The 60,948-nt window shown below is 50.4% G+C and overlaps 1 protein-coding gene across 1 annotated transcript; it reads right to left on the bottom strand.

The window, feature by feature from the left end:
- Positions 1-13,900: 13,900 nt before the first annotated feature.
- On the bottom strand, positions 13,901-38,495 carry BPIFB1 (BPI fold containing family B member 1). The gene is made up of 15 exons (XM_008967481.4): positions 37,442-38,495; positions 34,768-34,909; positions 33,669-33,776; positions 32,556-32,705; positions 31,671-31,752; positions 26,077-26,140; positions 23,669-23,754; positions 22,239-22,418; positions 21,241-21,294; positions 20,581-20,739; positions 19,630-19,697; positions 18,764-18,809; positions 17,585-17,648; positions 16,669-16,745; positions 13,901-14,063 (listed from the first exon to the last, which is right to left on the bottom strand). Exons 1-15 carry the CDS (start codon positions 37,668-37,670, stop codon positions 14,004-14,006), a joined length of 1,569 nt encoding a protein of 522 aa, XP_008965729.3. The 5' UTR covers positions 37,671-38,495; the 3' UTR covers positions 13,901-14,003.
- Positions 38,496-60,948: the final 22,453 nt, after the last annotated feature.

The following is a 60,948-nucleotide window of genomic DNA, read 5'->3' as shown; positions in this document are numbered from 1 at the left end:
GCAGGAAGAAGAAATTCAGTGGGAAGGGCCTCCCTGGGCAACTGGTTACAGCAAACATATTTGCAGGCTCGCTATGTGCTAGACACAGCCCTGCACATCAACATGCACAATCTCATTTGAACCTCACGACAGTGCCACAAGATGGGAACTGTCATTGTCATCATTTGACAGATGAGGAGGCTAAAGCCCAGAGAGGGGAAGTGACTTACTCAAGATCCTGCACACGGGAAGAGGTAGAGTTGGGCTTCGGACCCCGGAGCCTGGTTTCCCTGCTTCTCCCTCGTTTGGCCCATTTCCTTCTCTGCACCTTTGTTTACAGTGCCTCCTTCCGGTCCACTCGAAGCCTCCCGTCCTCCCGATCCACCTCTTGTCATTCCATCGGGATGGGGAAGGAGCAGTGGATAGGAGCTGGGCTTTGTTTGCCAGGAGGGTATCCATCTTAGAGGAAGTGGAGGAGGCGGCTGGTGGGGTCTGACACACCATGGCTGGCAGACTGCAGTCAGGAGGGCGAGTCAGGGCAGGGTTGAGGAAGCCCCTCTAGGCCTGTGTGGCATGGGGGTTCCAGTGGCTGCTCCTTCCCTGCCTTCCTCCTCCTGCCCCTTCTTTCTTCTCTTCCCCTCTTTCTGTTTCTGCTTCCCTTCTTGCTTTCTCCCTCCCTGATTTTCTCCTGCTTCTCTTTATTTCTTCCTGGTTCTCTCTCTGCCTCTGTCTCTTTGACAGAGTCTTGCTCTGTCGCCCAGGCTGGAGTGCAGTGGTGTGATCTCAGCTTACTGCAACCTCTGCATCTGAGTTGAAATGATTCTCCTGCTCAGCCTCCCAAGTAGCTGGGATTACAGGCGCCTGCCACCACGCCTGGCTAATTTTTGTATTTTTAGTAGAGACAGGGTTTCACCATGTTGGCCAGGCTGGTCTTGAACTCCTGACCTCAGGTGATCCACCTGCCTCAGTCTCCCAAAGTGCTGGGATTACAGGTATAAGCCATAGCACCCACCTGCCTCTGTCTCTTTATTTCTCTTTCTGATAAAGGTCTCTGGAATTTCTGAGCAGGGAGAGGTCACACCTGACAGTGGTCATAGAAGGATTCTTGGAGGTTTTGTGTTGGGTAAACATAAGAACGATAGATCGTGACCATTTTATGTGGTAGGCTCTGTGCTAAGTGAGTCACGTGGGTTAGCTCATTTTCTTCCCCCACAACCAGCCATGCTGGTTGGGTGCTGTGAGCCATTCCATTTTACTGGTGAGGAAACTGAGGCTCCTAGAGGTCAAATAACTTGGCCAGGCCCCATTGTTAGGAAGTGTCCAAGCTGAGGCTTGAACCTCAGCTCTTAGCAATGACATTTGACATGGAGGAAGGAGATGCTGATGGGTGCCATCTGTGGCCTTGGAGATGACCCTGTTCCCGGTGCTCCGGCCACTCCAGACAACTAGCTGGGGAGAGGCAGTCCCAGCCCGGAGTTTCGGTAAAGGATCAGTGCAGAAAGGGCTGGCATCTGGCTGGGCAAGGCGGCTCACGCCTGTAATACTGGCACTTTGGGAGGCCGAGGTGGGCAGATCACTCGAGGTCAGGGGTTCGAGAGCAGCTTGGCCAACATGGGGAAACCCTGTCTCTACTAAAAACACAAAAATTAGCCAGGTGTGGTGGTGGGTGCCTGTAATCCCAGCTACTTGGGAGGCTGAGCAGGAGAATTGCTTGAACCTGGGAGGCGGAGGTTCCAGTGCGCCGAGATTGTGCCACTGCACTCCAGCCTGGGCAACAGAGCAAGACTCAGTCTCAAAAAAAAAAAAAGAAAGAAAGAAAGAAAGAAAGGGCTGGCACCCAGCCTTGCCCAGTGGAAGCTTTGGAGCAGGCACATACTCACTGCTGCAGAGCCTCAGTGCTCAGATGTCCAGGTGGGCTGTGGCACTCCTCACTCCTCGAAAGCCACCTTGGTGTTATTCCCTGTCTGTTCCAGCCGTACTCCAATGTGAATGCTCTTGATGACTTTGAGCCACAGGATCCTGTAGGGACAGTGTATTTGGGCAGATGAAAGTGCGGAGCCCAAAGTTGAGGCCAGAGGTCACAAGCCGATAGCCTGCCGTTGCCTGAAGGGCTCAAATTAAAAACTAGGAGGATTCATTAAAAATATGGAAAACCCGGACGATCTGACAACACTGGATCCCCTGGTCTCACAGAGTGGCAAACATCTGGGGCTGAGGGTGACCTTGAGATGGGCCATGTGCTCTCTAGTTTGCTGTGGTCCCCACCAGGCCAGTGGTCAGGTTCCATTTTTACTGCACTATCCCTACAAGGGGAATGATATGTTTACCATATTGCAGAGAAATATTTCTCTGTGTCCACGTGTCTATCAAAGAAATATTTATTTGTACTCACATCTCTATTAAAAGGGGGAAGTTTGGCCAGGCGCGGTGGCTCACCCCTGTAATCCCGGCACTTTGGAAGGCTGAGGCGGGTGGATTACTTGAGGCCAGGAGTTTGAAACCAGCCTGGCCAACAAGGTGAAACCCTGTCTTTACTAAAAATAAAAAAAATTACCTGGGTGTGGTGGCGCATGCCTGTGATCCTAGCTACTCGGGAGTCTGAGGCATGAGAATTGCTTGAATCTGGGAGGCAGAGGTTGTGGCGAGCCCAGATCGTGCCACTGCACTCCAGCCTGGGCAACAGAGCAAGATTCTGTCTGAAAAAAATAAAAAATAAGAAAAAAAGGTGGAAGCTAGATGAAGAGAGCCAAATTTTACAAGAAAAACCAGAGTGGACACATTCCTAAAGGGCATTTAGGAATATTTCTGTTTTACTTGCAAACACTGGTTTGTATCACTGCCTCTGTTGGCTGTTGTGTTTGCAACCTCTGGTCTGTCCAATCAGCTGCAGTTCAGAATTTTGCAGGTGAACTCGCACAACAGCCTAGTGCAGCAGGAAACCAGAATTATATCTTTTTTTTTTTTTTTTTTTTTGAGACGGAGTCTTGCTCTATCGCCCAGGCTGGAGTGCAATGGCACAATCTCAGCTCACTGCAACCTCCATCTCCCAGGTTCAAGCGATTCTCCTGCCTCAGCCTCTCAAGTAGCTGGGATTACAGGCGCCCACCACCATGCCCAGCTAATTTTTGTGTTTTTAGTAGAGACAAGGCTTCACCATGTTGGCCAGGCTAGTCTCAAGCTCTTCACCTCAAGTGATCTGCCCACCTCAGCTTCCCAAAGTGCTGGGATTACAGGCCTGAGCCATCGTGCCTGGCCAATTATACCCATTTTATAGATGAGGAAGCTGAAGCCCAGAGAATGGACACCTCTTGCCCAAGTTGCCCAGCCCAGGAGTGCCAGCCTCCAAGGCGTGCTTGAACCATACCTTCCTCGGGTAATCCTGTTAATACACTGTCCTGCCCATTTGCTCAGATGGGCTCACATCCCCTGACATGAAAGTCAGAGGGTTTTATCCAACCTGCACCACCGACTTACTGTGTGTTCCTGGGCAGGTTCCTCTCCCACTCCGTGCTTCAGTTTCCTTATCAGTAAAAATGGCTTTGAAACATGCCCAAGTGGAAAGGATCATGTGGTGACATGAGGCATGTGACTTTTGCTAGCCCTGCAGGGCTGCCTCTTGATTCATGGCAGTGAGGGGTTGGTCTGCCTGGCACCCAAATGGGTGATGCGGAAGTGCCCGTGTGTACTTACTCCTGGAGTGAGAGGTACAGTTTGCAGCGCAACGTGACCTGCAGCAGGCTATCACTTAGGATTTGCAGGGTGATCTCAGGTCTTTTGGCGTCTTCTATGACCAACCTGTGAGAGGCATGGAGGATGTTGGTGTGGCCTGGCCAGGCCTCTGTGACTCTGTGGGGTGTGAGTATCTGGATCTGCTGGAATAGAGGCAGAGCCCAGGAGGGGTGGGAGCAGCTTTGGGACAACCCCTTCCCTTGCCCCCAGCCCAGCTGTAGAACGCTGAGCTCTAGTTCCATTCTCCAAGGCTGGACGACCCAGGCAAGTCCCTTCCCTTCTCTGGGCCTCCGTGTCAGCCTCTGTAAAATGGGGGAGGGAACAGTAGAGGAGCGTAAGCATCTGCAAAAGAGAAGCAGGCCAGCGAGAGTCAGGGAAGGCAAGGTGGCAGGTAAGCCCTCTGCCATCTGCTCAGGACCCATCTGCTCTGCTCCCTTCTGCACCATCAGCTACCAGCACCTCCCTGAGCTGAGAGGAGCCGAGTTTTAGGTATTTTTTGAACGTTAGGTACAAGCTGGTGACTCATCTGGTGCCCACTGGAAGAGGCAGCAACAAATTCAAATGCCGGAGGAAAACTTGTCTGGGTCAGGCTCCCTGCTGTATATCTGCTTTTAGCATGGATTTTTTTTTTTTTGAGATGGTGTCTCGCTATGTTGTCCAGGCTGGAATGCAGTGGCTATTCACAGGTGCAATCACATTACAAATTCCTGGGCTCAAGCGATCCTCCTCTCCAGCCTCCTGAGAAGCTGGGACTACAAGTGTGTGTCACTGTGCCGGCTCTGGTGGGTTTTGTTTGTTTGTTTGTTTTTGAGATGGAGTCTCACTCTGTTGCCCAGGTTGGAGTGCAGTGGTGTGATCTTGGCTTACTGCAATCTCTGCCTCCCAGGTTCAGGTGATTCTCCTGCCTCAGCCTCCCAGTCAGCTGGAATTACAGGTGCGTGCCACCACACCTGGCTGATTTTTGTATTTTTATTAGAGACTGGTCTTTACCATGTTGACCAGGCTGTTCTCGAACTCCTGATCTCAAGTGATCCACCCGCCTTGGCCTCCCGAAGTGCTGGGATTACAGGTGCGAGCCCCCTTGCCTTACCTGGAGGTTTTGTTTTGAGACAGAGACTTACTCTGTTGCCCAGGCTGGAGTCGCAGTGTCACAATCATGGATTGCTGCAACCTTGAACTCCCGGGCTCAGGTGATCCTCACACCTCAGATTCCAGGGTAGCTGGGACTACAGGCACGTGTCACCATGCCTGGCTAATTTTTGTATTTTTTGTGGAGATGGGGTTTCATCATGTTGCCCAGGCTGGTTTTGAACTCCTAGGTTCAAATGATCTGCCCATCTTGGCCTCCCAAAGTGCTGGGATTACTGATGTCAGCCGCTGTGCCTGGTGACAATATGTTTCTGTTGTCCAGGGTGCTCAGTTTGTATTAATAGTACTTTGTTATGGCAGTCCTCACAATCTAATACAATTGGGAAACCCAGATTTTGATTAAAATCTTCTTGATTTTTATATGTTGGCAATTCATTAAAAATATTTTTCAAAAACCTATGTAGGTTTGCAGAAAACCCAGTTGTAGGCTGAATGTAGAGAGCAGGAGGGCTGCCGGGCTGAGGTCCCAGATTGAGACCCTACTTTCTTCCTAGGAAGATTTCAAGCAGCTTGGAGAGACATAGGGTCAAGAAAAGTAGACTTGCTTAGCACTTTCCAGGCTATAGAGAACCTCCAAAGACACCGTGCTGAGAACACAGCTGCTCGGGGTACCAGGAAAGGCCAGAGGCAGTCCTAGCCCTCCACTTATCCACCTGCCCCGAGTAGCTCCCACAGCTGGGGGAGGCTCTTCCCTGAAAGCAGTTCCCCGACCGACCTGCGACAGGTCCAGCCCACTGCTCTTCTTGGAGAGGCGTTTGCCTAGAAAGGGCAGGTGGTCCAGGACAGCAACACCTTTGCTCCTGGCCCCTGTCACAGGCAGGCTGAGCATGCAGTCCAGGGTGCAGTGCTCTGAGAACAGGTCTGAACTGTCCGAGGATGCAAGCCCCGCTTCAGTGTGGGGCTGTACCGTTCTTTCAACCTTTCACCAAATTCACTCAGTCATTTGGCAGCCAGCACTTACTGAGCGCTTACTCTCTCCTGGGCTCAGGGGACAGAAGCAGTGTGGCTCCTGCCCTCATGGAGTTTACTTCCTGGTAGGGAGAGAGACAAAAGCCGAGCACTCAGATCAGCAAGCAAGGCAATATTCCAGAGTAATCTGTGCAAAAGAAAAAATACAGTGGAGTCGGAGCATGACTGGGTGAAGATCTGTTTCTGATGGGGTGAAAAGGAAGCGCCTCTCTGAGGAGGAGGCCTCTGAGCTGAGGCCTGAGTGAGGTGGAGGAATCCATCATGCAGGCTGATCTCGGGGACAGCCATGGTGGCAGAGGGAACAGAACATGCAAAGGCCCTGAGGTGCTGGTGAGCCTGGCGTGGTAGGAAACAGAAAGATAAGTGAGGCTGCAGCGTGGCGAGCGGGGACGGGGCTGGATGGATGACAAACAGCTCAGTCAGGAGTTAGGGACAGAGGCAGCCAGCCCTACAGACAGATGGGACAGCAGGCGCAGCACACTTGGATAAGGCCGCAGAGGAGACGTCACCAAAGGGCTGTGGGAACTCAGAGGAAGGAGAGATCCCTTCTGCCTGGGGAAATTGAGAGGAATTCCCAGAGGAGGTGGTTAGAACTTTGCGTTCAAGCATGGGCCCAGATGCACCAGGTTGAGCAGGAGGGAAAGACATTTCAGGCCAGAGGAACAGCCTAGCACAGGAGGGAGCTGTGAAGTCTGTGGGGGTGGTCAGGGAAGGAGGCAGTGGAAGAGGCTGGAGATGCAGGGCCTTGAATGCCAGGATAAGGGGCTCAGAGGTTCTCCTGAGGGCACTGAGGAGCCATGGCAAGTGTTAGAGCAGGGGAGAGACAGGATCAGCTCTGGGTGAGGGAAGGTGAATTCTGTGGCAAAGGGGAGGCCTGTACAGGAGAAGCATTGAGCAGGGAGGTGGTGCCGTCTCCCACCCCTGGCCTTTCCTGAGTTCGTGCCTCTGACACTCACCCCTTAACATTTACCTGTTTCCCTCTGATTCTTGTCCTCTGAAGGCAGAGTAGGTGCTGGGCCTTCCCCTGGGCCTGGGGCAGCAGCGTCCAGCAAGCAGTGACATCCAGAGCAGCAGCATCCTCTTGGCCAGGACCTGCAGACACAGAGGTGGGAGCCTTGACGTCCTCACCAGGGCCCTGTCACTGTGTATCTCCCAGCTCTGCCTCTCCTAGGACCATCTCTCCAGCTTTCCTTCCCTTGCCTCTGCCCCCAGCTCCAGATCCGCTAGTCCTCGAACACAGCCTGCACTTCCTGCCACTGTACATTTGTGCTTGTGGATCCCTTGGCCTGGAGTGCCCTTCTCCAGAGTGTGGGCTGGCTTCAAAGCTGGGCCCTGCCACTTCCTGAGGGTGGGACCTGAGCAAGTCACAGGACCTCTTCATGCCTCGGTTTTCTCATCTGTAAAATGGGGACAATTCTAGGTCGTTGTGAGGAATATGTTCCATAATATGTGCAAAGCACTTAGCAAGCAGTGAGTGCCCAACAGCTGTTAATATGGCTGGATGACATTGTGAGAGGTTAAAGGATGTATTACTTCCCCCTTTTTTTTGAGACAGGATCTTGCCTTGTCACCCAGGCTGGAATGTAGTGGCACAATCTTGGCTCACTGCAGCCTCGACTTCCCAGACTCAAGGAATCCTCCTGCCTCAGCCTCCAAGTAGCTGAGACTACACGAGCATGCCACTATGCACAGCTAATTTTTGTATTTTTAGCAGAGGCTAGATTTCGCCATGTTGCCCAGTTTGGTCTCGAACTCTTGGACTCAAGCGATCCTCCTGCGTTGGTCTCCTAAAGTGCCGCGATTACAAGTGTGAGTCATTCCTCATAGCCTGGCACTCCCTTTTAACACTGGAGGCTTCTGGATCTTGAGTTTGCTATGGGATAGAGGTTCTGGGGGAGGTGTCAGAGAGGTGGTAGGGGCAGGCACCTGGGTTGCTTAAAGCTACAGATCTTTACCAGCTAGCAGAGAAATATTCCAAACACTGCATTTGTACCACCAGTTCCTACCAGCAGAACCTCAGCCCTGCCACGTGTCTGAAAGGGCATAGCTGGGACTCCAGAATCTGCAGGCAGGGGCTGCCTGGGTGGGCAGGGGCTGCCTGGGTGGGCAGGAGCATTCCACTAGGAAACGAAGCTTCTGGAACTGCAAGGCAGGGACCAGCCAAAATGCAGACATCTCTAGGGCAGATGTCACTATAAACAGGGCCCACAGAGGAGCTACCATTGCCCTCCATGCCACGCCCATGAAGAAGCCACCCAGAGGGTAGACGCTGCCCTTGAGCAAGGTGAGGAGACCCCTGAAGTGGCTAAGCCTATGCTGGAGTGCCTTAGAATGTCCTGGCATTGCCTTGAGTATCCAGTTTTTTGCTACTTGGTGGCACAGGATTTCAAAACAGTGACCAAATCGGATAACGGAAAGAGAATGGTTTTGTGTTTGTTTGCATACACAAACTGCTTTGTATTGATTGGGCTGTGAAATTTGTGCTTGTGGCTTTGCTCTTCCAAGCTGATGTCAAATGCATCCACTATTCATCCAACCAGCACTTAGTCAGTCTCTGTGTCAGACACTTTTCTCTATCAGTTCACTCAAGTCAGATCTCTTTCCCCCATTGCCCTCAGCACAGCACACTCATCTTTCCACCCTCTCCACTTCCTGGGTTGAGCCAGCCATACCAACCCTGACTTCTGGAGTCCATACTATGTGCCAGGCACCATGCTGAGGGCTGCACAAGCTTCATCGCATCATTGAGTCCTCACCCCAATGGTCTCAGATCATTGATATCAGGCCCAAGATACAGATGATGAAACTGAGGCTCAGAATGGAGAGATAACTTACCCAAGGTGACACAGGTAGTGAGTGGTAGAGCCGGCATTCCGGCCCAGGTTCGCCTGGTGCTAAAAATCTGTGTGCCACTTCACAACGTTTTTATAGGTGCTCAAGAAATATTTGAGAAATGCCCCATTGACCTCCTTGGCCTTACATCTCCAAGAATGGGGTTATCTGGAATCTCTCCTTGGCCTCTGTCTCCAGCTTCCCAGAAAGAAAACTTTTTAAACCTGAGCTCAGAAGCCCAGGCAGGTGGGTACCCGGGCAGGAAGTCCAGCCCCTTGGCCGGGCTTGCGGCTCAGAGGAACTCTTCAGTGGAGGGAGAGGTCCTCTTGGCACTGGGTGGCAAGGGGCTTCTGGCCAAAACTGAGGCTTGAGGGGCAGGCCCTGAGTCCTGGACCAACAGGCTTTAGGGAGGAGGTGGGTGGGGCCCTGTGATTTTGAGAGTGGGTCATTTCCGTTTGGAACGTCCTTGGAGCTGTGGAGCCCTGGTAGGGACCCCAGCTCTCGGGAGGGGCCCTGCGGGGGCTCCTAGTACAGGATGTGGCAGTCATAGAACCCACGGGAGTGATTGTGTGGGGGTGAGGCAGAGGGAGGAGAGCAGGTGGGTGGCAAGGGCCAGGCAGGGAGGCTCTGGGGTCCACCTTCTGGTAGCCATTCTCTATAGTCTTTAAAAAAATTTTTTAATTTTAAAATTACTTTCAAGCTCTGCCAAGTCTCAGGACCTATGCCCTTTCTGTCTAGGTTATCCAAGCCATCAGTTTTTGCTATGACGTGGTCACCAATGGCATGGTCTCTGCAGCCAGACAGGCCTGGGCTCAAACTGCCACCTTCAATCAGGAGCTGTGTGACTGTGGGCAAGTGGCTTTCTCTTCTGAGCCTCACTTTTCATGTCTGTAACATGGGAATGATAGATCCATTTATGTCTTTTGGGTATGGTGAAGGTTCGTTGAGGCAATTCAGTACAGGGCCTAGCATATAGGAAGTGTTCAAAAAGTTATTTCTTTTAACTTCCATTTTATGGATGAGAAAACTGAGACTCAGAGACGTTAAGTACCTTGCTCTGGGTCACACAGCATGTCCATGATAAAGCTGGGATTTGAAATCAGGGCCCAGAGAGGGGTCTGACCACTCAGTGAAAGAGAAATTTGGTGTCACTATGCCACGCAGCTCCAAGACTCGGAGACCTAGCTCCCAACCAAACTGCTGTGCCAGGGTCCTTTGATGTGGGAATCCTGGCATCCCCACTGCGAGTGTGCACAGCTGGCTGTGTCAGCATTGACGGCTTCATTAATTGCTGTCTAGTATGGGCACCCCAATGGCAGGTGTGACTCTTCTCTAGGTGGATTTTGGATTTTTCACAGGGTTTCCTCCTGGGGTTAATGTCTTTCCCTTTCACAACTCAGAGGCATGGACAGAGCAGGTGTTAAACTGTGTTCTTTGGCTGGAGACCTGGGGCAGAGAGGCTGACAATGGAAGGGCAAGTTCTTTTTTTTTTTTTCTTTTTTTGAGATGGAGTCTCTCTCTGTTGCCCAGGCTAGAGTGCAGTGGCGTGATCTCGGCTCACTGCAACCTCCGCCTCCCAGGTTCAAGCGATTCTCCTGCCTCAGCCTCCCGAGTAGCTGGGACTACAGGTGCGTGCCACCATGTCTGGCTAATTTTTGTATTTTTATTAGAGACGGGGTTTCTCCATGTTGGCCAGGCTGGTCTCGATCTCTTGACCTCGTGATCTGCCTGCCTCAGCCTCCCAAAGTGCTGGGATTACAGGCATGAGCCACCGTGCCCAGCCTGAAGGGTGGGGTCTAGAAGACAGCAGCTGTGCAGGAAGCACAAGGTCAATGGCAGCTCTGAAGTTCTCGTTTTGGCTAACCTCAAAAGCAAAGGGCTAGTGTCAGTATTAAGTTGCTGCATCAACCTAATATGACTTGGCAGCATAGATTAGATGGGATATTCTTATTTTAGAATCTCAGATTTTTTGGGTTAGAATATGATTTAAGAGTTGATAGGTCCCCTTCATTTCGCAAACTGGTTCTCAATATTATTGTGAAGGGCTGTCTTCCTTCTGCCAAGGGCAGAGAAAAGCTTTTGGGTTAACTGCTCACCTGAGTCACCAGGAAGGCGCAGGGTGTTAGTGGAACCACTGAGGTCTTCTTTCCTTCCCAAATCTGGTCTCTAAATGAAAAAGACCGGAGCCCCACGGCCTCCATATGCTAATTGACTAATCTCTGCTGAGAGATGGGAGGTTTCATGGGGGTGTCTTCCACAAAAGGGAAGCCCTAGGCAGGACACGGAGATGGGCAAGACACTGTCACTGCCTCTCTCTGAGCCTCAGTTTATTGATCTGTAAAAGGGGAATGCTCAACTCACAGGAAGTAGATAACACTCTGCTGGGAGCAGAGGCTGCTGGTTGTTACCGTTATTTTGAAGAAAAAGAAAACTGGGGCCCGGCGCGGTGGCTCATGCCTGTAATCCCAGCACTCTGAGAGGCCGAGGCGGGTGGATCACTTGAGGTCAGGAGTTCGAGACCAGCCTGGCCAGCATGGCGAAACCCCGTCTCTACTAATAACACAAAAATCAGCCGGGCATGATGGCGCATGCCTGTAATCCCAGCTACTCGGCAGGCTGAAGCAGGAGAATTGCTTGAGCCTGGGAAGGCGGAGGTTGCAGTGAGCAGAGATTGCACCACTGTACTCTAGCCTGGGCGACAGAGTGAGACCCTGTCTCAAAAAAAAAAAGACATAAAGAAAGAAAGAAAATTGGATCTATAACCTGCTGTGGATTCAGCTGGGAGGCTCAGGGCAAAGTGGGTGAGGCCTGGGTTCCCGCCCCAGCCCCATCACATCACCAGCTGTTTGTTACTTCATCTCCCATCTGTAAGACAAACACAGTACTAATTCCTGCAAGGCACGATGATTTAATGAGAGCTCTTGGTGTTTTCTCTTTGCTGCTGCTGCTAAGACAGCAGGAAATTGAGGAGTTTTCCTCCCGCAGCCCAGCAAGGCAGTGGAGTCGTGGAATTCCCAGTCTGGAGGAGCCTCAGCAGTTCATGGAGGGTGGTTGTGTTTCAAGGCCCAAATCAGGAGGCTGGCACAGGAGAACGACCCCTCTCTTTTTTTGGGGGAGGTGGAAACCCAAGTGGGTAGGTGATAAAGGAGCAGAGAGAAGAAGGAGGTGGTGTGGGGTAATAGTTGGGGGCTGCTTGGGAGTGGTGCAGAGTTGTCAGAGCCTTGGTTTCTTCATTTGTCAGGTGCAGGTGTGGGGGGAGCCTGTGCCACAGGCGCTGGGGAAGGTGGCGTGACTGAAGGTCTGGAAGATCCTTAGAATAGTGCCTGCCTGGAGCAAATGGCTATCTTGATTGAGGTTCACCGGAAGCAGACCCTGAGAACAGGATTGGAGTGCAGGTAGTTGATTTGGGAGATGACCCCAGGGAACACTGGTAGGGGAGTGGGGAAGTGAGGTGGGGAGGTGAGGCAACCTATAAAGAGCATATTGGGCCGGGCATGGTGATGCACATCTATAATTCAAGCTACTTGGAATGTTGAGGCAGGAGGATAACTTGAATCTAGGAGTTTGAGGCTGCAGTAAACTGAGATTGTGTCATTGCACTCCAGCCTGGGCAACAGAGCAAGACCTTGTCTCAAAAAACAAAACAAAACAAAACAAAACAAAACCCCAAACCCCCCCCCCCCAAAAAAAAAACACTGTGTCAGCACGCTGGTTATCAGCATGGACAACTGGGGCCCAGTCCCGCTGGGGAGCTGGGAGCCTGTCTACAGCAGGTGTCCTAGAGTTGTTCCCTCCCCCAAAGGGTGAGGAAGCCAGGGTTATGTATCTGCTGACCCCCAGGAAGCCCCAGAGGGTGTGGGTGATGGGACCCGGAGGATACACGACTCGGGCTGTTTTGGAGAAGGATCCCTGTGCCCCGCTTGGCTGGGGTGGAGGAGCTACTTGCCTCTGACAGGGTCACGTGGACTGGGACAGGGATCCCTTCATTGGGACTAGGTGGGACCCAGACTAGAGGGGCTACCCCATCCTCCAGGCTCCCTGGAAGCCCCCAAAAGATCCTTGTATGACCCTAGGCAGCCAGAAGAGTCCAACCCTAGGCAAGATGGAGATGGACTTTGTCACCTCCTTTGTGAATGGGAGTTCAAATGCAGATTGAATATGATTTAGAAAAATAATGGAATGTGATGTGTGGGGAACAAAATCCTACCCAAAGTGTGGCTGGGATCTGGGATGCGTGGGGAGCTCCCACATAGCCCTGGCACTGGGCAGCTGTTTGGCTGGGAGCTGGGATGCGTGGGGAACTTCCACACAGCCCTGGCACTCAGTAGCTGTTGGGTAAGTGGTCATTGACAATGGCGTAGGCACCTTGTGCAAGGCTGTGGCCTGGCCCCTCTGTGTCCCTCTTGGCCTGGCCAATGTCCCTGGCTGCCCTTCTGGGCTGTGAGCTGTATATCTTATGCCTGTTTGCGCTCTCATGATGAGCAATGCATTTTCCTGGGATGCCTACCCTATCCCTTCCTGCAAGGCCCTCGTGTAACTGAAGGTACTGGGCAGGCCTGAGGTCTGGAGAACAGGGACCCTATTGTCTGTCCCAAGCGCCCTGACATCAGGGAGGCCAGAAAGACAAGGCAGTCATGCACTGTCTGAGCAGGATGGCACTTTGGTGATAAGGCTGAACACTCCAGAGGCCAGGCAACAGCAGTAATGACTTCACCCACAGACGACATTGTCTGAGTACCTACCATGTATCTGGAACTGTTCTCTCATTTACTCCTCACCAAAGCCCTCCAAGGCAGAGACAATGACTATCCCCATTTTATGGAGAAGGAAACTGAGGCCCACAGAGGGGAAACTACATCCCAGAGTCAAAGAAGCATTAAGAGGCCAGGCCAGAGCTCCAAGCCTAGGTCATCTGCCCCCAGATCCACGTTGTTCAGGGAGTCCTCTGTCTACCACACTGCCAAGATAAACAAAACATATGTCCCCCACCCTAAAGCCATCCCACTGAAGATGGTCTTGAGGCTGACATGAAGGCAGGTGGGAAGAGCTGGCTTTCTGATTCCTGAAGCACGGGGAGGTGGTCAAGACTGTGGACATCATCCACATGTGGCCCAGACATCACCCAGATTGGCTCAGATGTGCCTGAACATGACCCAGGTGTGGCTCAGCCATCCAGTCCCCAAGCCTGCCAGGGGCAAAATGATTCCTGTGCCGGGACAAAGAGACTGCAGACGGCAGGCAACACCGGCAAGTGTTTATTGATTGCAGAGAGGGATGGTCTATGGAGCTCACACCCATACTCCCAGCTGGGACCCAGCCTTCCCTGATGGCTGCCATCCAAGTCTTCACTGGGAGACAGGAGAGGTGGGTTTCCACAAGGAGGCTGGAGTAAGCACAAGGGCATCCTGGAATTGGAGGGGAAAAGTCAGAAAACAGGTTTCTTTAACCTTTTGCCTTGTGGTTTATGCTGGTTTTGTCCTCCATAAGGTGACTGCTGGCACTGGGGGACCATGACCCTGAACCCACAAATACAGAATTCTTAGAAGGGTCGGGGTGGAGGGTCTGTGTGTGAACATTAATGCCACACCAGGTCCTGATGTCATCTCCATTTTGCAGATGGGGACACTGAGACTTGAAGATGGCAAAAGCCCCTTTCCAAAGTCACGCACTCAGTAGGTGGCAGAAGTGGGATTTGCACTTAGCACCCGCCTTGATCACCCCCTGCTTTGGGCCCCTCCTCTGCATGAGCTAATGACAGTAAGGTGTCCATCTCAGTTAGCAGGCATTTACTAAACACCTACTGTGTGCAGCCACTGATCACAACAGAGAACAAAGCAGACAGAAACCCCTGCCTTCTTGGAGTTTTGGCTCCACTCTAGAGGGGGAGAGATGCCCCAGAGCCTGGCACACAGTGACTGCGAGCTGTTCTTCTTAAGGGTAGTATTTGGGAGCGAGGGTGACACTGCCATAGATCCTCTCCCCAGCAGATGCCACGGAGAGTCATTTGCTCACCAAGCATTTATTGAACACCTACTGTGTGCCAGGCCATGCTGAGCACCGGGGACAGAGGCATGGACAAGATGGACATGATCCTGGCCTTGAGCTGAGACCATCTGGCCACATGGTGTGTGTGTGTGTGTATGTGTATGTGCATGTGTAGTGTGTGTATGTGTGTATATGTGTATGTGTGCGTCTCTGTGTATGTGTGTGTATGTGTGTGGTGTGTGTGTAGTGTGTATGTGTGTGGTGTGTGTATTATGTGTGTGTGTAGTGTGTATGTGTGTGGTGTGTGTATTATGTGTGTGTGTAGTGTGTATGTGTGTGGTGTGTATGTGTGCAATATATATGTGTGTGTGTATGTATGTGTATAGGTGTATAAAGGTGTGTGTGTATGTATGTGTATAAAGGTGTATGTGTGTGTGTATGTGCGTGTGTATGTGTATAGGTGTATAAAGGTGTGTGTGTATGTATGTGTATAAAGGTGTATGTGTGTGTGTATGTGCGTGTGTATGTATGTGTATAGGTGTATAAAGGTGCACGTGTGTGTGTGTATATGTGTGTGTGCAGGCATGCTTCTCAGGCCTATGAGGTTACCTGCCTTGGATGTTGCCTCAGATCCTGGGCCTCCTTCCTCATCTTTCCTGGAACACCAACAATCCCTGCCTCAGGGCCTTTGCACTTGACATCTGATATGGTTTAGATCTGTGTCCCTGCCCAAATCTCATGTAGAACCCGATGTTGGAGGTGGGGTCTAAGCTGATTGGATCATGGGGCTGGTTTCTTGTGAATGGTTTAGCGCCATCCCCTTGGTGCTGTTCTCGTGATGGTGAGTGTGTTCTTGTGAGATCTGGTTGTTTAAAAGTGTGTAGCACCTCCCACCCCTTGCTCCTGCTTGGGCCATGTGATGTGCAGTCTTCCCCTTTGCCTTCCGCCATGATTGGAAGTTTCCTGAAGCCTCCCCAGAAGCTGAGCAGATGCCAGCATCATGTTTCCTGTACAGCCTGCAGAACCACAAGCCAATTAAACCTCTTTTCTTCATGAATTACCCAGTCTCAGGTATTTATTTTCTTTCCTTTTTTTTTTTTTTTGTGGGGGGATGGATTTCGCTCTTGTTGCCCAGGCTGGAGTGCAATGGCGTGATCTCAGGTCACTGCAACCTCCGCCTCCTGGGTTCAAGCAATTCTTCTGCCTCAGCCTTCCGAGTAGCTGGGATTACAGGTACCCGCCATCACGCCCAGCTAATTTTTGTATTTTTAGTAGAGACTGGGTTTTGCATGTTGGCCAGGCTGGTCTCGAACTCTTGACCTCAGGTGATCTGCCCACCTTGGCCTCCCAAAGTGCTGGGATTATAGGCACAAGCCACTGAGCCCAGCCTCAGGTATTTCTTTATAGCAGTGTGAGAACGGCCTAATACCCTGTCCCTCTGACAGGACACTTCTCCCAGCTACCCACAGGGCTCACCCCTCACCTCCTCAGGCATTGGCTCAAATGTTACCTCCTCAGAGAGGCCCTCCCTGACCACCCCATCTGAAAGAGCACCCCCTTCCCTGACATCACTCTCTCCTCCTGAGCCTGCTTTATTTTTCTCCTCAGCCTTCCTCCACTCAGCCTGATGTTACATCTTTAGGGCTTGTGTATCTGCCTCTTCTGCTAAAAGGTAGGCTTGAAAAAGATGGGAGTGTTTTCCATTTGTTCATTTTGGTGGCCTCGAGCACTCAGAAGCATGGCTTGCGTGTAGAAGACCCTTGAAAAATATTTAGTGAATTACTGAATGAATGAATGAATGACAAGGGGGTGGAAAAAGTGTACTGACCCCAGGCTAGGAGGGCTCCATCCTCAGCACAGCCAGCCTTCTCACTTGCAGATGAGGAGGTGAGGCCCTGAGAGGGGAAGGGACTTGCCCAGGGTCACCTGCAGGCTGGGGTTGGAGTGCAGGCCCCACCTCCCAGCCAGGGCTCTCAGTGGCTGTGCCCTCCCTGGGGCAGGATGTTTAGGGCCACACCCACTCACCTTGGTCAGTGAGGACTCAGCTGCCTCGAATCCCAAGGCCTTCACCAATGACACTGGGACCCCAGATCTTAATTTGCCTGAAATAACAAATGTGGTCAGAAACTGATGGGCCTGGGGTGAGACTGGGCAGCCAGGGGCAGGCTCAGGGTTCCTGAAGGGGAGCCCTGGCCTGGCAGGCCTGATCAGACAGCCCCCTCTGCCTCTGCTCGCCTGTTCTCTGGCCCCAGCATTGACCCAGCCTCGTCTACCCTCCCTTTGCCTCTGGCACTGGCTTCTGGCCAAAATGCAGTCCTCACATTCTCTTACGCTCTTGCTCAAGAACCATCAGGGGCTCCCATTATCCCCAGCAGAGGTTTCTATACTTTGAGATTTTTCCAGTCTAATAAAATAAAGAAATTAAAAAGGTGGAACTGTATAGGTTACAAACCCTTCCCACCCCTCATTCAACCTGGGGCTGAATTAGAGTATTGGGCACTGACTGTGCCAGGCACCTCCTGATTTGTGCCTCTGAAGAAGGTACTTCTACGTCCCCATTTTACAGATGGAGAAACTGAGGCTCAGAAGGATTGTGCAGCTTGACCAAGGCCAGGCACTAGCAAGAGGGGGAACAGGGTCTGCTGAGGCACCTCCAGTTGTCTCTTACACCTCTCTCATTGCTCTCATTGTCTGCTTATGCCTCTGTCTCCTTCCAGCCCTGCAAGTCTGGCCCACTGCTTGGTTCATCTTTACGAGCCCAGCCTCTGGCACTAGCAAAGGAATTGGGCTGAGAAGGTTCTTGGGAGGAGGCAGATTTTGAAGTAGGCTCTGAGGGATGGCTGGGAGATGAATGAAAGGGGCCCCATTCATGGAGATGAGGGCAGGGGAAGTAAAGCCAAGCCCTGGGGAGAGAGGGGGCACAGATGGCAGAGGTACGCACCATTCTGGTTCGGCAGCAGGATGGAGTGGATGATCTCAGTGATGATGTTTTTCAGAACATCAGGCTGTGAGAGAGAGAAGGGGCACTGTCACCCTGGTTGAGCATCTGAAGTTCCCCTCCATCATTCTTCGTGGGTGTGGCTCCTCCCCATGGGTGAGGTGGCTGGTGGAGATGTAGGAATTCCAGGTCCCCTGCTGATCAGAGCTGTGGGGGCTCCCAGGGACCAGACGGGCTGGGTTGGGGCATGAACTCAGCCGCCCCTGGGGCCTGGTAGATGGGGGGATTGGGGTGCATTGGAGGATGCCCCATCCTCAGGGGCCCCACCACTCTGTTGCAGCTGAATTTGCCCTGAGGGAATTTTGCCCTGCATTGCCTGAACTTCTGACTTCTGGAGGGAAGCCAGAAGTCCTGATTTGCATGTGGAACTCTCCCTGTTTTAAAATATTAGTCACCGGGCATGGTGGCTCATGCCTGTAATCCCAGCACTTTGGGAGGCCAAGGCGGGCAGATCATGAGGTCAGGAGATCGAGACCATCTTGGCTAACATGGTGAAACCCTGTCTCTACTAAAAGTACAAAAAATTAGCCGGGCGTGGTGGTGGGCGCCTGTAGTCCCAGCTACTCAGGAGGCTGAGGCAGGAGAATTGCTTGAACCCGGGAGATGGAGGTTGCAGTGAGCCAAGATCACACCACTGCACTCCAGCCTGGGCGACAGAGCGAGACTCCATCTCAAAAAAAAAAAAAAAAAAAAAAAAGTCAAAAATAGTGAAAAACAAACCATAAAAACCAGAGAAAACACGCCAGACTGAGGTATTGGGGTTCGGTCTGAATCCCAGCAGGAAGGGGCTGTCTAGGGGCACTGAGGCACGTCTACGTGTGCAGAATGAGATTGTGAGTCAAGGGCACTTGTGTTCTAATTCAGGATCAAAACTTCACTGAAAGAAAGTGTGTACCTGTGAGTGTATTTGTGTGTGCGTGTGTGTGTTCTCAGCTGTGTCTGACACACAGTGGCTTCTCTGTAAACATTCGAGGGAAGTTGGACTTTGGTGGAGACCGGCCAGCCCCCCATGGTGCTTCTGTGGGGACCTTGTTTGAAGCAAATCCTGGGCAATATCTGTTTTGAGAGTGGACCATTCCAGGCCACCCCCTGTGCCCTCAGGCACCACCTGTTAACACTTACTTGGAACCAGCCAATCCCAGAGTTCATCAGCTGGATCCGATCAGAGCTGCAATGGAAGATGCCTGTGAGAGCGGCCCCTGAAGTCCCACTCATTCACCATCCACTCATTCAACAGCGATTTATTGAGCACCTATTATGTGCCAGGCACAGTGCGGGCTCCAGTGAACCACATGAAGTCCTTGCGTCGTGGAGCTTGCATTCTAATGGCAGGGGTGGGGTGGGGGGCATAGAGGGGGCACAGAAAACAAATAGCAGTCCAATGAGCAGAAAAATCAACCTCAGGAGTCAGGGCTGTGGTGGACAAGGAGGCCCAAGCTCCTTCAAAGGGCGCCCCAATTCCTGGCTCGACAGTTTGTTGCTATGTAGGATTGTGGGCACAGGGCAGCCAGATAGTCTGATTTGATATGTGCACAACTCATTTATATTAAACAGCCCAGCCCTATGTGGGCTGATCAAAAGAGCCCTGGGCCTGACTTGTCCCCAGAGGCTCCAGCTGGCAGCCCCTGCACTCACTCTGGGGCCACAGGAAAGTGGTGGGGAGGGAGAACAGGCAGGGTGCAGGAGGCAGCTGGAGCCCTGCACTTCTGTGCCGGGTGACTGTCACTGCCACGGCCTGGGAGGTGTCCAGAGTGGGCTGCCCGCGGCTAGGGTTTGCCTGTGCTATGGCTGCTGCAAAGCCTACTTCATTTTCCTCCCCATTCCCTCACATGCAGTCCTTGTCAGCAGGAGCATCCGGAAGGACCTCCCTGCCCACCCTGGAGCCGCCTTCACCTGACAGCCACAAAGTCGGTGTTTAAAGAAACCCATGGTTACCAGGCGGGACTCATTTCCGTCAGCAGAATCTTCATGATGATTTGTGTGTTTACCTGATGTTATTCAAGTTGAGTATAAGTTGGTCACCTTTGGTGTAAAACTGAGCTTCCGAGCTGGCTTCCTGCAACAAGAGAAGCCCAGGCCCCATTGTTCTCAAGAGGATCCGAGTGTGGAGTTAGGGGTTATGCAGGGAGGCTCTGGGGTCTGAATCTCAGTTCCTGGCTCTGTGACCTTGGCAAAGGGTTTGACCTCTCTGGGCCTCACCTGCCTCATCTGTTAAATGAGATAGTACTTGCCTCCACTCCCCATTTAACAGATGACAATCTAGGCTTGCTGTGGGGAACGATAATGATGATGATGACAACGACGAAAGCAGCCACTATTCATAGAGCCCTCACTCCCTTACCCTAGTGTGTAGGTGGCCCAGCTCAGGAAGTTTTCATATTCCATTTTTCTGGACACACTGATTGGCTCAAGAATGGGCAACTGACTCAGGCTCATTCAGTGAGAGTCAGCCCTGAGATGTTTGCTGGAACTATTGGAAAGATAGGTTCTTCCTGCAGTGATTGCCAAGCTGATAGGATATGAGCCTAATGCAGCCTGGGGCACTTCCATGAGGGAATAGCTTGCCTGAGGATGAAGGCAGCACAGAGGAAAACAAGGCTGCTAGGTGGGAGAGAGGAGAATGAAGAGGATATTGTTTGAGCACCTGGGTCCAGCTATTCCCGAAGTCAAAAGCATCTAGACTTTTTAGTTATAGGAACTAATACAATTCCTTTTGTGCATATGAGTTGAGTTTCTGTCCAGAGATTCCTGACTAAGAAAGTCACAGGGTTAGAATTGGACCCACAAAGCTTCTGGCTCTTGGTTCAGAGCTCCCTGTCCCCTGTCCCTGCTAAGTGATGAGAGTGGTGGAAATGTTTAACAAAGCAAGAGGGTGAACAGGAAAAGTAGACAGAAGGGTCCCCCTGGTTGCTGCCAATATTGCAGACAACTGAACTCACGATGCCCAGGGTGAACAAAGGGCGGAGGGCTTCACTGGAGGGAAACACTTCCAGCACGATCAGTTGGGCCACCTTGGCACGGCCTTGGTCTATAAAAAACTCGGGAGTGTCCTGAGTTAGGATCTTCACGATCTGGGTAGACCCCAGCTTATCTGCAGCCTGGAAGGAGATCAGACCCACATGTGGCCTCCCAAGTGCCCACCACGGCCCACAGGCTCTGTGTGGCCTGGCCCCTGCCTGCCTTCCTGGGCTCCCTGCTCCCTCTCGTGTTCCAGCCACCCTGTCCTTCTTGCAGATCCTTGAATGTCGTGTTGTTCTCCCTACCTGGCAGCCTTTGGTCTCCTGTTCCCTCTGTCTGGAATGCCCTTCCCTTCAGGGAGGCCTCCCTGACGTCCCAGACTATATCAGGGGCCCAGAGTGTTCTCACGGCCCCTAGAACCTGTCCTGTGTTACTGCACCTGTAATGGAAATACTATCCATGTGATGATTTGCTTCAGGTCAAACTGGCCTGCTAGACTGAAATCTCTGTGCGGACAGGGATGCGGTTTGAGTGTCCCAGTGATGGAATGAAACACTAGTCCCACTAGATTCTCCTCCCCAGAGGCCTGTGTCCAGACCACAGCAAACACCCCTCAAGCTGCAGATGGCAAACAGACCAACCTTTTCATTGATCAGCCCGATGCTTGACTTCAGCCGATGGGCAATCTCAGGAAGCTGAGGGTGAGAGGAGCCAGAGAAGGTCAGTTGGAGGGCACAGGGAGGCACATCTCCTGCACCCCACTGCTGGGAGGAAGGTTTCCCAGGACCCCAGAAAAGCTGGGTGGGCCCAGTGACCCAAGCCATGTGTCTGTCATTGGTGGAAAAACAGCCCCTAGGTCAGCTTCTATGGGGCATGGGGTCCTGCTGGCCTGGACTTTTACTGTGGGCTGGTGATGGTTGTGGGTCTGGGGCAGCTTCCTGATCTCAGAGGACATAGAGAGGTGATTTCATTCTTACTGCAATCATGAATGGGCTAGTTGGTGACCACTCCCTATTTTCTCACCATCCCAGTCCCCTGAGAGCTTGGTTATTGGTTGTCTGTCAGCTGCCCTGAAGTTCTGCCATCCTCCCATAACGTTGGACCAAACATTCCCCCTCTGGACCTCAATTTCCCCGTCAGTCACCCGGGAGGAGGTGGCACAACATAGTTGACTGGTGGTGGTTATCGGCTGTGCCCTGTTAATAAGGATTCCAAGGTTGTGTCAGCATCCAGACTCAGTAGAAAGGAGAGCCTTGATTGATTAGTGATGTCTGCCATGAGTGTCATAGTGGTGAGCAGTGGCACAGTCGCCATCCCTGGACTACTCACTATCTGAGATGTATTTATCACCCCTGGACTACTGCATATCTAAGATGCCTTTTGATTTCACAAGACTGTTATTTGGTAGAGGAAACATTTGCATCAGATTCCAGAGGGTAGAACCATGACTGGGGCTGGATGTTACAGGGAGGATTTTAGGTTTAGAGCTATGTCAGAGGCAGGGTCTATTAGGGGAGGGAGTGAGATCTCCATTAAACTGAGCCTGATGGAGGATTCCTGCTTAGGGGCACCCTGTGTTCAGGAAATTCCTATGATGCGGCCTGGGCGGCCCTATTCTCTGCCTTGTGCTGAGGTTTACCACAGAGTCCAACAGGACCATGAATTCTTCTGGAGGGAGCGCAGCAGCCACTGCAGCTTTCACCACGTCCTGACTCACGATGAGGCTGAACGGGATGTTGTCCAGGGTGGGCATTGTCAGGGAAGCTGCAGAGTTATTGAACCACTTGGTCACCTTTCCCTGTGAGTCCAACAACTTGGCCTGAGGAGACAGAGCAGGGAGTCGGCTAAGAATTTTAACTCTGCAGCTTACCCAATAGCAACCTAGAAGGAAATGACACCATTCAGCCTGTTTCCTTTTTGTGCATTTGTTGCCAGGAAGCTTAGCCTGGAGCTCAGGTGCGTGGCAACATCTACTCCATCTTTGCCCCTCGGATAATCTCTGACTTTTATTTTTTGTACCAGATATCTTAGTTTTTTTCCCCATGCTTCAACTTCTCAGACACCTCAAACCCTTTGGACGGAGGGAAAATTAAAAACTACAACAAAATGGAAGAAACGATTTGATGCTGCAGTTTTCCAAAGGATCCATAGAAACTAGTCCAGGGGCCAGGCGTGGTGGCTCATGCTTGTAATCTTAGCACTTTGGGAGGCCGAAGTGGGAGGATCATTTGAGCCCAGGAGTTTGAGACCAGCCTGGGCAACATGGCGGAACCCCATCTTTACAAAAAATACAGAAAATTAGCCAGGCGTGGTGGCGAGTGCCTGCAGTCCCAGCTACTCAGGAGGTTGAGGTGAGAGGATCGCTTGAGCCCAGGAGGTCAAGGCTGCAGTGAGCTGTGATGGCACCACTGCACTCCAGCCTGGGTGACAGAGTGAGACTCAGTCTCAAAAAAACAAAACAAAAGAAACCTAGTCTGGGATTCATGCTACCAGGATGGTCTGGCCCTTTGGGGCGTCCAGCCACAGCATGGCTGTGCAGCTCCACATTGGAAAGGGAGCTGACAGTTACTGGGCACTTCTGGTCTGCCAGGCATGGTGTGGTCTCATTTCATCCTCTCCTCAGTGGCCATTATTACTGACATTTTGCAGACAAGGAAACTGAGGCTCAGGGAGGTAAAGGAACTTGCCCAAAGTCACACAGCCAGGGAATCATAGAGCTGGGAGAGAAACTTAGGTCTGTGTTTCTTGATCCTTGGCTTTTGTTTCAAGGTTGTCATAGGTTTGGGGATTGGCAGGGACTTGCCTGAGAGAAAGGCTGAGGGCCCAGTGTCCCCACTCGGACCCCCCCATGTCACTCTGGGTGACAGAGTGAGACTCAGTCTCAAAAAAACAAAACAAAACCAACTTGCATGGGACATATTCAGCCTGCAATGATTTTTCTAGATCAGCCCGTGTCCTAACGGTGACCAGGATTTTCTCTCCTAACACAGGCCCATGCTATCTGACTCCTGGTGGTCAGAGAAGGGCAGCAATGTCCCCACTTCACCCTCAAGGTCCTGGGACACTCACCCCCAGGTAGAGCTGAATGGTGTCACCCTTGATGGCAGGATACAGAAGGTCAAACTCCAGACGGTCAATGCTGAGGGAAATGGGCACTGCTCAAGGACAAGAAGAAAGTTCTGTGAGGGTGGAGGGCAGTACTGGAGGGGGAAGTTGGGGGGGCTGCTTCCAGGTGGAGCTGTACTGTCGCATGGGGGGCAGGTAGGGAGGAGCAGATAATAATGATGTTGATAATAATGATGCAAACAGTGATGACAGTGACATTTATCGAGCATCCACTAAGTGCCAGGCCTCTGCATGTCAGCTGGTTCATCTGCATGATAACGTTAGGAAGTAGGTCTTATTATTACCCCCTTTTACAGATGGTGAAACCAAGTCTGAGGAAAGGGAAATGACCTGTTCAAAGCCGTACTATGAGAGCATGGGAACCCAGTCGGTTTTATGCCAAAGTCCCGGTTTGGAACGGAACTGAACTGTTGTATGTAACACTCCACCGCCCCTACCAGACTGAAAGCCGCGTCCCCGACGCAGGTGGTTCTGGGTCTGGACACCCTATGAGCACCTGGATCTCAAGGAAGCTTAGGCTGGAAGCCAGAGGCCTGGTAACACCTACTCTGAAATCCAAACTGGCTCCTCTGCTCCCCCAAAGATCTCGTGTTCGCGTCAGAATTCCCCACTTGGCCGCCAGGTGGCGGTGGCGTGTCACCTGCCCCGGTGTATGGCCGAGGATGGGGAGTGCTGGAGGGCCAGGGACCGGCCGCCTACCGCTCCAGGGAGACCTCCGGGCCCGTCCTCGGGGCAGCGGAGGAGCCAGCTGGACTTCGGTTTGAGCCCCAGTGACCTTGGCTGGTCTCTTCTCGAGTCTGAATCTGTTTCCTCGTCTTAAAATGAGGGTATAGTGCCCGCCAGGGCAGCACATGTACTAAAATCGGAAGGACATAGAGACGATGAGCATGACTCCTGTAAAAATTACTTTAAAGAAAGAAAAAAGGTCCGTCTCCGAAAAAAAAAAAAAAGTATATTAGAGTCAATAAGGTCCCCGAAAATGGCTATAACAACAACAAAAAAATGTGATTTACAAAGAGAAATCTACAGACTTGTCAACAAAATGTAATGTGTGAACTCTGGATCCTACTCTGAATACTGACCAAATATCTGACGATTGGAAGAACTCTTTGGGAATTAAAAAAAAAAAAAGAAAAAAGGAAAGAAACGGCGGTAGAATAGTAATTCCTGCTTCATGTATACAACTGGCACCTAGTAACGGCTCAATCCGAATGACACTCGCTCAGAACTCAAGTCTTCCTCTATCACCAACTGCCTCTGTGAACTTGGACAGTGACTTCATTGCTCGGAGCCTCTTTCATCACAGTGAAGGGGGGTCATGACTGCCACCTCATGGAGTTGTCTGAGGAGTCAGTGAGATGTGCCTACAAAACACCCAGCGGGAGGGCGTGGCCCATGGCAGATGCCCTGTGGTGCTCAGTGCATGCTGCTCTCCCTTCTCCTCTCTGGTCGCCCTTGGAATGAGCCTCTTCTGATCCCAAAGAGCAGTTGGTAGACTTTTCTTCTTCTCCGCCAGTTTCCACTCTGGGGGCCTGAGCATGGCAGAGTTCTGATGTGGGGGCAGGAGCCTGTGCCCTCCCGTATCTGCTATGCTGGGGGAGGGAGAAATGACTTCCTTCCATCTTTGCCCTTCGAATCATCTCTGATTTTTATTTTTTAAACCAGATATCTCAGTTTTTAACCCATGCTTTAACTTCTCAGATACCTCAAACCCTTTGGATGGAGGGAAAATTTGAAACTGCAACGAGATGGATAGAACTATTTGATGCTGCAGTTTTCCAAAGTATCCATAAAAACTAGTCCGGGGGCTGCGTGTGATGGCTCATGCTTGTAATCTTAGCATCTTCTGTCTGTCCATCCATCCATCCATCCATCTATCCATCCATCCATCTATCCATCCATCCATTTAGCATGCATTTGTAAGTGCTTCTCTGTGCCAAGAGGAACACCTGCTATGTGCCCAGAACTTTCCTGTAGACTTTTATTCCTCACTAACAATCCTATGTTGTAGGGATGGTTAAGCCCCATTTTATGGATGAGGAAACCGAGGATGAGGAGGTAAATTAGCTTTCCCAAAGTCATGGAGCAAGTCAGGGGCAGAGCTGGGATTTGAACTTGGGGCATCCACTGACCTGACAACTGTACAAATAGTAAGAGCTCATGAAGTCCTAGTCGTGGTGAATTTCTGTCTGCGCGTCTGGGGCAGGGATCAACTGATGCTTGTCTCACCTGCTTCTGGGCCTGAGTTGCAGCTCAGGCCTGACTTGGGGAGGCCTTCCCTTGGTGGAGTCAGGGTCTGGAGGCCAGCTCCGTAGTAAAGGAAAAAGTGGGAGAGAGAGCAGAGCACCTACCCTTCACCAGCTGCAGGAGGTCTGCATACATGCCATTGAAGGAAGCCTCGATCACGGGACACAGCTGCAACAGCATAAGCAAGGGGCTCCATCAGGGAGGGGCCAGAATGCAGCCCCACAGCAGCCCCGGGCTGTGCCCGGCCCACCTGGCCTGTGTCCTACTGCTGTGCCCATGGCCAGCCAGGTTCCATCCATGGGTTGAGGATTCATTCGTGTGTTGAACCCAGCCTGCAGGGCCACCTGGGACCTTTTGCAGTGGTTTGTCCCTTTCCCTGTGCCCAGGGTATACTTGGCCTGCCAGCAGCCCTCCCTCTCTGACTCCTTGTCTTGCTCACAGGTGTCTGTGTTTTCCATGAGAGTGAAATAGAGGCTGGGCGCAATGGCTCATGCCTGTAATCCCAGCACTTTGGGAAGCCAAGGTGGGTGGATCGCTTGAGGCCAGGAGTTTGAGACCAGCCTGGCCAGCATGGTGAAACCTCATCTCTACTAAAGATACAAAAAGCCAGGCATGGTGGTGCACTCCTGTAATCCCAGCTACTTGGTTGGCTGAAGCACAAGGATTGCTTGAACCTGGGAGGTGGTGGTTGCAGTGAGCTGGAATCGTGCTACTGCACTCCAGCCTGGGTGACAGAGCAAGACTCTACTTTAAAAGAGAAAACAAAAGAGTTAAATGGAGAATTTGTTTATTCATACAGCAAGTTGCTACTGAGTTCTTTTCACATGTCAGACTCTGGAACAGAGGCCAGCAAGGCAGACCCGACCAGACTCCTGGGCAATCTCTTTGTGCCCTTTGTGGCTTTCCAGCCCAACACATCCCTTTGCTCACTGGGCACTTCTCTTCCTAAAATTGCCAGCAGTCCTCAACAGGGGGCGATTTTGTCCCCAAGGAGACATTTGGAAATTTCTAGAGACATTTTTAGTTGTCACAACTTGGAGGGGATGACAACTAGCGGGTAGAGGCATCTAGTGGGTAGAGGCCAGGGATGCAGCTAAACATCCTACTGTGCATAGGACAGCATCCAGACAGAGAATTATCCAGCCCAAAATGTCAGTACCACCAAGGCTGAGAAACTCTGACCTAACCTAACCCTGACCTGAGCTGTTCTGCTTAGGGAGAAGGTCAAACATTTGACTCACTTTTCAGGGCAGTGCTCCAAGATTATTGAGGGCATTTTTGTCTTGTTGACCACCCCTTAATACCCTTGAGGAATGACAATGCCTCTGAGAAATGTTAACTCCTATGAATAACCGTTCCCTGCTCCTGGCTGCATTGCCAATCTAGAGCCCAGAGAGGATGGAAGAGTTTCAGCTCAGAGACTCCCAGCAGGCACTGCCAGGGGAGCCTGTTTCTCACCGGAAAGGTGTCCCGGGGAACCTCTGCATCTTATCCCACAATTCCCCATCCTTCATCTCTATCAGCAGGTCTCAACCCTGGCTACACAGTAGAGTCCTCTGGGATACTACGACCCACCCAGACCAGTTACTTCTGAATCTCGGGTAGGGCCTAGCTGTTAGTATTTTTTAAAGGCTTCTCAGGTTCTGATGGCTCTGATGTGCAACGAGGGTTGAGACCCATGGATTTACACTGAAAAAGATTTCAACATTTTCCCTCCCTCCCTCCCTTCCTTCCTTCCTTCCCTCCCTCCCTCCCTCTCTCTCTCTTTCCGTCCTTCCTTCCTTCCTTCCCTTTCCCTTCCCCTTCCTTCCTTCCTTCTTTCCTTCCTTCCCTTCCCCTTCCTTCCTTCCTTCTTTCCTTCCTTCCCTTCCCCTTCCTTCCTTCCTTCTTTCCTTCCTTCCTTCTCTCTCTCTTTCTCTCTCTCTCTCTCCTTCCTTCCCTCTCTCTCTCTTTCCTTCCTTGCTTCCTTTTCTCCCTTTCTTTCTTTTCTTTCTTTCTTTCTTTCTTTCTTTCTTTCTTTCTTTCTTTCTTTCTTTCTTTCGTTCTTTCTCTCTTTCTTTCTTTCTTTTTCTCTCTTTCTTTCTTCTTTTGAGTCTCACTCTGTCACCCAGGCTGGAGTGCAGTGGTGCAGTCTCGGCTCACTGCAACCTCCACCTCCCAGGTTCAAGCAATTCTCCTGCCTCATCCTCCCGAGTAACTGGGATTACAGGCGCCCACCACCATGTCTGGCTAATTTTTGTATTTTTAGTAGAGATGGGATTTCACCATGTTGGCCAGGCTGGTCTCAAGCTCCTGATCTCAGGGGATCCTCCTGCCTTGGCCTCCCAAAGTGCTGGGATTACAGGAGTGAGCCGCCACGACCAGCCTAGCTAGATTTTTTTCCATGCATCTTATGGAATACTCACAATTATATAAAGCAAGTCATTCCATCATCCCCATTTTATTTATTTATTTATTTTTAATTTTTTTTTTTTGAGATAGAGTCTCTCTCTGTCGCCCAGGCTGGAGTGCAGTGGCGTTATCTCAGCTCACTGCAACCTCCGCCTCTTGGGTTCAAGTGATTCTTCTGCCTCAGCCTCCCAAGTAGTTAGGATTACAGGCGTGCGCCACTGCGCCCAGCTAATTTTTGTATTTTTAGTAGAGATGGGGTTTTGCCATGTTGGCCAGCCTGGTCTCTAGCTCCTGATCTCAGGGGATCCTCCTGCCTTGGCCTCCCGAAGTGCTGGGATTACAGATGTGGGCCACTGCGCCTGGCCTCAACATTTTCTAAATGAGCTCCTACCAGACGCTCACCTCTTAAACGTGCTGTGCCTTTTCTCTTCATGCCAAATAAAATATTTCTATGACCGTCATATCAAATCCAGTGAACGTAGTGGATTTGCTGATGATAATGGGATGCCGGCTTTCGCACATTGTTCTTTCTACTTAGCTTTTCACCATTAAAGACAGATACTATGCAAGGAGCATTGTATAATTCCAAGTTTTTGTCATCTTTTCTACTGGAAAATATATTTTTAACTATTAAAGTGTGATGCCAGATAAAATATGATTTTGCTGGAGGCTGGGAAGAAAATCTACAGCTGTGTCCTACTTTATGAAATTCCCACCTTGAAACAGATAAATAAAATTATTCAAAGAAACAAAATTTTCTTTCTTACATAAGAAAATTCCAATGTTATGAAATTTTTCACTTTTGGATTCCCTTTAAAAAACTCCCTGGATACGTACCTTTGCTAACAGGTCGGAGTCTCAACATTCTACCTATAAGAAGCCATTGTCCTGAACTTTGAGATCACACAATTCATTATATTCATTGTTCATTATATTCATTATATCACACAATTCATTAATTCATTATATTGGTTCCCTCCCTTCTCATCTCTCTCTGTCTCTCCCCATTCTCTTCCAAAAAAGTACTGGAGAAAGGTAGCTTGAATTGGGCTGAATCAGTATTGCTTCTGAAATTAACCTTTTAAGATCTTATTTGAGCTTTATTTAGTTTTTGATTATTCACTTATTTTTCCCTGGCCTCTTTAATATGTAGATATTTCGACTATTAAAATAATGGATCTTCCTTTGACTATACATGCTACTCTTAAGCTTTACTAGTGCAGAAGCAGAAGTTGAAAATCATAACTCCAGCTTATTAGAGAAACAAACGTAATTGTATATTGTACAGTTGATGTATATTTCACAAAATGGAGATTAAATGTTTTACTGTATTTTTCTTGAAGGTAAGGACATGGAAGCCAACTTGGAGAAAAATAAAAATCTCCATTGTTTTAAAGTACTCTTAACAAGAATCACATTGTTTATATAAAGCATTGTGTTATTTATTTATTTAGTTTTTGAGACAGAGTCTTGCCGTGTTGCCTAGGCTGGAGTGCAGTGGCACAATTGTGACTCACTGCAGCCTCAACATCCTAGACTCAAGCGATCCTTCTGCCTCAGCCACCTGAGTAGCTGGGACCATAGGGACACACCATCATGCCCAGCTATTCTAATTTTTTATTTTTTTGTAGAGATGGGTTTCTCTGTGTTTTCCAGGCAAGTCTCAAATCCTGGGCTCAAGTGATCCTCCCGCCTCGACCTGCCAAAGTGCTGAGATTACAGGTGTGAGCCACTGGCCCTGGCCTAAAATACTGTTTTAAATATTGCTACTGTCATTTTAAAGTACTCTTAATAAAATCACATTATTTTAAAAAGGATTTGCTGGAATGTTTTCATAAATTATTAAACACAATGTACCTATTTAATAATTACAAGTATTGTATAATGACTTCGAAACATAGATCTGATTTAAAGGCTGACACCAAGAGCAGCCTCTTAAAAACACTAGTGCGTGTGGATGGAGGTGGGAAGGCAATCTGCAAAAGATCAAAGCACTCCTGGGTGAAAGTAAAAGGATTAGGGATTCTTTTTTCCCCAAATTTTTTCATTTATTACATCATCTTTTCAAAGAAAAAAGTCGCCAGGCACAGTGGCTCATGCCTATAATCCCAGCACTTTGGGAGGCTGAGGCAGGCGGATCACCTGAGGTCAGGGGTTTGAGACCAGCCTGGCCAACATGGCGAAAACCTTGTCTCTACAAAAAATATAAAAACTAGCCATGCCTGGTGGTGCTCATCTGTCATCCCAGCCACTTGGGAGTCTGAGGCATGAGAATTGCTTGAACCTGGGAGGCGGAGGTTGCAGTGAGCTGAGATTGCGCCACTGCACTCCCACCTGGGCGACAGAGCAAGACTCTGTCTCAAAACAAACAAAAACAAAAATCAAAGAAAAAAGTCTTATTCCAAGAAATATTAGCTATTTGACAAGGTGTTTTGACCCTAGATAGGGTGGCCCATTGTTACGAACACATCTTGGAATTTACAGTGGAAATCACTGGTCAATGTGGATGAATTCAATTTACAAAGTTTTAGTATACCTGTGACAAATAGGGGCAACTAAAGTGAGAGTCACCTGTGTTTACTGACTCAGAAAAAAAATCCAACAGGACCTGGTGGGTGGTGCAGCCCTGAATACCACAGCCAGATTGATGTGTGACAGTGCCATGCTAGAGCCAGCTTGTACTAGCTTTTAGAAACAATTGTTAAATTTCCACAAATTTCTGAGCTGGGTACTAAGTCCAGACATTGTTACAGATTAGACATATAAACTTACAGTTAAATACATTATATTAAAACAAATTTAATAAAAATTTAAAACGCATTGCTTCCTAATTATTTTGCTGTATTTTACTACTATCTATTACTCCTGAGGTCATGTTTATGTATCTGTTTAGTGGAAATATACAATCGTGTGCTATTGTACATCTTTTCCCAACTCTGTTCAGTGACATCACACTGGTCGCCTAAAATTGGCCCCGAAGGGAGTATTTCCACCAGGGAAATCCGCAAAAGCTACAAATCAGGGTTGCCTCCCTTCAACAACCCCTCCAGGGACAATTGCTAAAAATTTATCAGCACGTCACTGTTCACGGGCTCCTGGCTGACTTTTAGCAGTCCCATGACCTTGCCTGTCTGCCTGGGTCAATGGCCCACCCCACTCCATGACTCTTTGCTATCCAGCCCCAGATAATCCTTTCAGCAAAACCCACCCAAGGAGACTCCAGTCACTTAGCACCAACTTGCAGTTCCACCCAAGCCCCACAGGGGGCGCAATGTCCACAGGCCAGAGAGGCCCTGATTCCACTCACCTGGTTTTTCACTAGATTGGGCAGGGATGGCACTAGCAGGTTCATGACCTGCTTAGCTAAGGCGTTCACCAGGAAGGAGAGCCTTTCAGGGAAGAGAGCACGAGAGACATTAGGAAGGGTCAGAGATGATCACCCCCTCCTCTATTTTACAGAGGGGGAGGCTGAGTCTAAGGGAGGAAGGAACCTGCCCAAGGTCACAGGACGTGTTAGAGACGGGGCTGGGAGTAGCCCCTGAGCCAGGTGTAGGCAGTGGCAAAGAGTTATCAGAAAGCAGCGGCTGGGTGTTGCCATTGGAACTTTATGCTGGGCATTGGGATGATGGGAGCTGGCATTTCTCCCTGTCCTCCTGCTAAGAAGGGAAGGGGGGGGGGCGCCATGTTTTTTGGCACCACCATGCGCTTGCACTATTCTGAGTGCTTGATGGCTGTTGTCTGATCAGTTTTCTCACCACTGCCTGGAAGGTGTCATTACCTGCACTTTACAGGTGAGGAAAGTGAGACACAGGGTGGCCACTTGGCCACCATCACCCGGAGAGCAAATGAAGAGAATGTGTTGGCCTGACCCAAAGCCTATGTTTTTGCCCCTGGCTCCACCTACACCTGCCCTGGTGTTTGGAGGAGCTTCTAGGCCTCCCCCTTCAAAGATTTGCCCCACCTCCCGGTGTCATGCCTGAAACCCACCATGGTTGCTTCCGACCTTGATGTCCTGAACTTCCCTTGGCATCACAGATTCCCTGGAAGGAGCCCCAGATCAGGAATCAGGAGGGGATAAGTCCCTTTCTTTCTCTAGGCCTCAGTGTTCTCCATTTGTAAAATGGGGGAAGTCCACTGCCTGGCGTTCCTTCCAGGCAGGATGGGAGCCCGGCTGGTGGCCAGCAACACTCACTTATGCAGCAGTTGGATGCGCAGGCTCCCATGGCTGGTGGCACAGTCACTGAGGACCAGGCGAGTGGGGCCACTTGCACTGGTGTCCATGCGGACGATGGCTTGGGCCTCAGTCGTCATGTGGAACTCCACGATGGTCTTGACCAGGGGCCTAGTGGATGGAGGCACCTGACCATGTGAGCACCAGGCAAGCTCGGGCTGGAGCAACCCTGCCATCCATCTCTGTCTTCCAGCCCTCACCTCCTTCCTCAGTCTCCTTTGCTGGTTTCTCCTCATCTCCACCCAACTTCACCCCAGCATGTCCCAGGCTCAGTTTTCAGAGTCCTCTTTGGTTGAAACTTCTTTCGTCTGCTGACAGCTTCCAAACTTACCCCCAGCCCCCTACTCCGATGTCTCACGGGCTTCTCAAGTTTAGCGCATGCAACACTGGACTGGCTCTTCCCCAGACCTGCTCCTCTCATGGCCTTGCCTGTCTTGGTTACTGACCACTCCATCCTGCCAGTAGTGCAGGCAGAACTCTTGGAGTCATCCTTGACTTCTCTCTCTTTCCCCCTGAATACACATGCATATTCAGTTCCCCGGGATATCCTGGTGTCCCACCTACCTCCAAAACATATTCAGAATCCAATCAACTTCTCAGCACCTCCCTGCCCCAAACCCTGGTCTAAGCCATCATTATCTCCTCCTGAATTGTTGCAGTAGCTTTGGGATAGCCTTTCTGTCTCCACTCTTGCCCCCAGAAAGTCTTTTTTCCCCACAGCAGCCAGGAGTCTTTAAAAATGTGAAAGCACAGCATATCCCTCCTCTGCTCAGAATCCTCTCTGGCTCCCATCCTACTCAGCAAAAGCCAAGTCCTTATCTTCTCCCAAGAGGCCTTGTATGATCTGGCCTCGGCTGCCTGCTGGCCTCATCTCCTACCATGCCCCCTCCCTCTTTCCCCTGTCTTTGCCATTCTTTGAGCAAGGCAAGTACACTGCTGCCGCAGGGCCTCTGCACTTGCTCTTCTCTCTGCTCGGAACTCTCTTTTCCAGACACCTGCATGGTGGGGGCAGGGGAGGGGGAACGAGCAGATGAGCCTATCAAGCCTACTGTACTTGATGGAGGGGTCACTCACGTGTTGAATCCGGCCACCATGTCCAGGGGGATCTTGACTAGCAGCTCCTGGTCATTGGCCGAGGGCTTCACCTGCAGCTGGAGGATGTTAGCTGTGATGACCTTCAGCCTGGATGGGGTTTAGGAGAGATCAGAATCATGCCTCCGGCTCATTGTTCCCAAATCTACTCCCTCTCTATCTTTTCCATATCCCTGGGGTGCCTAGGCAGCAGCGGGACCCTGGCCCTGCCCACCGACTCCTCTCCAGATGGTCTTGCCTCCATCCCTCCCCTCCACTCCTGCTCACAATGCTATTATGGTGCCTTCTCTTCTAGGTGGTGACTCCCAGCTCCTTGAGCTGACTCATAAGACCCTCTGTGACCTGACCCTGCTGATCCCTTACTCCTTGCCTTGAGGTTTGAGCTCTAGCCATTCTGACCGACTGTCACTTCTCCATGCCTTTGCCCAGCCTGATTCTTCTACCTGGATGCCATTTGCTTCTTGTCTCCTGGTGATCATTGAGTCATCGGCTCCACTGTCACCTCCAGTGAGAAGCATCACCTCATCCCTTCCCTGTGCCACCCCAGACAACCTTGCTCTGGGTTTTTTTTTTTTTTTTTTTGAGACAGAGTCTCACTCTTGTCACCCAGGCTGGAGTGCAATGGCACCATCTCAGCTCACTGCAACTTCCACTTCCCAGGTTCAAGCGATTCTCCTGCCTCAGCCTCCTGAGTAGCTGGGATTACAGGCTTCTGCCACCATGCCTGGCTAATTTTTATATTTTTAGTAGAGATGGGGTTTTGCCACGTTGGCCAGGCTGGTCTCGAACTCCTAACCTCAGGTGATCCACCCACCTTGGCCTCCCAAAGTGCTGGGATTACAGGCTTGAGCCACCGTCCCTGGCCTTGCTCTGGGGTTGTTGTATTAGGGTTCCTGCATCACTGTCTTATGGTTCTTGTTAACTATTCTGGGAGCTTCTTGACGGAGGGGCTTTGTTTGATCCACTCTTTGTGATCTGACACAAGTCGATGCTTGCAGACTGGTTGACTGAGCATGCAGAGCGTGTCCCGGGCAAAGGTGTGGGAAGGGGCTAGCTCCTGGTGTGGTCCCGCTGCACTCACCAGATGATGTGCTTCAGGACGGTGTTCACCAGGCTGCCCAGCACAGGGATGCCTCCGGCTGGCTTTTCCCGCATGGCACTGAGCAGTGGCAGCTGCTGCAGGATGCTGGTGGCGTTGTGGTCCTTCAGCTCCTGTGTCAGCTCTGGAGGCAGACCCCAGGGATTAGGGCCCAGGAGGAGGGGCAAGAAGGAAGGCTTGGTGGGGGCTCCAGGCTGGGGAGGGGTATCACTCGAGGCTCCCTGAGGTAAGGCGAGGGTGTAGCCGTCTCTACTGTGGTGGAGGTCAGGACCAGCCTGTGTAGATGTAGCCTTGAGGACAGTAGCCCAGATGGGTCGTTTTCACATCAGGAGTGAGGCTGGGACCATTCACACCCCTGAGCATTGCCAGCCTCTGTGAGGAGTGTCGGCCACTGCACTCAGCACCTGGACCTACACTCATCTCCTGAGCCAGTTGCAAGCATTTCTAGGGCCAACAGGCAGGGAACCCTCAAAACTCTGTTTGGGGCTGTTTTGCTGCCAAAGCACACTTGTTAACAATTGTCTGGCATCCATATCCTATGGATGTGTTGTCCAAAAAGCCTCAGGTGCTGAGCAGAGGAAGAAGGAGCCAGGACAGTGGCATAAGTGTCAGGAGCCCTGGGTTCTTGTCCCAGTTGGCTTTTTGTGAGCAGCTAGAGCCCATCTGGCTCATGTGCAGAGCAGGTCAGAAGTGCTGGAGAGCTGATGCCCCAGGAGCAGACTTCAGCCAGTGATTGGTGAGAGTTGTATCAATATCCCAGCTCCCTCACCCCTCAGGCAGGATAGCTCAGATGTGTGTCCCTCATTGTGTATCAGAGCTCCTGGGTTATAGCCTCTCAGCTGCAAATCCACCCACTTTGCCTGCTCTGTGGTAATGGAACTGGGCCCAGTGAATATTTCTTTTTTGCCATTTGGCACAGTGTTAAGCCATTTCAGTGGAGACTCTGGAGGGGCATGGGGGGGATTCCCTTCATGGCTCTGGTGTGCTTCTCTTTCCAGGTTCCTATGGTGTCACTGCCCAGTGGCTTTTGCTGAGTGAGTTCTGCAGGCACCCCGGCTAGCTTCTAGGCAGTTCCCCAGAGACAGCTTCCCCGTGAGTTAACAGCAGCCCCCTTCCTCCAGGGGCAGCTTCCCAGAGAATTTTATTGGCCCCCTGGCAGCTAGTTCTCCACCCACTAGCGTCAGATTGCCAACTGTGGACCAGCTCTGGCCTGGGACAAGCCAGCAAACTTCTCCACCACACAGTGGGCTTCAACCACACCCTCTACAAAGAGGGCTGGGGAGGATTCTCTACCTCTGAACTTGCTGTCCTTGGCTACCCCCTCCATCCCTAGGTTATCCTTTAGAGCTCTGTCTCTTTTCCCTCTTAGCCAATTCCTCATTCTTCCAATCCCCTGGTAATACTTCTTTACATTAAACTTACCTGTTGGGATTACCGTGTGGTTTCTGTCTCCTGAATGGCCCTAATAGATGCAGTTGCTAGGCAGGACTGAGCTCCAGTCACCACAGTGGTAACTGGCTTGGACATGCACCCCTCATGGGATGGCTTTCCTTCCCTGCCTTGCCTCCCCACACTCCTGTAGGTGTTTCTGGGGTCACCTTCAAAACCAACCACTTGTACACAACTCCTTATAGGAGAACCTAAAGCATGGTTGTTCATCTCTAAGCTCCTTCTGGCTGAAATTCCACATGCTTGAGCTTCACAGTGTGGATCCAGGCCACCTCTGCCTCCCTCCAACCTCTCAGAGCCCTCTGCTTCCTGTCCTTACTTGGGAATCCATCCTCTGGCTACAGAGCCTGTTGGTCCCACAGGACCTGCCCCTGCCCCTCTGGCCATGACCCAGGCCCCTAGTCCCCCTGAATGCAGAGGTCTGGTCCTCTAAGTGCTCAAGTGGCCTCCAGAGCTGACAGGTGAGTCCCCTCTAAGGGGATAGACTTTAGAGCAGTCGTTCTCCACTGAGATGATTTTGTCCCCTAAGAGATATTTGTCAATGTCTGGAGACCTTTTTGGTTGTCACAGTTGGGTTAGGGATGCTGTTAAACATCCTAAAGTGCCCAGGACACCCCCCATAATAAATAGTTGTTTGGTCCACAACATCAGAAGTGCTGAGGTTGAAAGCATGGTCATAGCATTCATAAAGCTCTAGTCAATTCCAACCACCCAGTGAGGAAGGCCCTCTTATTTGTGTCCCAAGGTGGAAGCTGAGGCTCAGGGACTGGCCCAGTGCCCCAGAGCTGGAAAGTGATACACTGTGCCTGGGACCCAGGCTGCCACACTTGCAGTCAAGGGTCTCTGCTCTGGGGAGGAGGAGCACACTGGCTCTAACTAAGACGGGGTGCTCTGATGATGGGATTTCAGGTGAAGGCAGTGGGAGAGGCAGCTGCATCACTGCACGCAGTGGCTGCATGCCCCTTCTGCAGGCTGTGGAAACTCAGGGTCTTTGGAACTGTGGAATTTAAGAAGGAGTTCTTGGAATCGTGGACTCTTGAGATCACAGACTCTCCAGACCTTTACAACCCCCCACTCATGTTCACCCACGTTCTGGGATCTCAGCCATGCATATCCCCCATGATGAGGAACTCTCTCCCTCCTTTGGGAAGCTGTTCCACCTACCCCCTTGTCTTATGGCAGCCAGGTCTGGAGGGACAAAACTTACTTTCTTTGATGACTTTTGGGCCGAGGATGAGAACTGCAGTGGGACTGAGGGTGGCTTGGATCAAGGCGGCTGCCAGCAAACCACAGAGAAGGGTGAAGGTCCACGGGCCGGCCATCTTCCCAGGTGTCAGAGAGCAGCAAGTGCAGGATGCCAGACCTGGGGTGAGCACAGAGGGACCTGAGGCAGAGGGGCCAAGGGCAGGCCCACGATGCCTGGTGACCTGGGGCATGGTGTCCAGGAGAGGCTGTTTAGTGCAGTGTTTAACTGCCTGGGCTAGCTGTGTAGCCTTAGGCAATCAACGTAACCTCTTTGTGCCTCAGTTTTCTTATCAGACAAATGGGGATAATGACCCCAGCTTCCCAGAGTTGAGGGATTAAGTGAGTTAATATCTGGAAAGCATTTAGCACGGTGTCTTTCACATGGTAAGCACTTGGAATGTATTAGCTATTTTCTTTTCTTTTTTTTTTTTTTTGAGACAGAGTCTCGCTCTGTCACCCAGGCTGGAGTGCAGTGGTGCCATCTCAGCTCACTGTAAGCTCCGCCTCCTGAGTTCACGCCATTCTCCTGCCTCAGCCTCCTGAGTAGTTGGGACTACAGACACCCACCACCGCGCCAGGCTAATTTTTTTTTTTTTGTATTTTTAGTAGAGACGGGGTTTCACCGTGTCAGCCAGGATGGTCTCGATCTCCTGACCTCGTGATCTGCCCACCTCGGCCTCCCAAAGTGCTGGGATTACAGGCGTGAGCCACCGCGCCCAGCCTGTATTAGCTATTTTCTTACAGAAAATCTAGCAACAATGCTCAGAACAAAGAACTTCTGCTTCCCGTGTCTCCCACCCCTCAGTCTGACACTTAAAACCCTCTGTGGTTCACTCTCTGCTGACCTCACCTCCTGCTTTCTCTCCCCTTGTTCTAGCAAGTTCCAAGCAGTTGGAAGGTCTCAGAACATACTGTGTTCTCTCCTGTGTCCATGCCTTTGCTCTTGCTCTTCCTTGCTTCCTGGAATGCTTTTCTCCTCCCATATCTCCCTGATGAACTCCTATTCATCCTTTAAAACCCTGCCAAGATTTTTCACTTTCCCTATAAAGCTTCCCCTGTCCTGCAGACAGGGAACCTGGACCACACTTGGAGAAATGTTGTCCTGGGGCCCAAGACATGAAGGTTGGAGGCAGGAAGGAAATGAGGAGCCAGGTAGGACTCAAAGTTGTGAAAAAGCTCTTTGCTTAATCTGCAATACTAAGGGGGCTGGAGAGGGACTGAATGGCTTCTTGGAGCCAGGAAAAGAAGGGCAGAGAGACAGAGAGAGAAAGAGAGAGAGAGAAAGGGCCCTGTGGCTCATGCCAGGGAGAGGAGCTTGGGGGTATTCTGGCCCCTTGGCTGCTCTGTCCCCTCCCTCCACAAGGGTGTGGCATCAACATCTGTAATCCAGTCCTGAGCTCTCCAGCTTGCACCCTGGCTCTGTCTGCCAGCCCCCCATGGAAGCTCCTGCCCCTGTGGACTGTCCTGCTTGGAGGGAGGGGAGACGCTGCAGAGATCTGAGCCCCTCGCTTGGTTTAGCATGTGGATTTCTTTTTGCCAAAGACAAATGTGGCATCCGGATGACATGTGTCTCCTGTGCCCTGGAGCAGTGTGAGCTCTTCTGAGACCCTTGCAATAATGATTCAGCCTCTGCTTCCCTGACCAAGCTGTGAGCTCTGGGAGGGAGGGCTGGGTCTGCCTGCTCCCTGCTGTGTCCCTGGCATCCAGTATAGTGGTTGGCATAGACCAGGTGCTTAATAAATGGCTGCTGAATAAATGCATAGTCTCTGGGAGCCCCGAAAGAATTGGAAATCTGAGCCTGCTAAGCTGAAAAGGTTAGTGTTAGGAGGCCTGAAGGTGGAGGGGAAAATATTATTGGCTTGGCAGCCAGATGAACCCTAGTTGGAGGCCTGCCTCTACCACTTGCTCTGTGATCTTTGACAAGTGACTTACCCTTTCTGAGCCTCCATTTACTCATCTATAAAATGGGGAATAATTATAGTACTTATGTCATAGGCTTTTTGGGAAGATTAAATGAGACAATCTATTTGTGGCCTGGCATGGCCAAGCGTTCAGTAGATGGTAGCTCCCACCATAATTATGACAGGTATTATTACTAATATTGGAGTCAGAAGGAGACACCTTGCAGCCAAAGCCAGAAGACAGAGCTGAACCCCGGCATCCAGGCACCCCTGTGGCCCCACTCCATATTTTCCTTGCAAATATCTTGACTCTGTCTGTCCTGCATTATCTGTACACACTGCTCAGTCCTCTTTGGATCAGAGAAACCCAGGGACCCACGAGGATGGTAGCACCCCTGTTTCCCTCCTGTGGAAAAGACTCTCCTCCCCCAGATCCAGGCACCACACACGCCCCTGTCATATGGCACCTCCTCTCCTGGCCTTTGCTTCTGCTAGTTCCCCTTCATGGAATATCTTTCTCTCCTCCTTTGCCCAATCGCCTTCTACTCGGCTTTGCAACCAACACATCACCTCTTCCAGGAACCCTTCTTTGACTGTCCTCCACTCCCATGTCCCTGGGTCTTCCTTGGGCACCACATTGTCCTGCACTGGGAGTTCTTTGAGGGACAGAGTCTGCGTCTCATGCTTCTTTTGTCCCAGCACCACCGCAGCACAGCTGGGACAGAGCAACTGGTATGTGCAGAGTGGGTTTATGTCACTAGGACGAGGTCAGGAAAACACTCGGCCAGCCCCATCCCTTCGTCACTGCCCTTTGGTCCTCTGGGCGAGGGAGCTGGGCATCTCTCTACACCTGGCCCTGACCCTCAGCGGATCCTGACTCACCGAGGGCCCTTCCCTGAGGGCGAGCCTCCCCTGTGCTCCTGACCTGACCCCAACAGGTATCTCTAGCTCAGAACCTTCCTGGCAACCTTGGCTTTCAGCCCCTTCCCTACTTTTACCTGGGCACGGTGGAGTCCTCGGCCCGCTCCTCTCCTCTCCTGGGCAGTGGGTCTGGAAGTCCAACCTTATATCCTGCACACCCCAGCACAGGCTTTGTCTTTAGGCAGAGGCCTCAGACCAGGCCGAGGTCTCCAAGGTAAATATTTGTGCCTTCTGCTGAACCACAGCCCCGCCCGGAGGCAGCCTTGGGACTCCAGCTTCCTGAGGTTTGGAGAAAGGAAGGTCCAGGCTGAGAGAAGCACAGTGCATATAGCAGAATAAGCACTCCATAAATGTGAGTGGCCGTTGCCATTAATATTATTATTGCTTATAATAGGATGAGCCTTTGTAGAGGGATTACAACAATTGTTTAGTCCAGATAATCAATTTGGGAAAATGAAGGAGTAGCCTTACCCACCCCTTATTCCTAAATACATCAAGGATACACATCTCCATCAATTAATTCACCCAGGAGAATAGATTCGAATCCTATTTTTGCCACTGCTTTGCTGTGTGCCCTTGGGCAAGGTACTTCACCTCTCTGGGCCCCAGTGACCTCATCTATAGCATGGGGATAATAGTAGCTCCTCCTCATAGGTTGTTAAGAGCATGAGTTGAAGTGCATGCCTACACAGTGCTTAGCATGGGCTTTCATTTCATTCATTCATTCATTCCGCAGCAATTAAAACCTGCTCTACCTTGTCTGCATCTTTAGGAATCTCCATGAGCACTTGTGGACCAAAAGAATAAGGAGGGATGACCATGAACCTAAAGGACAAATGTCAGAGCCCAGCAGGACGCTGTCATCCACCACCTGGGCCCAGGTCTTGGCTCACGCAGCCTGCACAGTCACCCAGAGGTGGGCATCAGCAGCCTTAATGTTACAGAGGGCACCTGAGGCTCAGAGAGGCAAGTGACTTGCTCAAGGTCACATGACCAGGGATTCCAGCTTTGGGACCTGAACCCGATCATCAGTCCAGACCGGACCCTCTTAACCGCCACACTGTCCTTCCCCTGAGACTTCAATTTAGCACTGGAGGTGGTGGTGACACCAACATGGCCTTTTGATGTCATCTGGGGAATTATCCTTGCTACCCAGTTTTTGTCTAGAAGAATGGAATTGTGGTTTAGAGCTGGGATGGCCATTGTTGAATCCTGTCTCCATCTGCAGCAGACAAGTCAGGGGCAGTAAGTGTTCTGAGGTCACAAAGTATGTGGCCAGGCCCTGGCTGGTCTCTTCTTCCTGCTTTTTGACAAGAAGAACAAGGTGAAGAGCGTTCGCTGTCCTGCCATGTTTGCAAACACACCAAAAGCCCTGAATACATAAAGGTGAGGTGTTTTGAGAGAGCTCTTGGGAGGACCCTGCCAATCCCTTGGGCACATCTCCAGAGAGGCAAATGCCCCTGCTTGGCTTCCCAGCTGGCCATGCCCACTGCCCATGGACAATGCCCCTCTCTGCGGTGCTCGGGCCCAATGCCAAGACCTGGGGCCGCATCAGCTCCTGCTTCCTGCCACGTGCTGGGACAGCAAAGCTGGCTGCATCTCTGCAGGCCCATGGTCCCCAGACTCCACACCTGCCCTCAGTACCGCGTGGCCCCTCCTCAGGTTGCTGGCGTCTCTTGGCCTTGGCTCCACCTCTCTTCAGCTCCCAGGCCTTTTTGTGCCGTGTCCTCTTTCTGGAGTACCTCCTTCACCCTCCTGAAAACCTAATTGTGCCCTGTCAGGGAAGAAGCGCAGGAGTGCAGGAGGAAGCCTGTGGAGGCCGACAGACACGGCTCAGATTCCTGCTCCTGTACTGACAGCTGTCAGCTTTGGGAAAATTGCTTCTTCTCTATGAGACTGTTTCCTCCATTGTGAAATGGGATTATTTTGAGGGTCTCGTAAGGTCATGAGAAATGCTTGAAACATCAGAGAATTCAGCAAGTGGTAAATTCACACCTGTAATACCAGCATTTTGGGAGGCAAATACTGATGGATCACCTGAGGTCAGGAGTTTGAGATCAGCCTGGTCAACATGGTGAAACCCTGTCTCTAATTAAAAAAAAAAAAAATTAGACGGGCATGGTTTTTAGGTGGCACGTGCCTGTAGACCCAGTTACTCAGAAGGCTGAGGCAGGGGAACCACTTGAACCCAGGAGGCAGAGGTTGCAGTGAGCCAAGATCGCACCACTGCACTCCCGCCCGGGCTACAGAGCAAGACTCTGTCTCACACACACAAAAAAGAAGGCAACATCTGCATAAAGCTGCCTGACTGCTGCTCCACCTGGCCCGGATGTCCTCTTCCCAGCATGTTTGGCTGCTGGCCACCTTTCAGCCCTCACCTCTCTCTACTTCATCCCTCGCTCCTCTCACTCCCACCCCAGGGCCTGCGCACATGCTGGCCTTATCCCAGGAGTGCTCTCCTTCCAGCTCTCATTCTGGCTTCTTCTAATTCACCAAGTCTCAGCTTCAGTGTTGCCTCCTGGGGTGGGGTGGGGTGGGAGGGCGGGGGACAAGGGGACCACCCTCTCTAAGGTAGGGCTCTTTTTGCTGCACACTGAGGGTGTCCTTACTAGCATTTACTGGAACTGGGTCTGAAAACTTGAGTGTTGTTCTAGGCACCATGATTTCCCAGATGCTGTATACCAAGGAGAGGTCCTGGGCCACAGCCCAAGCAGTGGCTAAAAACCAGTTGCACAGCTCCTGCGTCTCTCATGCAGGGGGCCCTGACCCAGATTAAGGCAATGAAAGGGCCAAGAAGGGACAGGAAGAAGAAGGCAGAGGTATTTCTTGGGAGACAGCTGTGGTCCCTCCTCCTCTCCCAGGGAGGAGGGCAGGAGGTGTTTGGGCCTCAATGCAGGCCTAGCAGGAGGGACCTTTTCAGGGACCACTTGGGGGCTTGAAGTTTGTCTCCCATGGAGTTGGGGCTTGCAGTAGACTGGGTTGTGTCTCCTGATGAGTTGAAGTCATGTTGGGCAAAGTGACTTCCGTAAGTGGAAAATTACTGCTCTCTGTTCCCTCTGGGCAGGGTCAAAGCGCATGTGTGTGTGTGTTTTCCCAGGGCCGGGTGTGGACCCTGCAAGACGAAGATCGGTCTGGGGCTGCTTGAAGTCCTTCCTAGTATCACCACCTGGAGAGGACGCTAGAGAACCAGGGGCTGGGAGTGGCTGGGGTGGCCTGCGGGACAGTTAGCCATCAAAGAGGCTCTGCCCTGGTGTGGGGGGTGCAGCTCAAGAAGCCCCACAGGGAGGTAAGACTACCTCCTTGAAGGTGCCGACAAGACTTGGCTCTCAACATTTTTTGGGCTCTCCAGAGAGTTGGGAACTACCTGGCAACAATATCAGTCAAAGGAAAATTCTCCTGCCCCTTTTCTTCCTTCTGGATGGAGAGAGAGAGAGAGAGAGAAAGAGAAGGAGAGGGAAGTGCAGGGAGAGAACACACACCTCTTCTCCCCTTTCCCACCAAGCTGATCCACAGAAGCCTCGGTTAGGGGTGGGGAGATAATCTGATGTTAAATCAAAGCTGGATGCTCAGACACAGCAAGATGGCAGAGTGGAAAAGATCATCTCCATTCTACAGATCACCAAACTGAGGCCAAGAGAGGAGAAAATAGGGGTTTTTATCCTCCCATTTTCCAGATGAAGTAGGACCTTGGAGAAGGGAATTGACTTGTCTAAGGTCCCACAACCGTAAAGCAGAGGGCCAGGATTGGGACCCATTTCTGTCTGAATTGAGAGCCCATGCTCCACGCACTGACCCAGCCTGCCCTACCATCTCCAGCCGGAACGAGGGCCAAGCTCTCCTGGGAAGACTGCAGTCATGCGGAAAACCAGAGAGGGTTTCTGATGACGTGGACAGATGGAAATCAGAGGCCTTGCCAACTGTCACTGGCTGGAAAGAAAGAAGGAAAGCAAGAATTCAAGCCACTCCTAAAAAAGCTCACGTCCTCAATTGTTGCCACCAAAGATGCTCCACCAGCATGGTAGAAGCATTTTGCTCTTGTACCAATTTCAGCTGCCTGGTGATGGCTCTTGAAGCTTTCAAGGGTCTGGGCTCAGCAGAAGAGAATGTGGTGATTGATTAACAATGTCGGCCATGAGCAGACACAGACGCTTCATCCTTGCTACATCCCACCAGCATCCTTGTTAGAGATTATGGATTTTCTTGCAAAATATTAAAGATAATGGAGTGGGGAGAAAATCCCTAGATGACATGGAGTTTGCCACTACCTTTGGGCTGGTTTTGGATAAGTCAGTTCTCTCTGGGCCTCAGTCTCCCCAGCTATAGAATAAAGATGTTGGGCTCCACGATGCAGTGGCCAGGCTGGCTGTGATGACGTTTGCTTATAGTGGAGGGGGCTCAGTTCTTACGCAATGAGGACTGGGCTGTTTCTGAGGTCAAGTATGTTGTTAGGAAGATCAAACCCATTGACCCAGGGTCAGTGGAGGTTCTGCCAGGGGAACTGGCCAGTGGTGTGAGCACAGAGAACTGTGAGGATGCTCACTGCAGCCTTACCTGGAATAGCCCTAAAGTGGGACCCGCCTTAACGTCCAGCAATGGGATTTATTAAATAAACCGTGGGCCACCAGGCAGCCATCACAAAACAATGTAGACCAACCAACAGAAGTAAGTGAAAAGGGAAACTGTTTCTTCTATTTTTTAACAAAAAAAAATTTTTTTTAATCTAGAAAAAAATACTGGAAGGAAATGCATCAACAGTACATGTTTCTTGGTGGTGTGATCACAGGTCACTTTCACCATCTTCTTGGTATTTTTCAGAATTAAAAAAATGTTTACACTAAATATATGTATTGGATATGTAAACAACCCCACTAAATGGCTTGCAAATGAGTCAATAAAGGTTGGGCGCAGGACAAGGGAGTGGAGGAAACCTCATTCCTTTCCCAATGCCCGACCCACAGCCCCCACCAACCTGGGACTCTGAGGAATTATTGTGATGCCATTGCTGATAGCAGCAACAAAAGCCCAGTCATGCGGGTCCCGGAACCACCAGGAAAGAAATAAAGAAATCATTACTGGAACCTCACAACATAATCCCTCTTTTGTGGGACAGGAATAGATTAAATTCAGTGCAAATGAACCCTGGCTAAGTTGGAAGCTGTCCTAGCTCTGGAGGGGAGACAAAGACCAGATCTCTGCCCTCGTGGGGCCCACAGTCCAGTTGATGAAGGTGTGTTGGGTGACCCAACAGAGGTGGATGCAGGCAGCAGGCTGAGTGCTGGGATTTTCATCCACGTGGGCAGCATGTGCATAGGCTCAGAGCTCTAGGAATGGGAACCCACGCAGGGTGATGTGTTGCTTTCACTGCTGTGAGCCTTGGCCAAGTGTGCAAAGTACCAGGATAGAGGTGACACAGGGATTGTTATTAGGGCCAGACGAGCAATACAAATGCCAGGGTGCAGACAGGCTGGGCTTAATAAGGCCAGCACAGGTCAAGTATGTCAAACAGTAGAACAGGGGCAAACACACAGATGGTGTGGTCAGCACTGAGAGAGCGGGAGGCTGGCACCTGCCTCGTGTGTGACAGTCGCTGGCAGCTCGGTGGGGCCCAGAAGGGGATACCCTGCCTGATTGGGGAGGGGAAAAATGATTTCTTTCTTTCTTTCCTGGTGATTCTGGAACTGGCATGACTGGGCTTTTGTTGCTGCTATCAGCAATGGCATCACAATGCTTCCCTGGGGAATAGTTCAGAGACGGCTTCCTGGAAGAGGTGACATTTGATCTGGGCTTAAGGGATAGGGATGTGTTAGGAGGGGAGGGCATTCCAGAGCGGGAGCCTTTCAGGGGCAAAGGAAGGAGGGTGGGTTTTGGAAAGAGTGTCTGGGAGCTTGCCTGAGTCGCTTGAAGGGGAAGGGAGTGGGGTGGGTGGCAGGGAAGGTGAGCTGGAGGGGAAGGGAGTGGGGTGGGTGGCAGGGAAGGTGGGCTGGAGGGGAAGGGAGTGGGGTGGGTGGCAGGGAAGGTGGGCTGGAGGGGAAGGCAGTGGGGTGGGTGGCAGGGAAGGTGGGCTGGAGGGGAAGGGAGTGGGGTGGGTGGCAGGGAAGGTGGGCTGGAGGGGAAGGCAGTGGGGTGGGTGGCAGGGAAGGTGGGCTGGAGGGGAAGGGAGTGGGGTGGGTGGCAGGGAAGGTGAGCTGGAGGGGAAGGGAGTGGGGTGGGTGGCAGGGAAGGTGAGCTGGGGATGTTCTCATGAGGAGCCAGAACCAGGGGCTGGAGGTGAGATGGGATTAGGGATGGGAATGGAGCACAAGCAGGGCTGGGGTCCTGAGGCCCTCAGTGCCTCCCAGAACGCTGTGGGCTGCATGGAGCCTCCCCCAAGGCAGGGGACAGTGTGCTCAGATCCTCAAAACCAGGCCTCGGGTAGCCTGCTTGTCTTCACTGTCTGGCTTTCCCAGAGGTCTCTGTCTTGCTCTTGCCATCCCCTTCTCTTTCTGTCTCTCCTTCCCTCGTCCTCAGGCTGTCCCTGCCCTGTCTCTCTCTTACCCACTGTCTCTCCTCTCTGCCCATCTCTTGGGTGCTTTCTGAAGCTCAGGAGGGAGCTGGGCGGCCTGTGGAGAGCGCACCTGGACACACTACGCGGTGACCCGCCCCTACTGTGTGGCCTCAGGCAAATGTCCTCACCTCTCTGTGCCTGCAGTCTGTGCCTGGCAAAAGGGTCTCTGGGCCCCAGCTGTCGGCCTGTGCTGTGCCTGGGCTTGACACGGAAACCACCCAATCAGATGAGCAAGTCCTCTTTCCAGGCCCTGCTCTGAGCATGGTGTTAACTCACTTCGACTTCACAACAGCGGTGCTGCAGGGGACAGGAGCTGGGACGTACTCACAGCACGCTCACTTAAAGCAAAGCGGGGAACCCCAGAAGGAGCTCTTGACACTGGGATTTCTGTGACTGGTATTGCAGTTGCTCTGATTGATATCGTATCATATTGTCTAGCTGTAACTAGATAAAGGAAGACAGGAAGGTGTGACTTACAAAGTTCAGCTGTTGTGAGAACCCTCACTTACCAGTGGCTACCTGTCCTTGAAAACGGTGTGGCTATTGAGTGGGGGGCTTGGGAAATGGGCAGGTCCCTGGGAGATGGGGGAATCACTGGACCAGGCCCCTGGGGGCAGCTGAGTCCCTCAAGTTGGGAGCCTCAGTTTGGGGTGCTTGGAGGTTTAACCTCATCTGCCCTCAAATGGCCATCCTTGGAGATAGATTCTAGAGGCAGCCCCCACCCGCACCCCATCTCCAGTCTCTCCAGGTCAGGAGGGCGGGAGAGGTTCCACTAGCAGCCCAGGGCAGGGCCAGAGAGGCTGGAGCAGGCTAGAGCCTAAGACTTTGCTATGTTGCAGGGCTTGTATGATTTTAGGGGTCAGTCCCCCAGTATTTCTCTCCCAACCCTCTCATTTTCTTTAGTAATTCAAGACTGGTGGCACAGACAGATGCAGTCGGCTAGCAGGTCAGTTAGTCAGTCAGCAAACGCACCTTACACACCCTCTGTGTGGACACAGAGCTGGGTGCCTTGGATATAGCAGGGAGCCCACAGATCAGCGCCTGCCCTCCTGGGGCTCACAGTGTCCTGGGGAGACAGAGACGGAGGGAGAGCAAGAAACAGACAAGTAAATATACAGTCACAATGTGCGATTATCTCAGTCATGAGGATGCGGAACAAAAATGAGAACATGTGTAGGATCCTGAAACGAAACCATCAGAGGCTCATGAGAAGTTTCAGCCTCCTGGGAACATCCTGGATGCCCTCCCCCAACCAACACCCAACACCCCCGCCACACACACACACACACACACACACACACACACACACACACACACACGTGACCCTCCCTCTATTCATCTTCCACGCATTTGACTTGGAACACAGTTTTGGGGGCCAACAATGTATGAAAGGAAGGGAGCTTTATGAAATGTAGAATATAAATAGCCCTACTATTTCTTCTTTTCTTTTTTTTGAGACAGAGTCTTGCTCTGTCTTGGAGTGCAGTGGCGTGATCTCAGCTCACTGCAACCTCTGCTTTACAGGTTCAAGTGATTCTCCTGCCTCAGCCTCCTGAGTAGCTGAGATTACAGGCGTGTGCCATGACGCCCGGCTAATTTTATATTTTTAATGGAGACGGGGTTTCACCATGTTGGGAAGGCTGGTCTCGAACTCCTGGTCTCAAGTGATCCACCTGCCTCGGCCTCCCAAAGTGCTGGGATTACAGGCGTGAGCCTGTGCCCAGCCAATGGCCCTCCCATTCCTGAGTGCTCACTACCGGCCTAGCTGAGCCTCAGACCTGCCGGTTAACTGTTATCCCCTATGGCACAGAGAAGGAAATGGAGATACAAAAAGGCCTGGTAACTTGCTCGAGGTCACACAGCTACTGTGACAAAAAGCCAGGATATAAACTTGGGTCTATCTGACTGCAAAGCCTATGCTCTTCACCTTCGGCCAGCATCTCCCAAGCACCTGTCATTTATATACTGTCCTCACCTACCCCTGACAACTACCTTTAGCTTCTCCATATCTGCCAATGCCTGGGTTTTTATGGACTTAGCATGCATCTTGGCAAATGAAATAACTTTTGAAAACTCAAATAAATTTGATCTATTTCTTTTTTCTTTCTTTCTTTCTTTCTTTTTTTTTTAATACGGAGTTTCGCTCTTGTTGCCCAGGCTGGAGTGCAATGGTGTGATCTTGGCTCACCACATCCTCCGCCTCCCAGGTTCAAGTGATTCTCCTTCCTCAGCCTCCCGAGTAGCTGGGATTACAGGCATGCGCCAACACGCCTGGCTAATTTTGTGTTTTTAGTAGCGATGGGGTTTCTCCATGTTGGTCAGGCTGGTCTTGAACTCCCGACTTCAGATGATCCACCTGCCTCGGCCTCACAAAGTGCTGGGATTACAGGTGTGAGCCACTGTGCCCGGCCAATTAGATCTATTTCTAACAGAAAACTGTGTATGCTACCCAAAGTGAAAAAAACAATATCACTTGCCATAAATAGCCAGTGGTGATGGGACTATAGTGACCATAATAAGGGTGGCGATTAAGCTTAATGATTACTTATCACGTGCCAGGTTCGCTTTTACTCCCAAGAGCACTTGGCACGTGATAAGTACTCATTAAACTCGTCGCCCTTTTCATCATCACTATAGTCCCATCATCACTGACTGTTTATGGCAAGTGATGTTGTTTACAGAGGTGAAATGCCCTTTCCAAAGTCACAATGAAAACAAGTAGAAACATTTTGTTGAACTCTGGCTAGCAAATGTTGCCTGCTTTCTTTCTAAAGGGGAAGGTAGCGAGTGGTTGGAGAGGCATTGAAGACATTTCAGCACTGTGCCGAGCCTTTCTCCGTGATATCTTCAGAACAACTGAGAGAGAGTAGGAAGGTGACTCATTTTCTCACCACCACCAGTGGCGTGGTAGGCAGCCAACACTTCCAGGCAACCCTCAACCAAGCTCTCTAGGATGCATCAAGAATGCCTTTGCTCTCTTTTTGAGAGTGTGTGAGTCAGATTAAGATCTCTTACCGTGTCCACCTGCGGAGGCTCCCAAACCAAATGAAGTGAGTTCTCCAAACCCTTTGTACCTTTCCGGACTGTGTGACCTCCCTGGACTGTGAATGTCGTGTTCTTTGCTTGTCCTGATTCCTGGTGGCCAGGAGGGAAGCATGGGGCAACCACAGGGCACCTCCCTTGAAGTTGTGCATAGGGGTTGGGTTTCTGCGCTAACATTTACTCACTTAATCAGCAAGTTTCCCAGGAGGGGAGAAAGAGGCAACGAGGAGCCCAGCCCCGTGGAGTGGGTGAGCGAGGACACCCACTGAAAGGTGGGGCCATCACAGATGCTCATCCACTGTTTTCTTTAGTGTTGGAAAGGAGCATTCAGGACCGCTGCTTTCCCCAGCCCCCCTCACCTTTCTGCACTTTCAGCATCTGCTGCTCCTGAGAGAGGCCACTCCTGGGTTTCCTTGCAGGCTAGGCCTGACTTCTGATCTGTCTCCCCTCATTCCTCACTGCGCCCCTCGTCTCCTGAGTCTCCCAACAAACGATGCCTCTGGCTCTCCCTCCTCTCAACCCTTCTGCCCTGGCCTCCCCCCAGGCCTCCTCATTTCTTGCCTGGGAAAATTGCCACAGTCTTCTCACTGGCTTCCCTGAATCTCATCTGGGCCCCTCAAATTCATTTTCCATCACTATAGTCAGCACCATCTTTCTTCCCTCCAAAAGTTTACAATGAAAAATTTCAAACATAGAGAAAAGTTAGTTTTACAGAGAACACTATATCCAACACCTAAGTTCTACCATTCACATTTTACGGCACTTCTTTAAATATCTATCCATTTGTCCATCTTATTTGATGCATTTCAAAGTAAGTTGTAGACATCTGTACCCTCCCTTCTAGGTACTTCAGCCTAAAGTTCAATATTTGTTTACAGTTGGGCTTTCTGCTCAGAGGAGAACAAGGTGCAACTTTCTTTGATCACTCAGCATCCGGGTTCAAGTGACACCAGCCACGTCCTTCACATGGCCCAGGTTCAACCCCAAGGAAATCAAAGTCTTGTAGCTGATGTGCACTGGTGGGGAAGTTGTGCCACATCTGCCCTGGCCACCAAGATGGGCACCCTGGGGCTGTCTCCTAAAAAATGGTTGGTGATGATATCACCAAGGCAATTGGTGGGTTTAAGGAAGGGTTTAAGGATGACAGGGAAACGGATCATTTGGGACAGACAGGCCCAGACTGAAGCAGTACCTTCTGCCTCTGCCTTGACCATCAAAGCTGTCAAAGGACCACTCAGAGACAGAGAAAAGCAGAAGCACATTAAGCACAGTGGACACGTAACTGTTGAAGAGATCGTCAACACTGCCGACATAGGCGGGAAAATCGTTAGCCAGAGAACTCTCTGGAGTCATTAAGAACTACAAAGGAAAATATCTCAGTATGCAACAAAAAGCGCGGATCCTAAGTGTCCATTTGCAGAGTTTTGACAGATGCATGCACCTGTGTGACCCAAACCCCATCAAGAGTCAGAATCTCCCCATCGACCCGGAAAGTTCTGTTCGCCCCTTCCCAGCCAATCCCCACTCTTCCCCCACAGCGAGGGTGACGTTCTCATTTTTTTCCCCACTATGGATTAGTTTTGTCTAAGATTCCATATAAATGGAACATACAATATGTACTCTTTTGTGTCTGCCTTCTTTCACCCGGCACAATGATTTTGATATTCATTCACATTGCTGCAGCTCTTGGTAGTTTATGCCTTTTTATAGATACACAGTATCCCATTGTGTGGATATACCATGATGTGTTTAGTCATTTTCATCCTGTTGATGGACACTTGGGTTGCTTTCAGTTTGGGGCTATTCTGAATACAGTTTCTATGAACGGTCTTGTACAAGTCTTTTTGTGAATACATGTTTTCATTTCTCTTGAAGTGGGATTGCCAGCTCCTAGGGTAGGTGTATGATTCGTTTTGTAAGAAACCGCCAGAACTTTCCCCAAAGTGGCTGCATCACTTTATACTCCCACCTGTAGTGTATGGGAGCTCTGGTTGCTTCACTCCATTACCAATGTTTGGCACTGTGAGTCTTTTTAATTTCAGTCTGCTGGCTTCCTACGGCTCTTAGGAGAAAGTCCAGCTCAAAGCCTCGTATTCAAGCCCTCCACTGTCCGGCCCTTGTCTCTCCAGCCTCACCTTCTCCCATTTAATTTTCCTACTACATTGACACCAGTGATTTCTCCTACATGCATCAGGTCAGTTCATTTTTCTCTGCTTTTACATGGGCTGGTTTTTCAGTTTAGGATGTGCTCCTGCCCTTGCCCATCTGGTGATGTACCAGTTATTTATTTATTTTTTTAGCCTGAGCTTAGGTCTCACCTCCTGCAGGAAGTCTCCCTGGATATCTCACTCAAGTCATTCCCTCCTTAGTGCCACTTTCCAGCAAGTTCTCCTGCAGCTGTGACCACCTTGTTCTGTAACTGTCTCAGCCTCTGGACTGTAAACTCCATGAGGAAGGCACCCATCAGATCTATGCCTGAGTCTCCAGCTTGCGATGGATTTAACAGCATGGACAGTGGCAGCAGTGGCAACTGTGGTGGCTGCTGATGTTTGCTGCATGCTCATGTGTGCTGGGCCCTGTGTGAAGCACATCAACACCTTCATTTAATCCCCATGACAACCCATGAGGAAGAGATGTTATCCCTGAAACAAAGATGTGGAAACTGAGGGTCAGAGAGACAAAGAGGCTTTCTCTAAGGAATAGCCAGCATGTGTTGACAATGGAATGCACCCTGGACCTTCTCATCCATCAGGGATCTGCTGGATCTTACATTTTCTTCCTGCACTCCCTGCCTCCAGCCCTGCAATCTTTCTCTCTTACTTCTTCCCACCTTATGGCCTTTGCAGCTCCCATCGCAGCCTGCAATGATCTTATTTATGTATGTGTTTACGTGCTTATCATCTGCCTCCCTTGCCCCCTGCCCTGAATGGTAAGCTCTCAAAAACATCAACTCATATCCACTCTGCTGCCCCAGCACATTGCCACACTGTGTGGCGCACAGTAGGAGCTCAGTAAGTGCTGGTGGAAAGTGAAGCAATGAACCTATACCTGCAGTCTTTAAAAAAAATTAAAGGCTGGCTCAGTGGCTCACACTTGTAATCCGAGTGCTTTGGGAGGCCGAGGCAGGAGGATCACTTGAGGCCAGGAGTTCAAGGCAAGCCTGGGCAACATAGCGAGACCTCGTCTCTCCAACAGCAACAACAAAATTAACTGGGCCTGGCAGTATGTGCTTGCAGTCCCAGCTACTCTAGCAGCTGAAGTAGGAGACTCGCTTGAGCCCAGTGAGCCAAGATTGCACCACTGCGCTCCAGCCTCGGTGACAGAGTGAGACCTCATTTCTAAAACCAAACCCAAACCAAACCAAACTAAACCAGATATAAAGTATAAAAGTTAGAAATAGATACACTGAAAGATTTGTGTATTTCATTGCATATAAATTTATCTTGAAGTTAAAAAATAAACAAATATTAAACTCTTGTTAATGGAATGCATCTTGAAAAAATATATATATATTCTCTCTCTCTCTCTCTTTTTCACTCTTTTTTTCACTCTTGTTGCATAGGCTAAAGTGCAATGGTGTGATCTCAGCTCACTGCAACATCTGCCTCACAGGTTCAAGCAATTCTCCTGCCTCAGCCTCCTGAGTAGCTGGGATTACAGGCGTGCACCATCATGCCTGGCTAATTTTTGTATTTTTAGTAGAGAGGAGGTTTCACCATGTTGGCCAGGCTGGTCTTGAACTCCTGACCAGAGGTGATCCACCTGCCTCGGCTTCCCAAAGTGCTGGGATTACAGGCCTGAGCCACCATGCCTGGCCAGCATCCTGAAATATTTAGGGATAAAGTAATTTGCCACTTTTTAAATTTACTTGAAATGCGTCAAAAAGTAAGATGGTTAGATGGAAGGCTGGATGGAAGGATGGATAGATAGGCAGATATATAAGGCAAGTATAGCAAAATATTAATTATAGAATCTAGTTAGTGGGTATATGGGTGCTTACTATACAATTATTTTAAATTTTCTGCATGTATGAATATTTTTATAATAAAATGTTTGGGGAAAAGTGATTCATGGACAGGATGAAAATTCTACCAGTGCAGAAGGATAGCGAGTGAAGCAAGACATACAAGCTCCTTACCCCAGCCCTTTCTGCTCCCTGTAGTTTAATCACTGTAAACCCTTTCTTGCCTGTCCTTCCAGAAAGGACTTGTCCTTTTACAGTCATTGTTGGAGGATCAAACTGGATATTAGGTTTTGCACCTTGTTCCCCGTCTCACTCATGAACATGTTTTGGAAGTTTTCCCATATTGGCACATATAGTTTTAATATTTCATTTCACAGGCTGTATCATACCATCACTTTCCCCCTTGTCTCCAATAATGAGCACCTTGCTCACATGAAATCACTTCCTCCTCAGTGCCCCAGCGATACCTTCCGCTATTTCAACTGCAGCTCTGATTGCCAGTTCTGTAAAGGGGTTTCCTATTTCTCTGTCAGCCTTGGGCACGTGTCAGGGTGAGTTCCTGGGTGTGGGGTTGCTGGGTTTAAGGTCACTCATGTTTTAGTTTTAGATACTGGCAAACTGCCATCCCTGGTGACTATTTCTATTGATAAGCCCTGAGAGTGCCTGCGCCCATGGCTAATGTGTAACATTAATAGTCAAATTTATTGACATACTTTGAATTTCTTTTTCTTTTCTCTTCTTTTTCTTTTTTTGAGACAGGGTCTTGCTCTGTTGCCCAGGCTGGAGTGCAGTGGCACAATCACAGCTCACTGCAGCCTTGACCTCCTGGACTCAAACAATCTTCTCACCTCAGCCTCCTGAATACCTGGGACCACAGGCATGTGGCCACCATGCCTGGCTAATTTTTAAAAATTTTTAGTGAGATGGGGTCTTGCTATGTTGCCCAGGCTGGTCTTGAACTCTTGGGCTCAAGCAATCCTCCTCTCTTGGCCTCCCAAAGTGCTGGGATTACAGGTGTGAGCCAACCACCCTGCCTTGCTTTGGATTTCTTTTCTTTTTTTTTGAGACAAAGTATCTCTCTGTCACCCAGGCTGGAGTTGCAGTGGCACAATCTCAGCTCACTGCAATCTCTGCCTCCCGGGTTCAAGCAAATCTCTTGCCTCAGCCTCCTGAGTAGCTGGGATTACAGGCATGCACCACCACGCCTGGCTAATTTTTGTATTTTTAGTAGAGAAGGAGTTTCACCATGTTGGCCAGGCTGTTCTCGAACTCCTGACCTCAAGTGGTCTGCCCACCTCAGCCTCACAAATTGTTGGGATTACAGGCATGAGCCACCGCGCCTGGCCAGATTTCTTAGATTACAGATATGTCTGAGCACTTTTGCCTATGATGATTGGGCATTCAGGTTTTCTTTTCTGTGAACTGCCTGCTCATACCTGTTTTGGATCATGTTCCTGAGAGGTGGAGCCTGGAATAGGGATCCTGGGGAATGCGATTTACTGGGGGAGTGCTCTTCTGGGAAAAGTTATAAGGGAGGGAAGGAAGTAGGATGGGGTGGTGGAGGAGCAGAGCAACATGTGGTCTCAGGGACGTCTGGTACTGGGGGCTCTGGCGCGGATAGCCCACAACAGAGTTGCTCCATCTTGCAGCAAGGGAGATAGCCTTCTTCACTCTTAGTCAGTCATTGGCTGTGGGCTGTCCCTTAAGGGGATGAGCCTAACTTAGAGGTGCCCTCCTGTCAGTTGAGGGCACTTCCCTAGAGAGGGAGGAAGCTGTGGGTTGTTAGCCCTCACTGACAGCAGCTGGGGGTTAGCGCCCAGTGCAGGGGATCTGTAGGGCAATGCCGGTGTCTACAGTCCACCTCTTACACATCAAATTCACTCTGTTCAGGCACAGGTGCTCCAGGATTCTGCTTGGTCACTGTTATGGACTGAATTGTATCTCCCAAATTCATATGTTGAACCCTAACTCCCAGTATCTCAGAATGGGACTGTATTTGGACATAGGGGCTGTTAAAGAGCTGATCAAGTTAAACTGAGGCCGTTAGGGCCACCCTTATTTTATTTTATTTTTTGAGAGAGGGTCTCACTTTGTCACCCAGGCTGGAGTGCAGCGGCATGAACACAGCTCATTGCAGCCTCAGCCTCCTGGACTCAAGAGATTCTCTTACATCAACCTCCCGAGTAGCTAGGACTACAGACACATGACACCACACCCGATTAATTTTTGTATTTTTTGTAGAGATGGGGGTTTCACCATGTTGCCCAGGCTGGTCTTGAGCCCCTGACCTCAAGTGATCCTACTGCCTCGGCCTCCCAAAGTGCTGGGATTACAGGCATGAGCCACCGCGCCTGGCCTTAGGGCAGGCCTTAATTTAATCTGACTAGTGTCCTTATGAGAAGAGGAGGTTAGGACACACAGAGAGCCACAAGGTACGGCCATGTGAAGAGGCAGCAAGAGGGCAGTTGTTTTAGTCCATTTGTGCTGCTATAACATTATAACATTACCTGAGACTAGGTAATTTATCAAGATCAGAAATCCATTTCTCACAGTTCTGGGTGCCAGGAAGTCCAAGATTAAGGTACCAGCAGGTTCATTATGTGGTGAGGGCTGGTCTTTGCTTCCAAGATGGCACCTTGAGTGCTGTGTCCTCTTGAGTGAAGGAACACTATGTGCTCATGTGGTGGAAGGCAGAAGGGCAAAAAGGGGCTTTCTCCATCAGGCTCTTTTATATGGGCACTTGATCCCATTCATGAAAGAGGAGCCTTCATAACCTAATCACCTCTTAAGAACCTCACTTGTTAATACTATAACATTGGCTATTAAGTTTCAACACATGAATTTTGGTGGGGCAGGGGGACATATTCAAACCATAGCAGTGGCCATCTGCAAGCCAAAGAGGAGAGGTCTCAGGGGCAATCAGTCCTGCTGGCACCTTGATCTTGGACTTCCAGTCTCCAAAACCGTGAGAAAATAAATTTCTGTTGTCTAAACCACCCAGTCTCTGGTATTTTGTTATGGCAGCCTATGTGGACTAATCCAGTCATAATTCACGGGAAACTTGCAAGACCAACAAGAGTCTCTGATGCTGCAATTGATGATGAGGCTGCAGCAGATACTCACAGTCTCCCTCCTCTACTATGTGTTCCAAATTGTCCTCATCCTCAGCGATCCTGTTGTCCAGGTGGCTTGTCTTGGTGGGGTGATCGGGACCTCATGTCTGAAGGATCTGAGCACCCTGGTCATCAAGCCTTTATCAAGCTGTGGTTATTATCCTTGTCTCTTTAGTGTCAAAGCTGGGCATGGGACTATGGGAGTCACCCCATGGATGACCTGAGTTTCAAACACATTCCTGCTTTTCCCCAGCCACCTGCGTCCTCAGGGTTTATTACCCCTGCAGTAATGAAAACTCCTTTCTTCATCTGCTGTTCTACTGGCATGAAAAGTCCAAAGCAACCCAATGACAGTGGTAGCTTGAAGTTTAGTGAGATCCTCATTGAGTTCCCTAGAGAAAGGATCCTTCCCACTCTGGGAACCAGAGACTCTAGACTCACAGAGACTAAAGTTTTGGGAATGGAAAGTTCAAAGTCTCCATGTGTGTCACTGGAAGTGATGTTGAATGGGAGATACTTGTACTTGATTTCTAGACCAATGCATTCTATGTAGTGAGCACCCAGCATCATAAAATAGCCCAGGGTTTAAGGTGTGTATCACATCCTAAGGGATGATGCCCATGGCAGCCAGCCTGCAAGTTGGCCTCCAATTCCCCACCTCCTGGTATCCACACCCTTGTGTTTTCCCCTCTCACCCTGTACTAGGGTGGTCTGTGTGACCAATAGAATATGGCAGAAGTTGTGCTATGTCATTTCTGAGATTAGGTTATAAGACTGTGGGTTCCATGTTGAGCTCTTGGATCACATACTCTAGGGAAAGCCAGTCGCCATACTATTAGGACAACGCCACCTGTGGAGAGGCTCACGTGGTGAGGAAAGAGGCCTCTGATCAATGGCCGGTGAGGAATTGAGGAAGACCAACAACCACTTGAGTAAACTTGAAAGCATGTTCACTCAGTCGAGCCTTCAGATGAAACTGCAGCACCAGCCAACAACTCAACTGCAACCTCATAACAGACTCAGAGCCAGAATGCCCAGTCCAGCAGCTCCCAAATTCCTGATTCAAAAAAACCATTAAATAACACATGTTTATTATTTTAGAGTCCTGAGTTTGGGATAATTTGTTACACAGCAGTAGACAGTACCATACTGCATCCTTGCAGTGTATCGCCCACAAGATTGTGCCTCTTCAAGAGCCTTCCCATCATTCTACCAGGCTGGCAGCTTCTGGATGGTGTGATACATAGTAAAACCAGTGGATCTCACAACCATGTGCCCACTTCACAATGCCTTTGCTGAAATGGCTCCATTGGTCCAAGGTGATGATGTGTGGGACCTGGTGTCAGTGAATCAGACATTCTGCCAGCCTTTGTTTAGTGATGGCAGTTTAGGCTTAGCAGGTGGGAAAGGCAAACCCATTCTGAAAATATACGCCAGTCCTAGTCAGGGTGAATCAATGCCTTTTCCAGGACTGAAGGGGTCTGTTGTAATCAACTTGCCACAAACTGGCTGGTTGAGCTCTTGAATGGATGGTACCATAGCAGGAGGTCAGTGTTTGTCTGTGGTTGACAGGTCACACACTCACTGGCAGTTACTAGATCAGCCTTGGTGTCCCCAGTCTTCCAATCTTGTTTCTTCCAGGTCCCTGACTAAACAATTAAACCATTTTCCCCAGCCCAAGTGTCTGTACATTTTTTTTTGAGACAGCATCTCTCTGTCACCCAGGCTGAAGTCTAGTGCATAATCATGACCCACTACGGCTTCCACTTCCCAGGCTCAAGTGATTCTCCCACCTCAGCCTCCCGAGTAGCTGGGACTACAGGCATACACCACCTCGCCTGGCTCATTTTTTATATTTTGTAGAGAGAGGGTTTTGTCATGTTGCCCAGGTTGGTCTCAAACCCCTGGGCTCAAGTGATCTCCCACCTTGGCCTCCCAAAGTGCTGGGATTATAGGTATGAGTCACTGCACCTGGCCTATAAATCTTACCTCCAGTTGTTTTTTTGTCAAAGTGGATGAGCAAGTGCACAGCCTGAAGCTTTACTCCTGGGGGGATTTCCTCAGGTTGCTGTCTTTCAGGGTCACTCCTGAGGGTGTGAAACATCGTCGATTTTTGGCTTCCTCTAACATACTGAGCTGACCTACTCATGAATCAAGCTTAGAATTTTTCCTTCTCCATCAGCTGATCCTCGGGAACATCTATGGGGCCATGGGTGTGCACCCAGGGAGAAGCTGGGTGCAACACTAGTAGGTGATGCGAAAGTCTGGGTAGCTTACTTATGCCCCCTGGACCTTTTTGAGCCCCCACTAGATCAGACACCACTTCTGCCTGATGAAGGATTGCTGTTGGTCCTGCTGACCTGATGACTTGGTGGATGACAGTGACCAGTTCCTGATGGGCAGTTCTGGCCTCATGGTTACTGATGCCCTGTGATCAGGCGCCCCTTCCTGACCAGGGCCCTGTAGCATGTCAGAAGCTGTTTTACTCATGGTATAAAGTTCCCTGCTGAAGGCAGCATGGCTTTGCTCCAGAAATCTAGCAGTCTGTAACTCCCTCACTGGGGCTTGCCAGAAAGTCCACATGGCATCTTTATAGATCCCAGAGAGTTTCAGTACCATGGCGGGGCGGTGGGGGGTCTGCCTGACCACCACATAGATGAAGCATCAGGGCTGTTTGCAGCCTGCTGCAGAGCCTTTTGTTTCTCTGCGTCCCACTCAAAACCAGCACATAGTAGATTCTCTATAAATATTCCCCTCTGTGGGGGAATGAGGGACAGAGCAGGAGTTTCAAATGCAAAGATGCTTTTAGAGTAAGCGTAAGTTCTCACGTTGCTATGAAGAAACACCCAAGACTGGGTAATTTATAAAGAAAGAGGTTTAATTGACTCATGGTTCTGCATAGCTGGGGAGGCCTCAGGAAACTTACAATCATGGCAGAAGGCACCTCTTCACAAGGCGGCAGGAGAGAGAATGAGTGCCCAGTGAAGGGGAAAGCCCCTTAGAAAACCACCAGATCTCATGAGAACTAACTTGCTATCACAAGAACAGGATGGGGGAAACTGCCCCCATGATTCAATTATCTCCACCTGGTGCCTCCCATGATCTGTGGGGATTATGGGAACTACAGAGATGAGATTTGGATAGGGACACAGCCAAACCATATCAGTAAGGTTGACAGGTAAAATATAGAAAGCCCAGTTATATTTAAATTTCAGATATATGATGAAATTTTTTTAGTGTAAGTATGTCCCATGAAATATTTGGGACATACTTACACTAGAAATTATTTGTCGTTGATTTGAAATGTAAATTTCACTGGGTGTCCTGTATTTTTACTGGTAAATCTGAAAATCTGCTTTAGGAGCTAAACAGTTAATAATGTAAGACAACTTGGTATGCTAGTTGGGGGATATGATGAGTGCATTTGTATTTAGCATCCAGCTGGAGAACAATCAAGCATTCAAAGCAAAATCTAAAAAAATAACAATGCATCGGATTTGGCTGGAGCTCATGAGTTTTCAAACTATGACAAATAGCCTGAGCTCCAGAGTCTGACTGCTGGGATTTGGATTCTGGATCAGCTGCTCACAAGCTCTGTGACTTTGGGCCTTAGAGACCCCATCTCTAGGAAGATTAGATGCAATCCTTAAAGGAGTTACTGCTACATAGATGTTAGTGTTCATCCCCAGGGTGGTAGCTGGGAAGTACATATATGTGCAACAGCTTCCTCTAGTGGCCACAGGACATACAGTGTGAGCGCTGGTGCAAGGTTAGGGGCCTGGAGAGCTTGGCTTCAGGAAATCCAGTAGCCAGGCTGGTCAGGCATTGGAGGCATGGTCCCTAAGCTCCCCGAATTCCAGTCATTCACATATCACCTCTGCGACTTGTGCCATATACAGGCAACCATTACTTTTATTTACTTAATATTTTCCTTTTGGGTGTCTTCCTATTTTTAAAGAAATCTATTATAATATAACAGGAACT

The sequence above is a fragment of the Pan paniscus genome, chromosome 21, assembly GCF_029289425.2.
Source record: "Pan paniscus chromosome 21, NHGRI_mPanPan1-v2.0_pri, whole genome shotgun sequence".
Classification (NCBI taxonomy): domain Eukaryota; kingdom Metazoa; phylum Chordata; class Mammalia; order Primates; family Hominidae; genus Pan; species Pan paniscus.
The sequence above is the reverse complement of the archived record's forward strand: the minus strand, read 5'-3'. Positions and strand labels throughout refer to the sequence as shown.

Excerpts from the sequence above, each read along its gene's own strand:
- BPIFB1 (XM_008967481.4), bottom strand. The coding sequence starts at position 37,670 with ATGCCCCAGGTCACCAGGCATCGTGGGCCTGCCCTTGGCCCCTCTGCC. Across the intron at positions 33,777-34,767 it reads GTCCTGAAGCACATCATCTG|GCTGAAGGTCATCACAGCTA; the intron begins GTGAGTGCAGCG and ends AACCCCATCCAG. Across the intron at positions 18,810-19,629 it reads CTCAACTTGAATAACATCAG|CTCTGATCGGATCCAGCTGA; the intron begins GTAAACACACAA and ends CTTCCATTGCAG.